We start from the raw sequence: 72089 nt of genomic DNA, 5'->3' as shown, positions 1-72089 counted from the left end.
GCTCTAGGCTAGGCTTAAAAGAAATTTTCGAGACATGGTGTTTGCGTGTCGGTACTCCAAGCCTTTGAGACAAGAGCAAGGAGACTAAAAGAATTAATTTCCCTGAATTCTCTCTACCTACTCTACCTACTTCTCTAGGTAGAGAGAACCCGCATTTACAATCGGCCGCCTGTAATTTTAATAATATAAATAAAGAAGAAAATTTTAGTAAAAATAATATTATAACTTAAAGTCCTGGTAATTAGTGGAGAAACTTCTTACAACCTTTAGTAAAACTTTTAAGAGATATTAAGATCTTAATGAAAGTTTTATAAATGTAAAAGTATTATTTGCTTTAATGCGCTCACAAAAACATAATGTATAATTTTTTACCATTTTTTTTTGTTTCACTCTTTATCCCGCATCCCGCAAAGTAGGTAGATATAACCTAGTGTTAAACACTCCGTTCTCTGCTTTTCATCTAAATTCGAAATATTACATTTTGAGTAAAGTTTCTCTATTACCTACTTTTAAAATATTATTGAGGCCGTTATAGTGCAGGAGCACAAGCGTACGACTGCAAAAGCAACAGTCGTGGGTTCGATTCCCATTCGGACAAATGATAGGTCCGAGGCAAAACGCTGCATCTCCGCCACTTAACACGCAATGCCTTTCTTAACACTAGGTTCCTTGGTTCCCTTCGCCAAAAAAAATATTTAAAAAGAAAAAAAAACATAAAAACTCAAATCTTTTTACTCATCATATTAAAATACAGTAGGTTCATTTGTCAACCATTACAATTTTATAACATAAATTAATCGAAAGCATATTATAATAAGCTTATAATTTACTTAAACCAAATTATTAGCGTGTTCCATCCCCGAGGGTACCCAGGAAGATGAACATTCATCTCGAATGTTAATTTATTCACGGAGAATTCAGGAGTGAATTGAAATGAAAAGTAAATTGAGAAACGGAAAGAAATAGAATAGAATAAACACAATGGCTATAGATGTTTATATAATTGTATTTGAAGAGGTAGTGTAATTGTTCTTGTAATTGTGTTAGTTTTTTAAACTTTGTGATCGTTTGATAAGAATATATGGCTTAGGGGTCGTGGATTTTCAAGGGGCACGGGTTCAAATTATGCTGTTTTCTAAAAAAACGCTTTTCTTTTCTATGAAGTGATGGCATGGCATTTTAAAAATGTTAAAATATAAAAAAAATATATTTTTGTCACATCAACATACGAAACCTATGAGAAATAAATAAGCAAAAGTAAGAAAGTGACAGGAGTTCAACATAAAAAAAATAATAGAAATCTTAAAGTTTATTAGCGGCGTTGAATTCCGCCACTCACCACTCAATACCTTCAGAAGTCGGCGTAAAATAAGAGACGGAGTATCCTAACACCAGGTTTCCTCTACCTTTCTATACAGTTACAAAAAAGAACCATCAGAACATACCACCAAGTAAGGCGTTACCACATACATAAACCAAGATGAAGAGCAGATAACCGCAAAGTGAGGGTAGTTCCACCGTACAGGTGCAATGAAACGCGGCTAACGAGCGCGCTATCTGCATATCGAGCACCAGCTACGGATGCCACTCGGTGCTTATCTAGCTAAGGTTAGATAGTTGATAGGATGGTAATGGATTGTAATTTCTTTACTATATATTCTTGTGGGTTCGATTCCCACTTGAGGAAATGAAATATTTAATCTTTTAATTTTTCTCGCTCTGGTAACGAGGCAAAGCGTGGCGTTAAGTTCCACTCAATACAAGCATTGCTGCTTAGTTTTATTTAATGCGTTTTTCTAATGATGTAATAATTATGTAAGCTATTTAGAATTTCAGGGCCGGGATGCCGGGCTTATTGCGTAAGAAGCTCGGAGCAATGCTGGCCAGCTTCACGTCGAGCAAATGAAGATACTGAGGTGGATGTGTAACGTAACGCGATCTGACCGCATACGCAACCAATTTGAACTAATCTTGGGGTCCGTGACGTAGCGAGATGGTGTGCCTTGCCATGTCTGTGCCTGGAGTAAAACCTCCCAGACGTTCAAGGAAGCACTGGTTGTATATCGTGACGAAGGGCATGAGATGGCCAAGAGATTGTATATTGAGTGGTGGAACTCAAAGTCGCGCTTCGTCTACTAGAACGAAGAAATAACGATAAATTAGTATGAATATAATTCCTCCAAACTGGAATCAAACCTACAAACACTCCAGTTCATATCATTTTTCCAATTTCCACGACAACGACCTCAATTTTGAACATAACTTGAATATCTATACGCAACTCGAATATTTCAAAAACAATGTTTTTACAATAGTACTTATGCAGTGAAACACGACTAACGAGCCCGTTATATGCATATGAGGTGTGGCACAGGCCCCATTAATGACTTGCATTTCTGATTGCCTGTATAGCTACCTGTAGTTTAAATATATGTGTAAAATATATTCAAATTCAAATTCAAAATATTCTTTATTCAATTAGGCGATTATTATAAGCACTTTTGAATCGTCGAATGTACATGTCAACAAAAAGCTACTACCGGTTCGGCAGGCAGTTCTGCTGAGAAGAGCCGGCAAGAAACTCAACAGTTGCTCTTTTCAAAATCAATGGTACAATCTATTATATACAATCTATACAGGGTGGAAGAGGCAGCGCTTCTTTTACTGAAACTGCATGTAGAGTAAAATATTTCAAACCCAGAGCTAAAAAAATTAATCAAGGTACCTGAACAGTTTTGATGTAGGACTTTTTTTCATTTCACGATTTTTATCCATACCTGTATTTAGTGTGACGCACACATAAGTGTACGACGTTGCCGCGTTGACAGGTAAGTGTGTGTGCGTGCCTATGTTATACTTTACAAATGGCGTTTTATTTTAAAACGATAATTTTATTATTTATTTTGTTTGAAAAAATAACTTTTACATTTTTGGGAATTATTTTTTTCTGAATTATATTAGGCTTTTATAGAGTAGTTAACACTGTGGTTTGATTTAAAGTGGTGGTGACAATTCCACCCTGTATAATAAATATTCGAGTTTTTTTTTATTTCCCAAGTGGGAATAGAACCCACACGCTAAGACAACCTTCGAACCTACATCTCTCTTATCTCATCTCAATATTCAGGCACTATCTATACCAGTAAATTAATAGGTATATTCTACCTTATAGCAATATACTTCCAATTAGGTTCCCAAAGGTGTAAATGTCGTCTAGCTACTATGGCTCTATAAAATTGAATTTTAACACAATATTACATTACCGTCATACCTTTAGGCGTCAACCGTATAAAGTTACGAGCTACGATAATTAAGCTGAATGGGTTTTAGTAAGGTTTAAACAAAATTCTAAGTGAGGACAAGTATACGGGCGTTTTAATAATATGGCAAAGATCTAAATCTTGTCGGCTTATGCTTGAAGTTGTTTATAATTATATGATATTAAATAATATAGCATTTTTTTGTAGGTGTTTTTTTTGGAAAACAGGTTAATTAAGTGTTTAGACTCTCCGTTTTATACATATTGATTGACGCTCAGTGCCACGGTTTGTCTACTAAAACAGAGAAATAAAAATAATTTAAATAAATCTTTCCCGCTAGTGAAAATCGAATCAACAACCGTCATGTTTATGTTATAACTTAAATAAAATATAGAAAACATATTTTCTTCAAAGCGTTTAAACTTTATAATCATAAACATAAAATTTATGTAAAATCCATAAAGATTTAACTGTCAGATGTTTAGTCTATGCCAAGCTTCTTTTTTTTTTGTATAAACCACTCACGTACTACTTACATCTAAATTAATTTTTCGTTACCATGAAATTAACCCAAGTTTATTTATATTAAAATTAATTATACAATCATTATCCGTATAAAGACGATTCTAAGCACAATTTCATGACGGATTCATTTAATTTCATAAAATATAACGACCTACGAAATAGCCGTGTAGTAAATGACAACGGCTTCAACAAAATGGCGGAGTAATCTTGTAAAGGAACATAATAACACTTAGGTTCCCTGTATATGACCCGGTCATGAGAGGGGCCGTAATAAATTTAGGTTCCCTTCTAATAAAATAGCCCCTCGATGTGGTATCAGCGACAACTAACACTAGTGTTAACGGTGTTAGGGTTGTCAGGACTGCTTAGAACGATTTACTAATAACCGTTTTGGAAATTGTTCCTTTATGTTGCACAGTTAAGAGAGGCCTGAAATATTTTCTTAGGTTCTTTTAGATTCATGTAGCAAGGTAGGCAGAGGGAACCTATTATTACTTCTTCTTTCAGAATCTGAACACTCTGTTCTCCCCTTTCCACCAAAATTCGACATTGTATTTTTCATTCAACGCCATGCTTCGCCTTGTTGCTAAATTAAAATAATTCATTCCTCCGAGTGAGAATCGAACCCTCTACCATCTTGTCTACAGTCAGCGCTGTGTCTACGAAAGCTTCTATAGTTCTATAATATTGTTTTCTAGATCCGCGTAAAACATGCATGTAACATGTTTTGTATTCAGTTGTGAGTTGTTCTGCATCAATTATGAGTTCGATTCCCGCTCGGGGTAATGAAATTTCATACTCAAGGATTCAGTGAAAAGTGGGGAACGGAAATTTCTTCATAGGAAACGAAATGTCTTAACACTAGGTTCCCAGGTCCCTTCTTCCTAGTCTGTGCGAGATACAGTGTAAATTAAAAACGTTTTTCTGGAAAATTTCGAAGATCATAATTTACACAGCTTCCACTATATTCCATTTGTCTTTTTTCTTAATCCGAAGACCAGAAGTGTAATCGAGGGTGCAATATTCAAATTATATTCAAATTTCCTAAAACCGATATTACTTTTCACGCAGTCGAGTAGCCATTAGATGATTATTCATTTATTCAAAGGACGATGGCTATTTATTATAATAGAAAGAATCTCTTAGAAATTATATTGGATAATTATTTTCTTTCTTTGAATTAATTTATATATAGCCCTAAGCTTTTATTCTGTAATTTAGAATATAATATTACTATTTTCTTTGATGTATGGTATGCTTTCGTTAGATATGAAGTTAATATTATATTTATGAAGTTACATATATATCTATGGGAATACTTCTGTCTTCTGTTAATTAATCGTTCGTTACGTTGATTTTCGTCTCAATGTCTCGAATTCGAGCGGAGAGTTAAACACTAGGTTCTCTTTAGGTACACTACTATATGCTGAATAGAGAATAAAGCTAACTAAAAAATAAAACAATATTATTTTCTCTATTAACTTATTAGTTTAAATTACTGGCCATCACATATTACACACTTAAAATGTCTTTTTTAATGTTGTTTTTTCACCAATAAGCTATTTAAATTGTTATTTGAATTTTGTTAATTATCTTGTTAAGGCCGTCGTGGTGCAGCGGCACAAGGGTGTGACTGTAACGCGACGGTTGTGAGTTCGATCCCCACTCGAGAAAGTTAAATATTTATTTACGTTTATATCTCCATTTCAAAATTACTATTTGCGTTGAAGATATAAATGAAAATATTGTAATAATATTTATAATTTTCTACCATTTAATAGCCACAAACAATAAATATAGACAATTGAGTCATCATATAAACATTTTTTTTTTGTGTTCAATATAACATACCTCATTTTTCATACGCAAAGATATCTTCGTGCTAGATTTATTTCTAACACGAACTACTGAATCGCTTTCATTTATATAATATTATTCAAAGTGAAATATAACTCTTCTTGATATGGGTTGGGTTGTAAATTATTACCACCTGCAAAGACCCATATTAACGGGTTGAAAACTAGAACTAGCCGAGCAAAGCAGAATATTTGTATGATCTAAAGATCATTTTACTTTTCAGAAGGAGATTTTCTATGTGTTTTTTCAGCTTCACGTATGCCGCAGGGTACGCAGAGGGAACCTGGAAACCTAGTGTTAAAACACTCCGTTCCCATTATGACAATTCCGTTCCCAACTTTCCGTAGAGAAGTGTATTAAATATTTCATTTTCTCGAGTAGGCTCATGCTTTTTCTCATAAGTAGTGTTCTTCACTCTTTGAACTACAGACAGTATTTGTCATGCCATAACGAGGAAGAAAAGAGAAGAGAATAATTCTATCCCCCAAATGAGGATGAGGATGTTGGCCTCTTTTTGAACTTGCATTAATTGTATTATATATATTTTTTTAATTTTGCAAGAAATCCCGCAGATAGCAGAGTAGTCAAAGAGAAGGTCATGTTAAATGATTCAACCTAGTCTATACTAATATAATAAAGCGGAACAGTTTGTTTGTTTGTTTGTTTGTTTGAACGCTAAGATCTCTGGATCTACTGGTCCGATTTACTATGTTTTTACTATGTTTTGTATGAAAGCTGCATTCTTCAGAAGTGCTATAGGCTATATAATATTACATTACACATATATACTAATAAATTAAAATACTGTCTAATTTGACATGCAATTTATTCTGCCATGTTAATAACAACCGTCGTTCCTAAGCACCGGTTTGCAAAGTTTCTTTGTTGTTTTAAGAAAACGTCACCCAAAATGAACTTATATTTTGATATTCATCCTTATAAAAATAAATATATTATATTATAAAAATAAATATATTATACTAGCGGACGCGCGCAGCTTCGCTAGCTTACTTAGAGGTGAATTCTAATAAACCATGAAAAATGTGTTCAATGAAATATTTTTAAGAGTCTAAATTTCAAATTTTATAAAAATCGGTGGCGTTTTAAAGATTTTTCCATACAAACTTTCAACCCCTTATTTGCACCCTTAGGGGGTGAATTTTAAAAAACTATGAAACACATGTTCAATTAAATATTTTTAAGAGTCTTAATTTCAAATTTTATAAAAATCGGTGGCGATTTAAGAATTTTTCCATACAAACTTTCAACCCTTTATTTGCACCCTTATGGTGCTAAGAATTCTAGAAAACCATGAAATACGTGTCCAATTAAATACTTTCAAAAGTCTGAATTTCAAATTTTATAAGAATCAGTGTCGATTTAAATTTTTTTCCATACTAACTTTCAACCTCTATTTCAGCCGTTTAGGGTTAAAATTTTTCAAAATCCCTTCTTAGTGGATGTCCAGATTACGAAAGTAAACATCTGTCCAAATACCACGTTTGTATCATCAACGGTTACGGCTGTGCGTGCGTCTTACCTCAGTCAGTGAGGACAAGTCCTTTTATATATATAGATAATATTTAATAAATATTTCTATAGTTCAAGCAGGCGTAGCCGCGTCCGGGTCCACTAGTGTAGAAATAAAAATAATACTAATTCTAATACTTATTTATCAAAATACCACAATTATCGAAAGAAAAATAATAGAAAGGCAACATACGACGTTAACCTTATACTACGAGGATTTCGGTTGGATATGTAAAAAGCTTTATTTTTTTGTTAAACAATACCAAAAGTCATTTTTCCAATCGAAAACAGATATTTTCTGTTGCATTTTACATTACGTGCCAATCGCTACCTCTAGGTTATTGTATCTTTCTTAGAACTTCTTTTACACCGTTCTATCTAAATGATGTTATTTATACTTTTTTTCCTAAGATTCTTTTAACCCTCACTTTTGCTGTATCCCGCACATAGCAGGATAGGCAGAGAGAAATTGGAAACCTAGTGCTAAGAACTCCGTTCCCATTAAGACACTGGAAGAACTCCGCTCTTTCCACCGAATTCAACAGAAAATATTAAATATATTATTTCGATCTTACAACCTGTCGCGCGCACACATCTATACTAATATAATAAAGCGGAAGAGTTTGTTTGTTTGTTTGTTTGTTTGTTTGTTTGTTTGAACGCTAAGATCTCTGGATCTACTGGTCCGATTTTCATTGTTTTTGTTTTGTATGAAAGCTGCATTCTTCAGAAGTGCTATAGGCTATATAACATTACATTACACATATAAACTAATATATTTTAAAGTACATTCTAATTTGACATGCAATTTATTCTGCCATGTTAATAACAACCGTCGCGTCGCTACGCAACCGTTACCGCGACATTTTGATATTCATCCTTATGAAAATAAATATAATAGTCACTTTTAGTATTTCATCTAGATTGAAATTATAGTTTACTGTATAACATTCTAATAAATAATTAAGGAGATGTCACTGATTCGAAATGACCTAGCCTACGGGCGGCATAGTATGAGTATGACCGACGCGAACGGGCAGATGACGTTGGCGGTTTTATAAATTTTCATACATTTTCGAACTATTGTAAATGTTTATGTAATTATTTGCTGTTTATAATTAATTTAAGCTACACTTTGGTTCTCTTCTTATTTTATTTGATATTGCCCGCTAAAATTATCCTGCTGATTATAATAGAGAGAAATGTTTAGTTATTTCGTAGAGTCGATATCTATGTACGCACTCAATATTAATAATACCTATCCTTTAGTTACTTTTAATCCTTTTGTTGGTTTATTTCAATAACTCACATAATTTTTTCTAATAATGTGTACATATTATATAATGTGTATCTACTTATTATTCTTTTTGATTATTTAAGCTTATATTTTCTTACTAATTCTATTGAAAATTGAAAATAATTTCATGAATATATTTAATAAATATTCTTATAGTTGAAGCAGGCGTAGCCGCGTCCGGGTCCACTAGTTCTTTATAAGATCACAAAAGATTATTTTTTTAAGGTTATGAACATAATTAACACCATAAAGTCAATTTTCCGTGTGGATTTTTACTTTTAAACTATTTTTAAAGGAAAAGTTTTCGTATACGGTGTGACATTTGACCTGTACATGAAGCTCTACAAGTAACACGTTTTAGGTACAAAGTTAACCCGCTTAACAGAACCATACTGCTTCCAAGTTGTATATAAATAAAAGATTATATTATGAGGGAATATTGGGAAAAGATTGTATTGGAAAATGCCCTATAAAAGCCTGATTCTTCCTTCTTAGCCTAAAAGGGCTCTTAAGTTAAGGTTGAATTTGTGTTTTGATTAAACCTATTCTATTTCAAATTACGCTCAAATATTGCGATACTTCTACTTAATTAAATTGTAAAAAACACTGTTTTAGGGAAATCTGTAAAATATTGTTATGTTAATAATAAACACTAGTTGTTAATAGCTGCTGTTAATTATTTGCTTTTATTTGTTTGTAAATAAAATATATTGAAATATAATACTTGTCAAATAACTATCATATAAAATAGATCAGGAATCTTAGAAGAAGCGACTATAATATAGCGACATACTAAGTATTCGCTAAATAATCTTCATATTCACCAATATAAAGACTATAGTATAATTTAGTCTCTACTTTTTAGGTTCATCCTGTACCCCACACATAGCAGAGTAGGCAAAAGGAACCTAGTGTTAAAACACACCGCTCCCATGGACTACCTTCCCCACTTTCCGCCAAATTCTGAAGGCTCTTTATAAGAGCGAGAAAATGAACACATTGAATTTTCATTCCCCCAAATGAGAATCGAAGCCACAACCTCTCGCGTGACAAGCGCAAACTTGTGCCACGACTGGCTTGTACATTCTTAAATTAAATTACTTTTTAAATAAAAAAATAAAATCTAATATTAAAAATGTATCTCGTTTACAGTTTAACAGCTATTTACTCCATGTACCATGTGCATGTAATAATATATGACGCGTCTGCTCGCTGCTGTGCAACGGCTTGGAATAACAGGAGTGCATACTACTATAGGAAACATACGGGCCGAAAAAACAACTACAAACTTTACTGTACTTTAATCTCTTTGTCTGTAAGTTTAATGTTTGTAAAATGCTTTAAATATGTTCTTGTTTAAGAGTAATATTGTAATTAAATAGTATTTATGAAAAATTTAGGCTTGGCATATACTTTTTTAGGAAAGTATAATATTTTTTACATAGCGGAGTTTGACGCCGCGTCTCTTGGAAGCCGTCCAAGTATTCTGACTGCTGAGCCATATGTTCTCATCAAACTACGTCGAAATTCTTATGATTGTTACTACTTATTTATGTTGTCTGTAGGGAGATTTTTATTATAATCTAATATTTTTATTATTTTCCAATAATTGTTGATTTCTTAGTGTTTTTAAAATAATTGTTGCTTGAAATTTGCTATGTAGGTAGGTTGGCAACAGTGGAGAACTAAAAAAGATATGCATGGATGGCTTCCAACAAGCGCGGCTTCAAATCCCGCTATGTTCAATTTTTTATACGTTTTCTAAATAAATATAACACTAAAAGAGTTTTATATAAATTCTTTCCTACTACACTATAAGTACTTATGTTTCTTTTCAAATCTTTAACTGTAGTGTAACGGCGAAAGACTTGAATACGTTAGACGAGCCACTTATAGATAGCCCATCTTACTTGGAAATTCCAACTTTAATAAATGACTATTTTACATTTACCTTCTTTTCTGAAATGTATTCATAGTTTTTTAGAATTAAATGTTACAGTTATAATTTATTTTCATTGTGGGGTGTGTGGGAAACAAATTATTTTCATTCAATAGCTCTGGCAACAAAATAAAACGCACAAAGCAGGGTAGACGAAGAGAGAGAGAGAGAGAGAGAGAGAAGAGAAGGAAACTGTGGCCTGATACAGCGTGGAAATAAAAAAAAATCAATAAATATCAGTTACACATTTACTTCAAAGCCATAAAATAAAACGAGCAGCCTTCACCTGAAGTTACTTAATTAAGAGCGAAGACGACAATATAGTATTTCGCCTCACGTACATTCCTTATTAAATTTCAAGCTCGACATGTTTCCTTTTAATAAACAAGCTGTGCCAATCATGTCGAAATTTTATGACGATTTCTGTAAAGTAATATTTCTTATATGAAATACAATTAATAATTTCTGTAAATATACATTTTCATTTCACGCACCTCTCAAATATAAGGTATGACGAAAGAACTAATTATATTAAAGTTATTTTAAGGATATAACCAACCCGCTTTGGGTAGCTCCACCTGCTGTTTATATTATAGCCAGATTATATAAAGACTTTTTATAAATTGTAGAATATGTATAATTCTGATATATGAGCACTATTCCTGTAGAGTTTCATCCAAATCCTTTCAGCTTTAACGTGAAAGTGGTACAAATAACCATCCTCAAAATGTAACACATTTGTAATATTAGTTACGGTAGGCAGAGTGAACCTAATGTTAAAACATTCCGTTCTCCACTTTCCACTGAATTTTCGTGGCACAGACGAAATCTGGAAGGTTTCCGTATTTCCCTTCTAATGTAAGGAACTCTAAAAATCAACAGCCTGCAGTTAACTCTATACATGATTATACATAAGTTTAAATATTTTTTATGCATAATAAGAGTAATTTATTCAATACAACCACTAAAAAATTACCCGCAGAACGAACCACGTTAAATTATATATGTAATTTGTAGTGCGGTTATTCACAAATTAATTAAATTTACATATTCTTACCAACGTACGTGCTTTTATTAAATGTAATATCATGAATTAAAAAAATAAAAATCAGCTTCACGCTGTTACCGCAGCAGGCTGGTAGGCAGAGGGAACCTAGAGTTAAGACACTCCGCTCTTTCCGCCGAATTCTAAAGACGCTTTGCCTCGACAGCAGAGGTAAAAAAAGAAAATATGAAATATTTCATTTCCTCGAGTAGGAATCGAACCCACGACAGAAGCTTTTGTCCTTTAGCCTCAATTATATTGTTATTAATATATATTCAATGAAACGTAAACAAAACGTCTATATTACAGAAATACAGTAAAAACAAAGTTAAAATAGACAGTTATTGAATACTACGAATACAAATCCAGTTATTTTATGAAAAGCTCGCGCGAATCCATTGAAGCGTACAATAGTTGAATTTTTACTACATTTTATATGTGTGGGCCACACACAATTTTGTCTAAAACTTTTTAAAACTACGCTTTTGAATATTTGTCTTTATTTTTGTGCTTTTATTGTTTTTTTTTTTCCAAATCTATTTCAAGCAAAGTGTAAATTATGACATCAATATCGAATATTAGTTGTGGTTTATTCTAATTTATGGATTACCAATTGTAGTCCAGTGGCACAAGTGTATGACGTGAACTGGCTGTGGGTTCGATCGCTACTAGAGGTTATGAAATATTTATTTCATAATGCAGTCGGGTAAAAAGATAGGAAAATGACATAACTCATTTCTTTATTTTTTTCTTAATTTCATGCTCTATCTTGCATACAGCAGGGTAGGCAGCGGGAACCTGGTAACGTACCATTAAGACATTCCGCTCCCACTAAGATACTTTCCTTAAAGGGAAGGGAACCTCACCCACTTTTCGCCGAAGAAATGAAAATATGAAATAAATATTTTATTTGTATTTTACCCCGAATAAGAATCGAAACAACAACCGTCCCATTTACAGTTGTACACCTACGCCACGACAATATCAATAAATATGCTTATTTATAACTCAATCTAAATTAAAAATATAAGAAAAATCCACCCAATTATATATAAATCATTTATTCAATCATAATTTGAATCATAATTTCTTCTGCCATGTCCAACAAAGGGGGTGTCGTAAGTATCGAAATATCTTCGAACTTTTCGATCGCCTTCTGCACGAGCGTACACCTCTTTCTCCAACTGCACAACCAAATCTAAAGTAGCGTCACTTATTGTTATTTCTTGGGTTAGCCCGAAGAAATTACCTTCGGTATCTAAAATATTTAATTCCTGAAAAGTATTCTTTTTTGTTTACGGTATTATAGAAGTAAGAAAAAAAGATTTATCATATTATATTAATTCGTAATAATGATTATATTATGAACTACATGTGAGACTTAATAGTTCTCATTCTCTATCCTTATTTATTAAAATCTTAAAACAAAATAAAATAAGCCGTCGTAACGCACGCCTTGGTGGATGTGGGTACGCTTCCCACGCGGCGAAATCAATTATTTTCATTTCTTCGCTCCGGTAACAAGATAAAACGCGACATTAAGTTCTACCTTTCAATATACAATGAAAAATCACGAAAGTTTGGACGAAAGGTGGAATATTGAGTGTTTTAAATAGGTTCCCTCTGCCCACCCCCCTAAATGCAGGATACAGCGGGAAGCTGACAAAAAATCCAAAAAAACAGGAACACACACATAAACAAAGATGTTTTACATATAAATATTTAAATAGTCAATAAATAGAAAATGATATGTTTCATTAGAACTCACCACAGTAAACAAAACACTGTATACAGTGCAAACAAGAACATATATTCTAGAAAAGTGCATCACAAAATATTTTCACCTAACATTATAATATGAAAATATATTTTTTGTAAGTACCCATACATTTTATTACATCGAATTGTGGTAAGACTATAAAAATTATATCGATAAAATATTATAAAATGTTATCGATATGGTTTATAGAACAGGGCGGCACAAAGGTGTGAGTGTAACGTGACGGTTGTGGGTTCGATCCCACTCGAGGAAGTGAAATATTTATTTACGTTTATATTTCCGTTTCTTCGCTCTGGTGTCCAGACAAAGCGCGGCGAGGAGTTTTGTGATAATTAAGTATTTAAATTTTTTAATAACTTACTAACACTTTGGAGATATATAGACTGTGAAGACTTTTAGCTGCCTTGGTACAGACAGTATTGTAAGTAGAGTGATATTTTTCCCTTAAAAATATTCTTAAAACGTTATCCATTACAAAATAAATAGATAAGTACTAAAATTTTAGTAGTAGTAAAAGTTAGTTATCTCAGATACTTATACGTTATGCCTCTAATGTCATATGCAACTCTAAGATATTTCTATTTAACCAAGGTTTTGAAGATGGTAAAATTATAAATAGTACTTAACATGAAATACATAAAATAAGGATAACTAAAAATCACAAACAATACATTTTTTAATATTTCATAAAGGGGCAGGAAATATAAAAGTAAGTAAAAATAATATATGTTTATTGAAAAAAAATATTGTACTAATAGAATACAAACACTGGAACAAAAAGCATTTATAATTTATTCATAATTTTTATTATATTCACTGCAATTTATATTATAATAAATTTTCAAAATCGAAACAAAGTCTCCAAACTTTTCTTTTTTAAAAAAAAAATATAAAGCATTTTAATAATATTATGAAACTTTGAAACATGAGACCACCCTGAAGTTAGACTTTCTGAACTTTTGCTCATTCTTCACTCGGGAAGAAATAATCAACCAATAGTAAGAAAATTCTCAAAATCAAATCTTTGCAACCATCCACAGCTAACTTCAGGTCGGCCACGAATTATTGACCTTACTGTACATATAGATATAATTATTATTAATAAAATGTTAACTCTGAACAGTTAATAGAGTGTTAGCATATTGGAATTCAGGACTGTTTTCGTATTCAGACATGTCGAGTGCTACTTCACAACTCTCTCGTACAACTGGGCGTGGGTCGTTGAGGTACCTGTAATAAATAAAAAAAAAGTTCAATGTTTTTAGATTTTGTAGTTTCATTTAGCAGACTAAATTTAGAAAAAATTAAGTGGAATAAAAAGATCAAATCAGCTTGATGCTGTATCCCGCACATAACATAACATGGCAACACCGCACATAGGTAGGCAGAGAGAACCTGGTGTTAAGAAACTCACAAACTTTCCGCTGAATTTATAGAGATATTTTCTGTGTCATGGCGGAACTCAACGCCGACTTTGCCTTGTTGCCAGAGCGAAGAAATAGAAATATTAATTCATTCCCTCGAGAAAATGATTCCGACAACCTTTAAAGACAAGTCACAGTACAGCGGCAGAAGCATGTGTGGTGTGTGGTTCGATTCCAACTTGGAGGAACGAAATATTTAATATTTTCATTGCCTCTCTCTTTTCATTGCTTTTAGTCAAGAGACATTGTGTGGTGAGTGCATGAAGAACTCTGTTGTGCAATTCTTTAGTTATTGAATTTTATAACAAACTTATTCATTCTCTATGTTTCTTAAAAATGTTTCATACAAATGTTATTTAACTTATAACATACAAATGAAGTATTGGTGGATATGAGTAGCATAATCACATAACAGACTCATGCTCTATTTTTTTTTAAATAATTATATTTATTCAAAACTATATCAAAAATTTAATTAGTACAAAATTATATGATGTACCTATGTATAACAAATACCTTTTAAGGACTTCTGTGCATTCATCAGTAGCTATCGAACCTAAAGCTTCCGCAGCTTCATGTCGAACCATTTCATGTTCAGAAGTATCTTCCAAAGTTTTCTTAAGGAAAGGTACACTACGCTCATCTTGCATTTGACCAAATATGAAAGCTACTTCATGTCTGAACAGTGCACTGCTTGCTTTAAACCCTGTAAAATGTAAGTAAAATAAATAGCACTATAATAAATATATAAACATATTCTTGTAAGACATTAGACAATTTTTAAAGATCTAACATGATTGTTTGCTATGTTGTTGTTTAACTTGTTTAAAAATTATTCAATGTTACACTTCAATTTCAAATTATATATAACTTTTGCAATTATTTGAACATTATCACAAACTAATGGTTAAAAACAAAAAAAAATGGTTATTACACAAGAGCATAGAAATGAATATTTCATATCATTTACTCAAATGAGAACCAAACCCAAAGCTTTATTGAAAGTTATATTATAATAATTATAAATGCATACCTTCTCCCAAAGCATTAATACTTTCAGTTGTGCCCAAATTTCTTAAACTAAACATGGCCCTGTATCTATCAAATAGTAAATTCTTTTCATCCATCATTATTTCCTTTAGTTTCCCCACATTTAATTCTTCACTGGGAGGTGCAGGATCTATAGATGCATAGCGACTTTGTGATAAATTTTGCTTTGAACTTTCTTCTTCAATCCATTTTAATCTTTGTAGTGCTATTTGGCAAGTCTCCGCAACTTCTACTGCAGGGTCATTTTGATATTTCTGTAATAATGATTGGAGGTCTGGATCACCTATAGCTCCTAGAGCTTCACCTGTAATTACATAAAAATTAAATTATTTTATTACTTTAATGTCTTTTTATTTTAACTTTACAGACCATTTTTAATTAAATTGGTTTTTTTTTTATTTTCCTACACAATATTACATAAAGACAGAAAGATCGTATTGTTAAAAAACTATTCTCCACTTACTAATTGATTGGTTAGAACTCAAGGCTACACATTGTCTTCCAGAGTAGGGAAGTGAAAATAATATTACTATTTAATTAACTATTTAATATTAGTTGAAGTGCAGATTGATCTCAGTCTACCCCACTGAGTCCCAATAAGTGAATATTAATTAAATTATTTAATATAAATAATTACAAATTCAAGAAGCTCCCAAAGTTTTGTACTATTACTGCTAATTCTTAAATCAATAATCAGTTACTTCAAAAATTTAAGTGTGTAAAATATCTCTGGCTTATCTATAAGCTCAGCTACATTATCTTGTACGTGAGATATACATTTTACTGATAGTAAATAGGAATATGCTTACCGGCTTCATGTCGAACTATTGGATCTTGATTTTTGTCTTCTAAAACGTCTCTTAAAAATGGTATTGCTCTTTTATCCTGCATCTGGCCTAAACAATAAGCGAGTTCATGTTTTAAAAGCACTGACTCATCTCTGAAACAATTGTTAATACACTTGATTGCGGTTTCTCCGCCTAAGTTGCGAAGAGTAAATAGTGCTCGAAAACGCTCTTTCATAGGTCTCTCTGGATCGTTTAACACCCGTCCAATATTTTCGATCGCGCTGTCATTAATATTAGTCATTTTTAATTAGTATAACCTAATATTAAAATATAAAAACTTTTATAAAACAACGTGTGTGCACTTATTTACAATTCTAACAAGAAATGTCATTTCCTCATGTGTCAATTGACAAACAACAGTCATAGGATGGACATGACATTTATGCAGATATAGATAAAATAATAAGCAACCCATAGATAATAAATTTACTAAAACAAAATATATATGAAAATATACTTGTTTTTAAATGTGTAGCGTAACTATAACATAATATTTAACATTAAATTGAAAATTTAAAAATAGTAGTTAAATTTTGTCTTTTTTTAATAAAATACCAATGAAGTGAACTTTATCCAGTTATGTTTTGCAAAATCCTTATTGTATAATAATCGATTATACGTATATTGTATGTATCTTGTGGTTATTATCTAAAATTTAATAAACAATATAACAAATATTCGTGATAAATAAAAAAAATGCATTCATATCATTTTATAAAAATATCTTTAGAAAAATATCTTTAGTCTAGAATAATGAATCAAAATAATTGCTGCGTTATGATAGCTTAATAATATGAAATTAATATTGTTTTTGTACACATAATAAATATATTATAAGTAAATGTAATGTTATTATGTGTTGTTGTGTAATATGTAATGTAAGATAAGTACGTTAATACGAACATCTTACTAACAGTCTAATCAAGTATACAATCAAGCTGTAAATATAAACAATACATCATTAATCAATGTTATTGAAAATATAAAAAAACGACATTCTTGTTTTGTTTATGCCTTTTCCTGTATGCAACAAAAAACAGTAAAAAAACAAATGATATATACAAGAATTAATGAATGACTTGCAAAGTTTAGTAATAATATTTACATTTCATCTTACTATAAATATTGAACGTAAAATGTTTGTCTATTTGTGATTTTGTTGTCGATAAACAGTAGTTAGTATAACATAACTACATTCGTGGAGCAGAGGCATAAAGTGTGACTGTGAAACCGACTTGTTGTGGGTTCGATCCCCACTCGAGGGGATGAAATATTTATTTAAATTTATATTTCCATATCTTCGCTCTGGTGTCGAGGCAAAGCGCGGCGTTGAAATCTGCCACTCAATGCAATCAACACGCAATGCCTCCAAAACTCAGCAGAAAATGGGGAACGGAGTGTCTTAACACTAGGTTCGCTCTGCCTACCCTGCTGTGTGCAGGATACAGCGTGAAGCTGATCTAATATACCGGAGAACGCAGCAACTTTCCTCTTATTTTGCCTTTTGTCATGAAGACCGTCTCGTCTGTCCCAAATACCTTATATAACACAATTACATAAGGTAGCCGACAGTTCAGTCTAAAGCGTTAAAGTTAATTAAATCTTGTTTTAATAATATTATGCTAATAAATACATTGACAACAGAACAATTTACGAGTGTGTGAATAAATTAACATAATATAGAAATATGTATATGATGACATATTCTGTGCTAAATTAAAAGAATGTCATTAGTTGATTTTTGCTATTGGGAAGAAGGGTTTTTTATAAAAAAAATAGTAGAAAAATATTATTTCCATTTATACTTCGGGCTGTCATGTACAAGGGTATAACGACTGTAGCGCGACGGTTGTGGGTTCTATCCCCACTCGGTGGCAAGATTTTGCCATACGAACTTTCAACCCCTTATTTGCACCTCTAGGGGATGAATTAAAATAAACCACGAAACATGTATTTAATGAAATATTTTTAAGAGTCTGAATTTCAAATTTTATAAAAATCGATGGCGATTTAAAGATTTTTCCATACAAACTTTCAACCCCTTATTGACACCCTTAGGGGGTAAATTCTAAAAAATCGTGAAACACATGTTCAATTAAATATTTTTAAGAGTCTGAATTTACATTTTTAAAAAATGTTTTTTCCATACCAAGTTTCAACCCCTATTTCACCCCTTTAGGGTTAAAATTTTTCAAAATCCCTTCTTAGTGGATGTCCAGATTACGAAAGTAAACATCTGTCCAAATTTCACGTTTCTACGCACAGCGGTTACGGCTGTGCGTGCGTCTTACCTCAGTCAGTGAGGACAAGTCCTTTTATATATATAGAAGATAGAAGATAGATATGGGCCGATTCAAGTTAATATTATTCTAGTACAATCACATGACTCGGTAAACAATTATTACGTGAAACGAAATGGTAGAACATTATCATTGTTTACTTAAGATAGTCTTGTTTGATATGAATTAAATTTAAATTCAAACATTACTTCATCATGTGATCAGCTGTTTCAGAATAACATATTTTTTTGTCTTTTACAATATAAATGAAGATTATTGTTATTTTTACACATAAAGGAAAGTATATTTTTGTGTGATTGAACCCGCGCTTTTGGAAACCGCCCAAAATTTTTTTTTCCACGTTTTACGATAATATGTATATATTTACATTTTTTTATTCGTTAAGTGACGGTTGTAGGTTCAATTCCTATCTGAACAATCTGCAATGTTTTCATTTCATTGCTATGGTAATAAGGCAAAGCGGCATTACATTTCGGAAAATTGGATATCGAGTGCACTAGATACCCTCACTAAAAAAAACGCTCTACCATTTGCGTTCTCAGAAAGAATTTAGCGTTTTTTAATTTTACCAAGAACAACTTGCCTAATATTTGCATTTACTGACTACAAACTAATAATTCTTGATTAAATAACCAATTTCTCATAGACAACAGAAACGTCTTAACGGGAACGAGGTGTTACCCTGCTATACTACAGCGTGTAATAATAATAATGGATTGGAACCCGCATCTACGCACAACAAGCACTAATCTACAAGAGCGGTCGAGTAGCTTTCTTAAGTACTTATAATAATGCGCATCATGTGAGAATTCTCATATCAATACTAATATACAGTTATTTGTTAGTATCGCGACAATCAGCACAGGTATTGCACGCTGATACCACAGTGCAGGGCGGTGTCGGTTTTCGTTGTGTATGTTTACAAATATATATACAAACGTTCATATTGGAGGCAAGGTGAGGTCTTTTCTGTCTCACTTTACATAACTTAAGTTAATATTAATAATTTGTATAATTAATATATATATATATAACATATTTTTTATTAAAATATAAACCAGTAGGGAAAGCGTGTTATTGTAAATGCGATGGGTATGGGTTTGATTACCGCTCGGGGAATATTAATTTACTTATTATTTTATTTTTTTCACTCTGGTAGTTACTTGAGTGTACCTTGAGTTCCACTACTCAATACTCAAGACATTGGTCTTGAGATTTCGACGGGAAGTAGAGCACGGAGAGTGTTACTACTAGGTTCCCTTTGCCTCCTGCCGTATGCAGGCTACAGCGTGAAGTTGTGTTTTGTACACATTATATGCAATACATTATTTTATTATAACACATACCAATTTATTAAAAAACTATATATATCTTGTACGTCTTCTACCATATTAATTTTTTCATTATTTTGTTAATTTTACTTTGGATCTCTATATTATTTTATAACTGATATTTTTTTAAATTGCAACTATATTTGTTTTTTTTTTTCAAAATTATCAATAAATTAAAAAAAACATTAAACGAATAATATATATTTCGTATATTTTGCTGTAAATTTTTAAGTGTTTATTGTATAGTTCTAAATTATTAATAATCCCACATAAATCGAACTTAACTAAATTCGAATCAGTTTATGTTAACTTAGACATACATATGTTCGGGGGAAAGTATTAGAAAGCCACGCAACGACATATAAGTTTTAAAAATATATTATGATATAATATTTGAGGACTTCGTCTCGAAGTGGGAGAGTATCTAAATTTAAACCCGTTACATGAGGCAAATCCTTATCCAGGGGACACCACAAAGGAATTAATTATATTAAAATAAAAAAAACGATCAGCTTCACGCTGTATCCCGCACACAGCAGGGTGGGCAGAGGGAACCTATTGTTAAGACACTCCGTTCCCCACTTTCCGCCGAACTCTGGAGGCATTGTATATTGAGTGGCAGTACTCAACGCTGCGCTTTGCCTAGATGCCAGAGTGAAGAAATGGAAATATAAATTTAAATAAATATTTCATCACCTCGAGTTTGTCATTATATTTTCATTAAAAATTATCTTTTCAGAAATACTAATAATACAATATAGTTTTTGTAAATTTTATTATTGATAATTAAAACTATTTTTCAAATCTATTTTTCCACTGAAGTTTCGAAGGATTATTTCGCATTAATTTTAATAAGATATAATACTGTCTCTCACCACGCAATGCTTAAAGAAATCGGCGGAGATTGGGTTCTCTCGTTCCCTGGTTCTCTCTGCCTACCCTGCTATGTATGGGATACAAGGGAAAGCCAAACAAAAAAAACAAAGAGACGGCAAAATGTTAAGCCTACAAATTGTAATTAGACTAATTAGATTGTTTTTCACCCTTTGTTTTCTATTGTAATGAGAGAAATTCTTCAATACGAATGGAGATCCTATTATTTTATATTACATATATATCTATATTTGTAACTTCTAAGGCTCTTTTCTAATTATCTGGTGAAATGAATAAAGCTGTAGGTATAGGCTTATCCCTCATGCGTGTGTTTAAATGATCTTAAAGTTCCTTATGTAAATTACAAAGAAAACCAACGTCAGTGGTGTTAGCGATTACTTGTTTATTGTTGTGTTATGAACTTATCTTAATAATATATGACTTCTGGGTTTTTTTAGGTTCATGTATCCCGTACATGGTAGGGTAGGAACTTGGGAACCTAGAGTTAAGGCACTACGTTCTCATTAAGGCACTTCCGGTCCCCATTTTTTGTCAAACTCTCTAGGCATTTTACGTGTACGACGTGACTGTAAACAAAATGATTGTAGGTTCGATTTCTACTCACCGCGCGATATCACGAAAAGTGGGGAAGTTCGAGAATTGGGCGATTTTTTAAAAAAAAAACAGTACTCTTTCTACTAAAAAATATTCTTAAAAAATTGAAAGTCCTTTTTACAGCACCTTTAAATTTTTCACTTTAAATTATCATGCTAGCATATATATTTTTTAACTAAAACAATATGACTTGTGTCTAAAAAATATATATTATGTATTTAGTTAATTATTTAGCTAAATATGTTAATTAGTTATATAATAAGCAACAATTAGTGGATTACTTATAATTATCATCAAATTAAACCTAATTAGGTATAAACGTAATGATTGTGGGTTCGATTCCCACTCGAGGGATAAATTATTAATTCAAATTTAAAATATTCTTTATTCAAATAGACTGTTATAAGCACTTTTGAATCGTCGAATGAACATATAAGCAAAAAGCTACCACCGGTTCGGAAGGCAGTTCTGCTAAGAAGAGCCGGCAAGAAACTAAATCAACTAAACATCGCGTGATGAGTGGTGGAACTCTTCACGCTTTGCCTCGACACCAGAGCGATATAATAAATGATAAAATATAAATGTAAATAAATATCTCACTTCCTCGAGTTGGGATCGAACCCACAACCAGTCAACCAGCCATTTACAGTCAGACTTGGTGTCCCTGCGCCACGACTGGTCTCAAATTATTATTTATCAATAATTTCAATCAACAAGAAATGCCTGTGCAATATGCGGGATACACAGTGAAGCTAAAGAAAAAAGAAACATAGTATAAAATACATTTTTGGAGCCCATCTTAGCCCAAGGGCACAAAGGTGTGACTGTAAGACAATGATGGGGGGATCCCCAGTCGAGGGTTTTTTTTTCTCTCTAAAAAAAATAATAATAAAACTAAACGTCTATAGATCTAATTAGTTAATTAGTTATATAATAAGCAGCAATTAATAGATTATATATAGTTAATGTTATCGTCAATTTTAATATGCTAAACTGATAATGAGGTCAAATGTCACCGCATCGCTCAGTCAGTATAATTTAATCTATGAAGCTATTTCTTCTAATATCGACGTGTTGAAGTTATATTTAAAGTGAGTTTTGTTTTCATTATTTATGTATAGAATATTGGTAATTTTAAATTATATAATAATATTTTGTTTTAAACTAAAATATACAAGCGTGTAACTGTTAACGTGTTGGTTGTGGATTCGGTTCTTACTCGGGGTAATGAATTATTTATATATTACTTAATCTGCAAATTTTTTGTTATTTTCGGCCAATTTTGTTAATATTTTCATAGTATTATTATTAATTAATATTTTCATTTCTTCGTTCTGGTACCAAATCAGGAACGGAGTATCTTAACACTTAGTTCTCTCAGTCTACTCTGCAATATACGGGATACAGCGTAAAGCTAAAGAAAAAAATCATAGTATAAATTAAATTCATGGTACTTTTAGAATAAAATTATAAATATTTAGAAATTAACAAGGCATTTTCTATTCAGATGGGTGGTTGGATGACTCATCTCATATGGGGCGGAGATCCGGATGCAGTCAACCCTGTTTCTGGACTCTCAAAACGTGATATATACGTTGTTCAGAAGACTTGGGCGGTTGCTGCTACGGATTCCGTTGGGACTGGCAATGAATTGTTAAAAAGGTAAATATTTTAAAAGAAATTATTTAAATATTTGCTTGTGCTTTAGATAAAAAAGATATCCTTTCTAAGTTCTAGTTCTAGGTTCGATTCCTAATCGTCTGTATGAATTATTAACATCTCCATAGTATCATAGTATCATAGGTTATATTAAGTTAGGTACTAGGTTCCCTTTGCGTACCCTGCCCGGGGTATACAACGTGAAAGAAAAAAATAATATATGCTTAAAAATAATAATAATATATAACGTTAATTCATAAAAAATAACTTACAAATTTAAACTTAAGTAATTTAAAAAGATTATAAAAAAATATTAGAACCATATTCCAGCCATTGTGTACCATTTGGCTGGTCTACTGGGAATGACACTTGTACTAAATTGGACATAATGAATAAATGAAGACGCGATCAAAGGCCAAGTAACGGTATTTGTCGTTTTTATGTTCAGAATATAAAGTTACCCGTAATTTATGGGGGTTTTTATAATCATATAAAGTTTCCTATAATTGATGGTATTAAATTATTTTTGACTCGTTTTTTTCTTCACTAAGCGTATTTTGAAATAAAACAGGGTAAAAATATAGAGAAGGTTTTTTTTTCTATAAAATCAATTATTTTAAATATTAAAAGGCAAATACAAAAGTTAGCCGCGTAGTTGAGTTCCGCCATTCAACACGCATTGCTTCCAGAATTCAGGGGAAAGTGGGGAGCTGAGTGTCTAACACTAGGCTCCCTCTGCATACCCTGTAACATGCGGGATACAGCGTGAAGCAGAAAATAAGTTAGATAAATATAACTATTATAGTTCAAATTAATGATTTAATTCTATTCAAAATTAGCAAAACTTCATATATATACGTAAAACATTAATTACTAGTGAACCACGAATATTTAGCTTGTATTAACTTATTTTTACACGACAAAGAAATATGTATAAATATTTGGCAGGATTCCATATAACGCAGTCAATATTATCACTTTCTCACTGAACATACTTGTTTAAAATCAACTTTCATTATTTACTTACTTACAATAAGTACTTATATAAATATACTAAAAAAATCACGCTATATCACGCGCACTGAAGAGTAGACAGAGGGAACCTGGAAACCTAAGTAACACCGTTCCCATTAAGACACTTCTGTTCCCTACATTCCGCCAAATTCTGGAGATATCGCGTGTTGATTAGCGGAAATCAACGTCACGCTTTACCTCATTACCGTTCTTACCGTTACGTTACCGTTGACAAAGAAATGAAAACATTCAATATTTAATTCCTCGAACGAGAATCGAACCCACTTACACGCGCTTACAGTCACACGCTCGTGCCCCTGCGCCATGAACTATTCGAGATAATTTTTCATATACAGGTAAACAGTTGCAACTATTAAATCAATTTACGAGACATAAAAATTTAACTGTTCGTATTTACAAGCAGGTGTGATATAACAATGGACTGTATATTTAATTGTTTACACCGAGATCAAAGGAATACGTAGAGATCGACGTTAAATGAATTAACTTCAATCAACTATAGTATTTTATTGGAGTTCTGACATTTTAGCGCCCTTTTAACATCATTATTTCGTGTTTTTTTTGGGTTCCGTAAGCAATGACATGAGTAAAATGAGACCCTGTTATTAAGACTCGGCTGTCTATCTATATGTCTATCAGTCTCACCGGGCAGTACCTCATGAATCGTGATAGTAGATAATTGAAATTTACACAGATAATGTATTTTTGTTGTAACTTTAACAACAAACTATCCCTAGATTTTATTAAAAAATTTGCTCTATATTTAACGAAAGTTAGGTATTATTTCATGTAGTTTGTTTACCTAATAACAAGCAGTTATATAACCACCATCCAAATTTCATATTCTCTGATAGTACTTACTGGTATTGGGTATATGCGCAGAAAGTCTGGCAGATTTTATAACGAAGATCTAGCTAGGCTTGGTTCTTGAGTCATAAGAGTAAATTAAACATTAAAGTTACGAATGGGGGCTAAAAAATGCAATTTAACTTATTTAGCCCTTGGTAACACCTACTATTTATAGGACACTAGCGGCCCGCTCGCGGTTTCACCCGCGTGAACTATGTTATTATTATTTCTGTCTCCATGACTACGTCCTAGTGACGTCTATGCAAAATTTGAGACTCCTAGCATTTGTAGTATCGAAGTTTCACACAAACTTTCGACCCCAAAAACAACCCCTTAGAAGTCGAATATTGCAAATTCCCGTCTTAGCGAGCACCTACGCCCTATAAGTAACTCCTATGCAAAATTTGAGATTCCTAGCACTTGTAGTTTCTGAGATTTCGTGATGAGTGAGTGACCTTTCGATTTTATATATATAGATATACTAGCGGCCCGATCGCGGTTGCACCCGCGTGAACTATGTTATTATTAATTTCTGTCTCCATGACTACGTCCTAGTGACGTCTATGCAAAATTTGAGACTCCTAGCATTTGTAGTAACGAAGTTTCATACAAACTTTCGACCCCAAAAACAACCCCTTAGAAATCGAATATTTCAAATTCCCGTCTTAGCGAGCACCTACGCCCTATAAGTAACTCCTATGCAAAATTTGAGATTCCTAGCACTTGTAGTTTCTGAGATTTCGTGATGAGTGAGTGACCTTTCGATTTTATATATATAGATATACTAACGGCCCGATCGCGGTTGCACCCGCGTGAACTATGTTATTATTAATTTCTGTCTCCATGACTACGTCCTAGTGACGTCTATGCAAAATTTGAGACTCCTAGCATTTGTAGTAACGAAGTTTCATACAAACTTTCGACCCCAAAAACAACCCCTTAGAAATCGAATATTTCAAATTCCCGTCTTAGCGAGCACCTACGTCCTATAAGTAACTCCTATGCAAAATTTGAGATTCATAGCACATGTAGTTTCTGAGATTTCGTGATGAGTGAGTGACCTTTCGATTTTATATATATAGATATTTTTGATTTCAGGTTATGAGATCCTTTCATTTATACAATAAATAAACACAATTATAAATTTCTAATTATTTATAGTCTTTATTTTATAATTCATCAGGTATTTCCGAGCATATCCAGAAACTAAAGAGTTCTTCCGCATGATCAAAAATGTGCCTGAGGAGAAATTCACAGAAAATTTTCAATTCAAAGCCCATGTTATTAACCTTATGTCGGCTCTTGACTTAGCCGTAAAGAATCTCCACCAACCAGAAGTAGTCGCTGCCATGATGGCCAAGCTAGGAGAATCTCATGGTAGGCGGAAAATACAGGAAAAACAATTTAATGTAAGTAGTTTTCAATTTAATGTAGCTTCTATTCATATGTTATCCTTTTTTAAAAACATTTTGCCTATTATAAGAAAAAAATAAAAATACCGACTATAAATATAAAAAGAAAAAATAAAATTAATATTTTATAAGATTTAGTTGGATAAAGGATAAACAGGTCCCGACTGTTAATCCAAATGAACTATTGCGCCTTTTTTCTCTTTTTAGTTTAATGCAGTAGAGTTTATTTATGTATACTCTCTGGTCTCCACTACACCAGACATATGAGTACATACTAATGCTTATACTTATTGTTGATATCGTTCAAATGGCCCCTAATCTTTTTTTTACGTTGTACCCATAAAAGCAAACATAACAATTATTTTTTTTTACAGGAGTTAACGATTGTAATAGTACAATTGTTCAAAGATGTTTTAAATTTGGACGACAAGACGCTGGCCGCTTGGGGAAGAGTCGTTGAATTTTGGTACAAGCACATATTCGAAACACTAAGCGGAGGCGAAAATAGATAATAGATATATTTAAGTAAAAAAAACACCAGATTAGTAAAAATAATCGGAACTTAAAAAAATCAAACAAAGAATTATGTTAAAAGTAACACTTTTATATGGATCTACTTATAACTAATATTTCCATTCTCTACTATTTCCATATGTTTAAATCACAATTGTACTTTTATTGATACGGAACCACAGCAGTAAATTTAGTATCGTATATTTAAATCTTATATAAAGGCAACTCTATTTTACCTTATGACTATCAACAATTCATTCATAATGATGTGTCGACATGTTCTCTATAATTACGTATGTGTTAATTTGCATTTATATTAAACAGCTGTGCAAGCGTGTGACTGGAAACGCGAGTTATGGGTTCGATTCCCACTCGGGGAAATAAAATATTTTTATTTTCTCGCTCTGATAACGAGTTCCGTCAACACGCAATTCCTCAAGAATTTAGTCCTGTTTCCTACCTTGTCATGCGCCGAATACAACGTGAAATTAAAAGAACTATTAACTAATTATTTATATTATTACGAATTAATTTTAAATGGCTTTTTGTGTATTATGAAATTCACATATGAATGACTATTATTTTTCTGTATGTGCGCGGCGTTGAATTCCGCCTCTCAATGGCAATGTCTCGAAAACATGGCAGAAATCTATAATACTATTTTTTAAACCTTTTGAGGCTTTCTTGTTTTAGTTTAATATAAAAAAAATCTTTATCATAATTTATGTATTTTATTATATTATACAAGAATATTCATAATAATTACAAAAATAAAATTTACTTGTAGTCTAGAAACATAAATAAACATCCAAAGATTACTTACTAGTTATACTCATAGGGTAGTATACTATATCATCGTAGTTTTATATTTTAACATTTTATAATGTTTTTATTTATTTAAGGCTATATTAATGTTATTATTAATAATTGGAATTTAGAATTACTTGTGTATAATAAATATATTTTTAAATATTATTATTGTTTTACTGGTTACTGGGTACTTTGTATATTTTAATCGCTTTTTAAGCTTGTTTTTAATTATTTTATATTTATATTTCTACAATATGAAAAGACTGCAAAAACTTTTTTTTAACTTTACACTGTATCCCATACATCGCAATGTAGGCAAAGAGAAGCTGTAAACCTAGTGTAAAACACTCTTTCTTATTCTTCGCTCTGGTAACTAGGCAAAGCGCGGCATTGAGTTCCGCCACTCAACAGGAAATGAATCCAAAATTAGCGGAAAGTATAGGAACGAAGTGTCATAATAGGAACGTTCCTACTAATTAATGTGTTATTTCGTCGAGTGGGTATCGAACCCACAATCGTCACGTTTACAGTACCAACTCACAATTTTGTGCCACAATGCCACAACTGGACTCGACGATTATATAGTAGATACATCCTAATTAACCCAAAATAACCAACAAAACTAATATAAAAACCTAATTAATATGTATCAACTGTAAATAAAAAAGGAAATCCAGAAGTAAATAACATTTATAAATGTAAATTTAATGTAAATTTGTCAAAGACAAAGTGTTCTCAAAGAAGCAATACAGCCTAGCCTTGACTTAAAATCCGTTCCATGCCGACATGCATAAAAGATGAGAGTTTGTCTATGGGACACTCCATCGATCCACGATAAACTTTACTTGTATATTTTGTGAAAGTTTTTACAGATTTCAGGTAAATTCTTTAAGGCTAAAAGAAAATGTCTCTGATTTTCTTTTCGTAGTACATATTTAAATTAAATGTTATATGAACTTAAGCATTTTCGCTTAGATAAAACATGTAATATAATTGAGGGCATAACCGCGACAGTAAACGCCACAGGTTGTGGGTTCAATTCTCACTCGAGAAAATGAATAATTTAATATTTTCATTTCCTCGCTCTGTTAACGAGGCGACGCAAACACTGTCTCCAGAGTTCTGCGAAAGTAGAGATAAATGCGTCTTACTGCAAACGGATTCCCAGGTTCCCTCTGCCTACCCTGCAACGTACGGGATACAGCATGAAGTCAAAAAACTATGATATAATTATAAAGCCACATTCTTTCAGAACCTGAATTACATTTCTACCTACAGAAATTAGTAACACGCACATCGCGTCTTGTAAACACGTGATAAGAATCCTTAAATTGCTAATATGCCCAATTTTTATGCATATTTTCATTTGTACTACTTATGTTTTTTCTTGAGGCCACTCGTGGCACAGGGGCACAAAGTGTGACTATAAAATCGACTGGTTTTGAGTTCGACCCCCACTCGAGGAAATTAAATATTTAATTAAATTTAAATTTTAACTTTTTCGCTCTGGTATCTTGCGGATAGAAAATTCTGCGGCCGGTAACAGGTCACAGTTCCTCAGAACACTCCCCATTATAAATCAAGCCTTTCATCATTGGATCCCCAACAATTCGTATGGCTCTACGTTGTATACGATTAAATGGTTAGCCGATACTGGAGCACCAGCCCAGAGAAGAGAACAGTACTCCATATGAGGCCAAACCTGGGCCCTTTACAGGGGCAATCTGTTTTTTGGTGTGAAGTACCGTCTCGCTCTGCAGATGTCCAGTTTCTTAATCTTCCAATTAATCGCGATACTGGCAGTCACTCGAAACACTAAAGCCTATTCTCTATTTCCTATCACACCTCCAGAATCAACTATGAGTTATCAATATTCAACTTAGGATTCGTATTTAACACATAATAATAGAACAATGGATAGTTATTGATATTTATCATCGATTAACCAATTAAGGCCTGTCGTTTCGCTCCTAGAATATTATACTGCGCTATACTGCGTTACTATATGCCTTATAACGTCAAAATGTCATTTGATTTTATGCTGCACCTTAATGCAAGTTCTTAAGAGGACAGCGTGGGGGCCTTTTATGAACGTAATTATTTGCAACCTTCCAGGCCCCCTTGCAACTAGTTTTCTATAATAAATATGGTGTTCACGTGTCCCTTGCATTATGAGGTGCATAGTACAACGATAGATAATTTAGTTTTTATTACCGATTTGTTGGGAATGTTAATGATTTGAATTATTACATACTAGAGACCGAGAAACGTGGCTTCTCTCGCTTAAATTTGTTTTTATATTATCTTCTATAATATTCTTTTAATATAAATCCTATGCTGTTTCTAATACCTTTATGAATATGTGTGCAAAGTTTTACGATTATCGGTTCAGTAGTTTTAGTGTTTCAATGACATTAATATACATAAATATAATAGTTCACATTCAAATATATGAAAGATGGCACTGCCTGCCTACTATCGTTATTCTTCAAACAGGTATAATTATATAAAAAATAACATTGAATTGAATTGTAAGCAGTTATTGAAAGTGTCTCGAGAATGCGGTTTGCGGTCAGATATATTTAGCTGCAAGCGAGACCAAACAAACAAACATTTATTAATGAAGGTATTTTTCTGAGAATAATTTTGAAACTGGTTTAAATAAATTACCGTACAATACAAACATCTTGTGATATTTTTAAATTATAATCAATAAGCGTTGGAATAAGAATGGATGGCCTGATGGGATATGCCCACCCCAGAATAGTCTTGTGCCCATCCCTGAAATTTTCTATTAACTAATTTATCATGTAAAATTTTAAAAAATCACTTTACACGAACAGGTCTAGGTCTAGCCCCCAGAACCCCCAAAGGAAATCAAATATGATATTAAAATGTAATTATTTCTGTATTATGGTTTTTTACCTCAATTTTCTTAATTTTTATTCTCAATTTTGCGAATGGTGCCTATCCAATTTTTATAAAGAAATAAAGAAACATTTATTAATAAAATAAAAATAACTAAAACATCAAATGGACTAAGCTTCAACATAATAAGAAAATAAGAAAATCTAATAAGAAATAAAAACAAAATAATAGTAAAACTAGCTTTACCTACAAATTACGTGAACGCCTAAGGCTGTATCAGGTAGACTAATAAACTACATAGACCGGCAAACTCATATTAGACAAAACTCGCCCTACGGCGTGGCCCGGAGGGCGGGCGGGGCGTAGTAAACAACTGAAAACAGAAAGTTAACCAGTATCCAAGAGACTCTCGTGCTGAAATGACGTTTGCCCATACAAATTGATTGTACACATGTCACGCTATTAAAAACTTTATTAAAAATCATTAATAAATAACTAAAAATCATGGAATAAATAATTAATAATTTTGTTTCGGTGTTACAATGTGCGTTCTACAGAACTGTAGGTGTCGTTCAGCTAAATAAGCTACTATAAGCGAATCATATGCAAAGGTAAGTTACATTGCTTTTTTAATAGCGCTATAAACATAGACAGAGGGAACCTAGTGTTAAGTCATTGTGTTCTCCACTTTCCGCGGAATTTCGGAGGCATTGCGTGTTGAGTGGCAGAACTCAACGCTGCGCTTTGCCTCGATTAACTAATCGATTATTAATTAATCGATTAACTAAGCAGAGAAACGAGTTAACTAATACTTTATTAATACAAAAATGTATACGTTTAAATTTGGTTGTAATAAAATTGTGTTAAACACAACTTAAACGAACAAAAAATGTATTATTTTAATAGTAATTTAGTTTATAATTAATTTTTAAATATTGTATAATAATTTTAATATAATAAAAAAATTTATATTATGATTTTTTTAACAAAATATTTTAAAGAAAATTACAATAAAATTTTGTAATAATATTTCCTATATTTAACTAGTGTATACATAAAATGAAATCAATTATATGCCTTGATAACGTTCAATCTGTGTCAAATCGCAAACGCCGATTGCAATATTCAATCAGCCTAGGTTTATTATAGCTTTACTGGCAACTCCAATATGCATCTAAATATAAATATAATTAGTTATTTAGTTACTTTGCATTACGTACCAATGAAATTAAATATATTTTGAATACTGTCACTCATTAACGTAGTGTCATAACTCTACGGTCTCTCTATCTACCCTGTAAGCAGAATAAATCGTGAAGCTGATTTGTTTACTTAATTTATTTATATTACGCGTATACTATTAAACATATATTATTACGTATGTAAAAAAACTACAAGCAAGTGGGAGTCGGACTGAGAACGGCACGAAGGGTTCCGTACCACTAACTATAAAAACAGCAAAGGAATCATGTCGGCTATATGGGGCTCCCATATAATCCCCTTAAATATCTATTTTATTTTGTTTTTAGGGTTCCCACGCAAAGAATAAATCGGTTTCTTGTCTGTCTGTTTGTCAACAGACTATATCTCGTAAACCGTCATAGTTAAATAGTTGAAATTTTCACAGATGATATATTTCTGTTACTAGTACACGGAAATTATAAAAAACAGAAAAGGAATAAGATAAAATGGGGCTCCCATACCACAAACGTATTCCTTTTTCAATTTTTGTAGATAATGGTATGGAACACGTGGGCAGAGTTCATCTATGAATATTTTTACTGTCTATTACCGTGCATGAGATACGAACTGGTGACAGACGGACAACGGAATCTTAGTAATTGAATCTCGTTCTACCTTTTGGGTACGGAACCCTAACAATAAAAAAAATTAAAAATAATTATTGTATTATATATATTTAATATGTATCTATAAAGTAATTTAATATTCAAAAACAATCACAACTACCCGCAAAGACACACACACTTCACGACATATTTCCATACACGCTGTCGAGGTAAAGGTCGTTAGTATAAGCCGCAAGTAGGTACTCGCCGACGTAGGTAGCGTATAAACCACCCGCAAAAACGAACTTGACCTACATACTGACCCCATAAACCTTTATGAGGAAGTAAGGTTTAGCATTCGCAAACACGAAAACTTGCCCGGAAAATATTAGACGTTTAGAAATTAGAAATTGAGAAATTAGAACTTATAATATTAAAATTTTGTGTAAAAAATTAAGTGAAGCGCCTCTTGGAAGTCTTATAATTAGAATATATATATATATATTATTTTTTTTTCAGTTTCACGCTGTATCCCGCACATAGCAGGGTAGGCAGAGGGATCTGGGAACCTAGACATTTCCGTACTCTACTTTTTGTCTAAATGCCTCTCTTTGTCTCATTGCCAAGTGGGAATCGAATCCACAACCTGTCTGACTGGCCTCATTAGTATATTATAATTATAATACTTGGTCTTTTTATAATATTTGGTCTTCTCTAAGATTTTTTTAAGACTAGTCTACCAAAAGATAATTGCTAAAATAGGCAGAACGATACAGTTTACTTTAAAGAATAAAGTAAAACATGATATTAGTTTCTTTTCTTAGTTTTACGCTTTCCCGCACATAGCAAAGCAGGCAGAGGAAATCTAGAAATCTAATATTAAAACACTGCGTTCCCATTAAAAAAGGCGAAAATTAAGGCCGCGCTTTTCTTTGTTACCAAAACGAGGAAATATTTAATATCCTCAAGTTCCCACTTCCCACTCGATCGAACCCACCTGTCGTGTTTACAGTCACAGAGGAGCCTCGAACCAAACCCTGTGGGTATGCTTTTCATATTAAAGTCATTATTTCACAATAGCGGTATTGGGTATGCTGGCCTTAATTTTACTGGTGCCATATTACAGAGACATCAGGTGGGACAAAAGTTGAGTTCCGGCGTTTAACCCTACAATGGCAGATTTTACGGAAAAGAAAAATAATTGATCACTCACTAGAGTATTTTACATGTTTTTTACTAAAAAAACTGATTTATCTTTCTCTAAGGTTTAAAATAAACACTATGTACATAGATTTTACTGCACCTATTATAACAGCGACCTAATCCAAAATCCGAAAATAAAGAAAAAAGGAATAATGAATCACTATAGGTGGTACACTTCCCACACTTGCCCTTTTAGAAACGTGTTATAACAAGCTTATCTGAACCGCCTACGTAAAGCATTACACCCACCCACATGCACTTTTACGGAAATTTTTAATGGTTTTCAATTTGTATTCCATAGAAATTAAATAAACATGTTCTCACGCTTTATTCCGAACACAGCAGAGTAGGCAAAGGCAACCTGGTTTTAATTTACCCGTTACCAATTTTCCCCCGAATTCTGGAGGCTCAACGTAACTCAACGCCGCGCTTTGCCTCAAAAGTAGAGAATATTAAATTTCCTCGAGTGAGGATCGAACCCACAACCGGTTGTTTTCAGTTACACTTGTAGCCCTGCGTCACAAGCCTCAATAAACATGTTAGAGAATTTTTATGAAATTAGAGAAAGCTTTCACCATAGGTCGTGCTTTCGAACTATTAGGCTAAAAAAATATTTTAGCTTTGTTATTATGAAATCGAGCGATATATTTTCAAATACCGCAATATTTAACTGGTATATATAAAAATAAAGTTAAAAATGGTTCAAAATCACAAAATGCTAAGTTATTTCTTATATATTTCTTGTTTTTATTAATTGCTTAATATATCAACTTTCTTAATCTATATATATAAAATCGAAAGGTCACTCACTCATCACGAAATCTCAGAAACTACATGTGCTAGGAATCTCAAATTTTGCATAGGAGTTACTTATAGGACGTAGGTGCTCACTAAGACGGGAATTTGCAATATTCGATTTCTAAGGGGTTGTTTTTGGGGTCGAAAGTTTGTATGAAACTTCGTTACTACAAATGCTAGGAGTCTCAAATTTTGCATAGACGTCACTAGGACGTAGTCATGGAGACAGAAATTAATAATAACATAGTTCACGCGGGTGAAACCGCGAGAGGGCCGCTAGTATTATATATTTTCTTAGGTTACATCCGGCTTATTAAATTGGGATCGATTCCAAAATAAATACAATAGGGTTACGGAAATTTTTGGCTTCCATACTATTGACATTGTTAATAGTTTGAAGTTTAATAAAGTTGTTGGAATATATCCAACATGGTGAAGAAAGCCAAGTAAATTCTTTTACAATATTTCAAGATTTACTACCAAATTACTATGTAATGGAAGTAAATAAATATTATAAAAGGATTCCGGTTTGTATTAGTTCCATAACTTATTGTTTTAAGAGGCCATGGTGACGCAGTGGAACTGCATTTGACTGTGAACGCGGTGATCGTGGGCTCGATTAGGATTTTCATTGGGAAGGATGGCTTATTTTCATTTCTAATTTCCGCAATTCATGCGTTGTTTCGATTTTGATGGAAACCGTAGAACGGGGTCTTGTGAAGATGAGGTTCTCTCTGCCTACGCTGCTTTTTACAGGGTAAAGCAGTAATGAAGTTAAATAAACCTGAATTGAACACGTCGTTGCGTTTACAGCCGCACGCTTGTACCACTGCGCTACGAGTGACTTTTAGTTTTACTTGTATATGTAAAAAAAAATATTATATATTTTATATACCCTATATGAGATAACTAGCGGCCCGCTCGCGGTTTCACCCGCGTGAACTGTGTTTATATTCGCGCGTCATATTATTATTAATTTCTGTCTCCATGGCTACGTCCTAGTGACGTCTATGCAAAATTTGTGACTCCTAGCATTTAGTAACGAATGACAAAGACAAATGTCATTAGTAACGAAGTTTCATACAAACTTTAACCCCAAAAACAACCCCTTAGAAGTCGAATATTTGAAATTCCCATCTTAGCGAGCACCTACGTCCTATAAGCAACTCCTATGCAAAATTTCAGACTCCTAGCACATGTAGTTTCTGAGATTTCGTGATCAGTGAGTGACCTTTCGATTTTATATATATAGATAAAGAGTAAATCTTTTCTGTTAACAATATTAGAGTAGTTTAACAACGTTATGCTCTGCTAACTTCATCTGTTGGACAAAATCCAAATTTTCAGTTAACATGTTTGTTTTTACATTTCATTGTAGTTTTAATTATCGGTGTAGAGTTTCGTGGATTTTCCTAATTTTGAATTAAATAACCTATGAATAGATTGTTATTCGAGGCCGTTCATGGCGCAATTGTATAGCGTTTGACTGTAAATGTAATGTTTGTGGGTTCGATTCCCAATCGGGGGAATTTGTTTTTATTTGCCTGCTCTGGCAAGAGAAAGCGCGAAGTTGAGTTTTGTCACCCAACATGTAATATCTCGAATTTTGAGGAAAAGTGAAAGAAAGAGTAACTTGACATTCATTTTCTCTGCCTATCCTGCACAGTGATTAGTTATCCACAGATATAATGATTGATTGTATGAAACCTCATTTCTTCTTTCAAAACTTTCATCTCAAGATCGATCTCAGACTTGAGAGCGGTTTATATATATTAATAACTTATGTAACAATCCACCTATTGTAAGTATAACAATATATAAAAAATAGCACAAAAATAATAAATTATGATAATTAGCGAAAAAAAAATAAGTAATTTGAGTGAGTGGGAATAAAATGAATTTTTATTTTTAGTCTCGTTATACTAATTATTAGAAAACCTCTAACTGATCTAATAATATGCAAATATTTTTGTCATCATATTGGTTTAAGGATGTCAAAGATATTTTCTTCATTTTTTTTTCAGCTTCACTCTGTATCCCCCATGTAGCAGGGTAATCACTACAGGGTAGACACGGTAGGATAGCTTAGTGATGACGATGAGACAGGCATTCTGTGTTAAGTGGCAGAACTTAACGCCGCGTTTTGCATCGACATCAGAGCGACGAAATGTGGTAGGTTTGATTCCCACTCGGGGGAATCAATTTTATTATATTAATATTTTCATTTCTTCGTTCTGGTTAAAGTTAATTCTACAGCAATAGTAGATAACGGATATCCTACCTCTTATAGTTGACATTTAACGTATACCTGCAATATATCTAATTGGGCCCGCCCACGCATGTTGTTCTAAACTTACTTATATGGAGAAGTTCCGTAACCAACTGGGTTCTACCTAATATAATAATCAGTTAAGTGCGAATCCGACTCGCCCATCGAGGGTTCCGTACCAATTTCAGGATTGTAGGGAAGTACAACGTGCAAAAGTTTACAAACTTAACGGAGTGTCTTAACACTAGGTTCCCTCTGCCAACCCTGCTGTGTGCGGGATAAAGCGTGAAACTATTAGTCACTATGTTAACTATAGATTACGTAGGTCGCTAAACTCATGTGACTGTAGCAGGTAGCTGTATTGACTCAACAAACAGGTGGAAGAGTTTGTTTAAACGCCAAATATTAAGTATTAAAAACTTAAATTTGTTTGTAAATGATAATAAATAAGATTATTAATTTGTTAGTAAATACACAGATAAGGTATTTTACAGCCTATGATGGTTGTAGGTTCGACGTCCAGGGGAAATGAATAATTTGAGTATAATATACTATCATTAAGCACAATAATATATGGCGGAGGAAATGGAGAACGACCACTCTGTTCTTGACCCTAGGTTCTTTTAAAATAGTATAAACACTCCTTCTCTGATAATTATCGAATAATGACATTTGTTTAAAAGTTACTTAAAAGATTTTCAAATTCAATTAAAAATTTAAGCAAAGATAACAATTAAAAGTAAATGAGATAAAAAGCACGTGGATGTGTATGTTACACTTTAAACAACTGTTATCAAATAGCAAATTAATATCTATTTCGTTAAATATTTGGAAAAAATCCGTTAAATAAATAAATCAACATATATGTAGGTATCTAACATGGTGATCAAAATCAACTGTCTTTGGGGAGGAAGTAAGAATAATTAAATCCCACATACAGCAGGGTAGGCAGAGGGAACCTAGTGTTAAGATGCTCCGTTCCCCACTTTGGGTGGCGGAACTTGACCCAGATCTTTATCTCTCTTTGTCTTATTACCAGAAATTAAATGAAAATATTGAATATTCCATTTTCCTCGATTACTAGGAAGGAAGGAGGGGGAGGAAGAGGAGTAGAATAATATATAATATTATACATAAACTATTATTTTCACTACCATTTCCCATAAAACCAAATTCTATATAATTCAAATAATAAACAGGTTTTCCTTCGCAGAACATCCGCTATCAGTGTAAAATATTTGTTCTATTAAATAACTAAATGAGATCGCTTTCCAAATTAATATTTGCCAAGCACACTGTCAGTCAGCCGCATGACTGACTTAGATAAGGATAATTACAAAAAGCCTAACTTGTTTCAACATGGTTCAGTCTCTTCTTGTGTTTAGAACAGTATATAGTTTAAGTATGCTTTATTTCTATTTGTGCTCCACGTTCGTGTTGCTCTCCGCTTTTATTGTTTTGAAAAGAGTGAAAATTGGACAAAAGGTAATTGGAAGTGCTGTAAGAACTAAAGAGATAGTATAAAATAGTTTTTTTTTTTTCACATTTTTAAAAAAGAAATCCACGATGAGATTGGAAAAATATTTTAGAAAATCTATAAAAATTGAAGGGAGAATTGAACCCGCCCCTCTTATAAACCAGTCCAGTAACGATTTAATTTTTATATTGAATTAAAAGAGTTTGATATATGTTTTTACAATTTCAGACTAAATTTTGGAAACGATACAATAATGGGATTGTAAAAAAAACGTTGTAATTCCTGTGAAAAGTGATTAATGTATGTATTATATCTAAATTAGAATAATATTTTAAGTTATTACAAGGCAAAAGCCAGAGCCTCAACACGTAATGCCTCAAGGAACTTATTTTTCCCTACATTCTCGAATAATTTATTTTCAATATGATTCCCTTTGTCAGGTAACGATGGGTAGCTGGCTGAGCTACCTGTGGTGGGGAGGGGACCCGGACGCGGTGAACCCCAAAACTGGCCTGAGCAGACGGGAAGTGTACGCAGTGCAGCAGTCCTGGGCACCGGTGTACGCTAGCAGCGTCACTAATGGCACCGAGCTATTGAGAAGGTAACATTTTAGAGGAAATTTGTTCATAATTTTTTTTTAGTAATTCACCGCATATGGCAGGGTAGGCAGTAATGTTAGGACACCCTGTTAACTGATTCTTTTAATTCACACCAATTTATTCTACTAACACAGGCTATTCCAAGCATATCCAGAAACGAAGGAATTCTTCAAAATGATCCGTAAATGTTCAGAAGAGGAATACTCCCAGAACCCACAGTTTAAAGCACACGTTATAAATCTAATGGGTTCCATCGACCTGGCGGTGACCAACCTGAACGAGCCGGATGTAGTCGCTGCTATGATGAACAAACTTGGTGAATCGCACGGGAGAAGGAAGATACAGAGAGAACATTTCTATGTAAGTGGTAGTTATACTTTTTTGTGAGAAAGCTAAGTTGGCGACTTTATTTTTTTTTATTTCAATACTAGCGAGTCCCTCGTGGATTCACTCGCTTGAATTAAAGTTTTATTAACATTATTATTAAAAACGAAAGTTGCAACCAATTTAATAAAAAAATTGTAGAAATTTTGTCGAGCAAAAAAAGTACTTTAAATTGATATATTTTTTTAAATTTATGAATCGATTGAGATAAAATAAAGACTATATGTAAAAGAATGTTTGCTAATATAATAGTGAAAACTGCATACAAATCAGTTAAACCGTTTCTGTGATTAAAGTGCACAAACAGACAAAAACTCTTTGTTTTGAGTTCCAAAACAATAATAATTACAGCCAATAATGGTTTCTTTATTCTATCTTTATTATATCTTCAAAGCACAGACGGCGATAAGTTATAATCTATATATATTAAAGGACTTGTCCTCACTGACTGAGGCTTACCTCAGCTTACGCACGCACAGCCGTAACCGCTGTGCGTAGAAACGTGAAATCTGGACACATGTTTAGTTTCGCAATCTGGACATCCACTAAGAAGGGATTTTGAAAAATTTTAACCCTAAAGGGGTGAAATAGGGGTTCAAAGTTTGTATGGAAAAAAAATTAAATCGGCACCGATTTTTATAAAATTTTAAATTTAGATTTTTAAAAGTATTTAATTGAACAAGTGTTTCAGCGTTTTCTAGAATTCTCCCCCTAAGGGTGCAAATAAGGGGTTGAAAGTTTGTATGGAAAAATCTTTAAAACGCCACCGATTTTTATAAAATTTGAAATTTAGACTCTTAAAAATATTTCATTGAACACATGTTTCGTGGTTTATTAGAATTCACCCCTAATTACGCAAGCGAAGCTGCGCGCGTCCGCTAGTTTTATTATATGTAAACAAGCTATAATGATATTAGTAAATATGTCGGACGGCAAATCCCACTTGGTGGAATGTCATTATTAAACCTATGGTTTTCCTCGGTTCACCTAAAAAAAAGATGATAGGTTTTCCCACTCGTCAAATACATATATAAACAAAGCGGAACTTAACGCCGCTCCGCCTTATTACCAGAGGGAAGATATGAAAACACTAAATAATTCATTCACTCGAGTGGGAATCTAACCCATAACCTGTCGCATATACAGTCACACGCCACGAATGCCATGAGGTGTTAAAATCGAAATCATTCACAAAAATAAACGAAATGTCAACCAAAGTGATTTTTCACTATTCTCTTTCTCTTTACATCACTCTCTCCTAATTTAAATCTAGTTATTAAATTATACTATCTAGTAGATAATTAACGTGTACTTGGTGCAAATTAAACTACTCATATCAATTTCCTTACTATTAAACGTAAGTGTGTAGCGCTATACGAGGAATTAGATTAATATTAATAGCTTAATGAAAATTCATTCGTCAATTAGTCACATTAATAATTATAATAGGCAAGCATATATATTTTATATATCTACAAACATCAACAAATATATTTATATAAATATATTAAAGACGATATCATGAACGGAGTGCACTATATTATTTTAATTCATAATATTACTTGAATTATTTATACATATGCCATCTTGGTACAGTGGTAATAGCATCTAATTGTAAACAACATGGTCATTGGTTCGATTCCTGTTTGACGAATACATTCTGATGAATAAGGTAGAATTTGAAACATTGCTGAGCCTTAACTCACGAGTTAAGGCTCAGCAATGTTTCAAATTCGGACGAAAATCAAAGATCAGTAACTGTAACGGAAACTAAGTCTATCTATGGCTATATATAAGGCTAAATCTGAGGCTAAATCGTGGATCTAAAGAAACGGCCATGTTCAAGTCGGACTCGCACACTAAGAGTTCCGTACCATTTAACTATAAGCGGCAAATAATCGCGTCTCTTGTATTGGAGCTCACTTAAATATTTATTTTATTCTGTTTTTTAGTACTTTTCTATCTGTTTTATTTATTTATTTGTTTTTTTTGTAATAGGGTCACCTTTTGCCTTTTATATACGCAACCCTAAAAAAGAGAAAAGTAATTGTGTAATTATTTTTGTGTTTTCACTATAGAAGTCAAAACTACAATCGTAAAACTTAATTTTGATTGTACGAGTATTTTCACAATTAAAACCAGAACTTGAAAACTCTTTAAAATAATTTACTAAAGAATAATATAATAGTTCAAAAAGCGTTTGTATTTTACAAAACTATTCCCGTACTTACCTTTATGTAGGTAAATTTGTAACTAAAATGGACATTTTATATGCATTAAAGTTGTTTCTTACTTTAATAACTAAATTCTTTTTATAATATTTGCGATTTGTAATGTGAAAAGTCTTGTTAAATATATATATATAGATTTTGGTCTTTTTTATGATTTTTGTAAGATAGAATGCCTAGTGCTTAGACACTCCGTCCTCCCTTCACTTTCTGCCAAATTTTGGAAGCATTGCTCGTTGTAGCAGAACTCATCGCCGCGTTAGCCTCCTTATCGGAACGAGGAAATGAAAATATTAAATATTTCATTTTCTCCAATTAGGGAATCGAACCCACAACCTGTCACGTTTACATTAGCATGGTTGTGCTCATACGCCACGACTGGCCTCAATTAGAATTCAATATATAATAGAATTCATTTAGAATTAAGAATTCATTTAGAATCTATACACACAAAAAAAGTATAACAAAGAAATTACAACAAAATTACACCTCAGACCTCCAGACGTTGGTTATGTAACACTTTGAAAACATAAATAACTTTATTTGAGCAATTCCATTTCCAGGGAATAACGGCGAAGGCGGAATGGCGGTAGAGGAATTACGTTTCCTCACCTGCTACGCTGTCATTTTAAACGTGACAGGAATTTCTCGTTTGTAAAATTATTTTCTTTTGTTGCTCTCTCTCTGGTCTTATTTAAAATGTATTAGAGTCAACGGATATTATGAAGCCATAGTGATTAAGTAGTGTTATTGAAAGACGGTAGTTGTGAATTCGAATGTGTTGAGAAAAAATATATTTATAAAGTTGTTTTAATCTCAGTAGATGAATTCTGTTTTGTTATCGCCGTCCACCAAGCGTTGGTTTCTTTAGTTCTCTTCAAATAAGAAATCCGAATATATAGAGACTCTAATGAAGAAATCTAATATATTTTTTAAAGCTTATAAGATGATATTTTAAAAATTAAAAAAGATTGGTGTATGGAATGGAATGGTAGAGTTCTGTCGCTTGCTCATTACAAAATAAATTTAAATTCTACATAAAAACATTTTAAAATGGCAAAAAATATAAACAAAAAGAAAAAAGAACGAAAAATAAAGATATTTCTAAACTTTACCCACTCAAATTGTAATTACCTATATACGAGTATTATAACATATTAAAATGAATCAACAAGTACCAACACAATTTTTTCAACTACCTACTTCTAATTTCATTAATGAAATAGCACATAAAACACCAATTAATTAGAGCGGAACCTACATAGGAACCTTTTTTTTGTATATTGGAAAAGCAAATACTTGAACTATCGCGACTAACGATGTTTGCGAGAACAGGATGTATGGACAAAGGTGTCGCGTCCAATTAAACGAAATATAACTCGTTGTATTGTAATTTTCTATTGGAATTGTTTTTTTTTAGCTTTCTATATTCGGTACATAGCAGAGTAGGTAGAGGGTACCTGGCAACCTATGATAAGGTACTGCGTTCCCATTAAGCCACTTCCGTTCTCTACTTTCCACCGAATTGTAGAAGAATGGTATGGTGTTGTGTTGCGTAAATCAGCTATGCGCTTTGCCTCGTTACTAAAGTGAGGAAATGAAAATATTAAATATTTAATTTTCTTGAGTTCAAATCGAACCCACAATCATCGCGTTGAAAGTTCTAGCGATTGGAGTCTTTTAGACTTAGAATTTCAGTTTTTTTATATATACACTGTATGTGCTTAATTCTTCCGCATAGCGCGGCGTTGAGCTCCTTGAAAAAATATTAACTTAATTTTTTACTATATTCAATACATCGATCAACATAATTATATTTATATATTCTCATGGTTCGTCGTGAACGTAAACGTTATCTCAGCATAAAATAACACGGATTCTATTTCACGTGGGTATTTTGACACGCTATCCAAGATGCACGGGTTACCTACTGCATTTGAAATTTTATATAAATATTCAATTAGCTTCACGCTGAATCCCGCATATAGCAGGATAGGCAGAGGGAACCTAGTGTTAAGACACTCTGTTCTCCACTTTCCGCGGAATTTTTCGAGGCATTGCATGTTAAGTGGGGAACTGCACACCGGTATTTTCCCTTGGTGCCAGAAGGAATAAATGAAAATATTAATAAATATTAATTCATTCCCCCGAGTGTGAATTGAACCCACGACCGTCGTGTAACAGCTACATATATCATAAATAACCAATATTCAATATCTAAATATATAATCTAAGTATATCATATTTTTGTCTACAGGGCTTAAAAGACGTCATAGTCAAGATGTTCATTGAAGTTTTGAAGCTGGACGGAGCTACACTAACCGCGTGGGACAAGACCGTGGACTTCTGGTACAAGCATATCTTCGAAACCCTATGTTTGGGTGACGCGAGATAACCCCTAAACTACTGTGTATACTGAGATGGTTATAATAAAATAACAATTTTCGACATTTTTAATAGTGTCATTAGTACATTTGTACTTAAATATATTAAATATCTAAGATATTATATTGCTATTTATTAAAGCGTCGGCCTCTTTTACTTATTTTTGACTTTTTTTATTTTAATAATTATTAAAGCATTATTATTATAGTATTTGATAAGCATTTGTGTTTTATCGATGTTAATAAAGTAGAGTAAATAAAAATAAATAAGTTAATAATATTTGATAGCTTACGTCTACGTAATTTTTCTAAATACAACCATATGTTAAATAATATTAGAATAACATATCAATATAGATTTTAACATAATATATTTTGTGTTTTTATATACCTACCTAAACTTTAAGTTTACACACTTTTAAAAATCTTTGTATTTTTTGAAACAAATCTCAAGCAATAAAATTTAATAAAAAAAAATTCACAGACTAAAAAAAATCTAAGTAAATTTAACCAGTAATCCTAGTTAAATCTAATTTGATTATAATATAAATAGAGCCATCATAGAGCAGTGGAGCAGCGTCTGACTATGAACGGAAGGGCTGTGAGTTCGATTCTCACTCAGGGGAATATGTTATGTAAATATTACTTTCATTTTCTGTCATCAGCTTAGTCTCTCAACGTGCAATGTCTCGAAAACTGGACGAGTGCCCTAACACTAATTTCCCTTTACCTACCCAGCAAACGGGAAAAAAGGTGAAGCTACCATTTTTTAATTATATAATTTAATATTTAAATTATTCCCTTTCTATATATTGGTCTACATATATAAATAAATTGAATATGTACCGAACGCCATAGCAAAATATATGAAAGTAAACTAAAAGTATTATGAGTGGGGACTCGTATCAAATTATGTATTTTCTACGAAATAGTATGAATACAAAACAATGTCGTGATTCCTTTTACGTTTCATTGTCATATTTCTGATTAAATATCAAATTATAACATAATATTAAAAGCATATTATTCTTACGTATTTATAATAAGCAGGTAGTTAACTATTGGGCTACCTTCTAAATGATTTTTCCGAATAAATTAAAATCATACGACCATATAGTGCTAGTACTTTAGTTTCCTCTTTCCTACCCAACCAATGTTACTGTAAATGCCAGTAGAGCTACAGCATTAAGTTCAATTTCGAAAAAAAATTGAATTCGGACTGAAAGCAGTGTTTTGACATTAGGTTCCCTCTGCCTACTTGGCTATTATTGGCCTTAAAGCTGAAAAATTATAAAATGCTTTTTAATTTCGAAGCACAGTTTAGGGTGAATCATAGCGTAGATTACATATTCATATCATGAAGGGATATTAATGAAAAATAATCCAGAGGTAACAAAACAACAATATAAAATATGATGACTTGAAAAATATACAAATAAATAATTATATAATTTAGAAAGAACCCATATTTATTCTAGGCCCATCACAAACATCACTTCTACAATACTATACTATGATAAGTATGAAGTTAATATAATATTTAATTAGCGCTTTGAGTTTCTACAAATATCATGTAACTACCATGCACATAGTGTATGTAAATATTTATGACGGTAATTAAATAGTATATAATCATTTGTAAGGTAATTTTACACAATTTATAATATTCTTAAAATAATTTATTTAATAAAACGAAATAAAAAAAGCCGTGCAATGATTAAGGATTTGGTTTTTCTTTTTCTTTTTTATTTCCAGTTACTATTTTTGGATTATGCCACCTGAAAAAATTCAACAAAAAACTCAAGGACCAAAAATATGAAGTAGTATATACGAACCTAACATTTTAGCAAACAAGTGAAAAATCAAATTAATAAAGTTTAGAGTCAGCAATCATGATAAAAAAAAATTTTTCTCGTATATTCATAATTTTAAGCATTTACTGCAAAATACGATTAAGCAGGACCTCATTTTTTTATTTTCCACTGGTATAAAAAAAGTTTCAAGGCCAGTCGTAACGCAGTCACAGGAGCGTGACTGTCAACACGATAGGTTGTAGGTGTGATTCCCGCTCAAAAAAATGAAATATTCAATATTTTCATATCTTCGCTCTGATATCGATGCAAAACGCGGCGTTGAGTTGCACCACTCGACACGAAGGTATTTAATATCTTAAAACAACATCAAGGGACAGGTATCAAATAAAACGCACACTTTTTTATATATTTTTTTATTTTTTTTTACAATTAATCAGATAACATACATATCAAACCAGCCGAAGTATGGCTAAACCCATTTATTATCTAAAACTTATGAACAATACAAGAAATTGATACATCTCAAATTCACCTTACTTTAAAATATATATAGATATATTATATATATTCATCCACTCTACATATAATCTACAACCTACTTATCCATAATTCTAATATTTGCATAAATTCAAAGTAAATATGCCCAAAAGAAATATTGTTGAACTATGAAATATACATATATAACTTTTTGGCAATTAATTGAGTATCATTTCTGTGCATAGCAAAATTAATTTAATTTTTTTTTTTCATTTAACATGTAACTTATATCTTATCGATAAAGAGGCCACAAATATAACAGCGTTTCTGTCGTCAGTTCGATTGTATAGGGACTTTTGTTAAACATTATTGCCTATATAATAATAAATGTTATTTTGGCGTAATAACCAATTATTAATATTAAAAACTACATGTGCTGTGCAGTGAGAGTCGAGGTGTACGTACACAGTACTTGTGCGCACATGCGGCGCTAGTTCACGATCACCACCTACCACTACCACATACCACATACCACTATACTCAACTAGCACACCTTTAACCGTACAACAGACAATTGGCCGGTCGTCCACATAAAACTTTCTCCAAATGTTTTTTTTTTATATTAAAAATATTTCTACTTATATGCAACTCGCTAATTAGTTACAGCCAGCTTTACATAATAATTGATACATTAGACTCTCATATAGATCTCTACTAACTATTATTTAATGGTAAAAAATAATAAAAATACTTCTAAACATTGCATTACAATCACATAAGGTTCAGTAAGTTAATTATATAGAATAATAAAACATCTTTTTTTTTTTAAAACCCGAACATAAGTCATACGAGAACATTGATATCGTTGAGTTCTGGAATGGAAAATAGCACACTTAAATTCACTAACTGTTACACTTACATTATAATTATTGTTCTTCTGTTTGTTTGTAAAATACATTGCTTTATGTAATTCAGAAAATAACAATTAAAAATATATCAACTATACTAGTTATGCTGTTAAGAATCATGATATACCTTAAGATAACTTAAAAGAAGGGGGTCTAATACAGGTGGGTGTACCAAATAACAGTGCAGTGCGCTTTGTAAGTACGGGGAGGCGATAAATAGTTTGATTATATGTGAGGTTACTGAACGAGGTAATATAGAGTTAAGGACACGAGACCGGCCGCTGCCGCCGCGCCCACGCCCTCGTCCATGCCCACACCCACACCCCGCCCCCACGCCCACTCCCAACACGCGGGACCAAACACAACAACATCTGTCACTACTATACCTATTCACTATAATTCACTAATTAATATTATTAAACCACAAAGACATTAAGAGCTAATAAAAATATAATTTAGAAAACTATTATTAACCTACAGAGTCCCTTTAGATTTAAAAGCGTTTTAATGTATTATCCCATCGATCACTATACTGGGCGATGGGCACTGGGCAAGGGGCACCGGGCACGAGTGGGCACGGCGAGGCCGCGTCGACACTTGCTTCTCTTATTTGGTACTCGGGGCGCGACGGGCGGCGGCGGAGCCCCGGCCGCGGTAACAAGCGCCGTAAAGACAAGGCACATAAGGACGGTCTCAAGACCTGCGCGGGCGCAGCTACGCGTACCGCCCGCCCTACACCCCATAAAAAGTAAACACGAGACGCAACTGACGACTATTATTACAAATTACATACAATAAAGATAATTAATTTTAGATATTGAAAAAACAAACAAAAAATAATTATACCGTCGAAACAGGTAAAAAAGGGGAACTTAAGGAACACTACAGAAGCAATCAAATTGCGAACACATTTGTACTACATAAAAATTAATACACAACCCTTTGCGCGAAAAGACTGAAAAGTTCAACTTTAGTCACAACGAAACAGGCAACACTTAGTGAGTGAAACGCAAGGAGACCACTAACACTAACGTAACTATAAACATTTAAAGTATTCCGTTCCTGTTTCATTATCAGTTAATACTAACATTTTAGAATTACATTTTTTTTCTCATCACAGAGATTTTTACACAGAACTTTTTTTTTAATAATAATATTATTAGTCTATTGATATAATAATTATGAAAAATTTAGTATCCGCCTATTAAATACAAATATTGAGGAGAACTTTTTAATATTGGTGTAGTGAGACGAGACAGCTTAAACCTACTATATATTAACTTAATCGATTATTTCATATCGATACAGTTTACGATGACATTAAATTTACCGAGACACGTTTTACATCTACATTGTACTTTAACTCAAAGGTGGTACCGAAAAATATATTTTATTATAAGAAACAACGCCAATCGTTATATTATATAAGTTTAGAGAGATGTCGAACATTACGATACAACACTAAAGGCGATTAATTAAGTTCGTTTTTTTTTTTAATTATTATTATGATAACTTAAGAGCTTTATTATTATTATTAATAATATATCGAACCTAACACAGTTACAGGGTTACGGATATGAATACAACAAAACGATTCGATTAGAAATGTCACTCGATATGCAACGTTGAAGATCAAAATGTTTAAAGGTAAACAACAAAAGGAAAATGACATCGGTGGTACTTAGTATGATATACTTAGAAAAAAATAATGTTTCAGTCTGTGCGTATAAATGACGATGTCACGTAACAAACACTGGCTCATAAGCGAAGTATAAAATGGTGGGCACAACTGTTTGTTCTCTCGCCACATGGGCTGGGCATGGGCTAAAAGGGGCACTGACCCCCATACTACTAAAGTAAAAAAAAATATGCAAAAACCAGAATGTCTCGTCACATACAAAAACGTGTCGATGGCAGTAGGAAACCTCTAATAAAATAAATATTTATTCCCATCCGACTCACTGGACAATATTAAAAATATTATTTTTTTTCTTAATCACAGCTATCAGTCTGTCAAAATTTAAAAATTAAGTATATTTTCAGAATCGGATTAGTCGTCCCTCACTCACTTACATAGGGTTTTTATTTATTTATTCAAGTACGAGTACAATCAAGGTACAAAAGTGACTAATGTAAGACCGCGGAGTATTGTTTGACGCCAATACTTAACAAGTGTATGACATAAGAGAGGTTTTTTTTTATTTATTTTTAGTAAGTATATCGGAACATAGTGGTTTGGTCGTAGATGCTAAGTTACGTATATAAAAAAAGCACGGCGCGTCGAGACCAGTAGAGTTCTCTTACAGTACATCGATAATAAAACAATTTGACACAGGTACAACAGAGATCTAATGAAACAATAATACGAATAATAACTACGAATCAATATTATAAAGGATATGATAATTAATTATGCTCGATAACAATAATAGCTCGTTTAAAGCGATGTTCGAATGCGAGAAGACTAGAGAAGCAGTGCGTGTGTTCTAGTGTATGAGTCTACTGCATCAATTAACACTGTTGGTGGGGGGTTGTTGGCCGTGACCGTGGAACACGTACGATACGATAACGATACGATACATATGTACATAAACGCTGTGCAGTCGTTCACTAGTAGCTCGTCAGTGAAGGGATGCAAGCGCGTGCAGGGACGATGACGAGCACTGCACTGTACTGCACTGTACTAGCACTGTGTGTGTGTGTGTGTGTCGGTGTGTGACTACCAACACTGATCGTCGTCCACTTACTCAACTATAATAACATTAAATATAGCAGTTAAAAATATTCTTCAGCGATCACATTTATATAAATTACCAAATAGAGATTTAGCTTACTTCAACATTTTAATCAATGGCCCTCCGTTTACACGTAAAGTCACTCAGTACATTTTGTAATAATCAGTTGTTGTGTTAATCGAGAACACCTTTGTCTTACACCTATATATACCGACAATACAAAAATCCATTCGCTATAATTAAGGTAAATTTTAGATATTTAAACACTAAAATGTAAAATATTAAACATCCTAAATAAACTCTGATATTCCAAATTTTAGGCATTAGCTCAATTAATTAAATATATTCTTGGGTGACTACGACAAAAGTGAAATAAATGCAATATAATAATACTACCCAACCATTCATACCCTTGTATTAAGACAGTTTCCAAGCTGCTCGGGCCTAAGCCTACGCTACTGCTACCGCTACCGCTACCGCCTACCGTTACACTACGTGAAAGCCTTCGTTAGTTTATATTTGGTATTATCTTAACCGCACCACGAAACAAGACTAGAGGAATGATTGCCTCTTGTGCCGACGCCGATCCGCCACGTTATTAAGGAAGACTAGTTTCTTTGTAAATATCACCTAACGCTTCTATTGTAGACACGAGTACCTAGGCGGGGACGATCACGAATGACCAAACCAAGTTCGATTTGTTTAAAATATATCAAAAAACAAACTTCACCGTTGCGGTCGTTGTCAGTATTAAAATAAAAATATTCCTCGAAGATTTTATAAAAGTTCGATTTAAAACAATTTTCCTTTAAAAAAGTGTAAATTGTAAGATAAAATATTCACAATAAAAAAATTGTAAAATCATCCATAATCGCCCACCTCCAGTATTAGGACGTCAACGTACAAAAATATATATAAACGAAGATAACAAGCAACTTTTAAATACTATCAAATTAAAGGCCATTCTGTATTGTACACTATCACTACACGAACGCTAAAACTAATACGATACGAGCGTTATATATGGAAAGATGGATTGTCTTTTTAGTATGCATCGCCCGTAGAGCGCAATGGACGTTAGATAAATAAATAAATAAAACATAATATTATAGTTTCGTATATATTTGGTCCCTATACGAGTGCTCTGTTCAAATAAATAATATATTCTAGGCTATATTTACGTTTGAGATCGCATCAAAATGCGCGAATGGGTCGTGACGTGGACGCCGCGCCGCCATGTTGCTTCAAATAACCAATTATAATTTAAATTAGACTAAGTCTCAGAGGAATTTGAACTTTTACAAAGAAGATGGCGGCGGGAGTCGTACGTACTTATACAAATCGGTAAGTAAATTTTACTATGAGATGCGTTATAGGCGGTACAACAATACACATTGACGCGAAACACGAAAACGATGCAATACTTAACACCACGATACTCCATTTTGTCGTAAATACATACCATTAAAAGCTAACTCAAATCAAGATGGCGGACATAATTAATTTTAAAAATTTCTCTCGCACGCCAACGAAGAGTAATTAATATAAAGATATTATAAATAATAAAAAATAATAACAACAATATTTATTATGAGCAAACTACTATTTGAAATACTTGAGCTAAAATAACACCGGAGCAGCTTGGAGCGAGCCGTATATAAAACAAAATGGCTCCCATTTGTACGATCATTAAATAGTATAGTTTGTTGTGATGTCGGAGATCCACGGATCGAATGTCGCGGTCGTTAATGGCAATAGGATATCGACTTTGGCATACAAGTGTTATGGAATCGGCTCTGACCCGAAATAAATATTAAAAAAAACATCGAGCAAATACACACGTTAATTCGGGTTAAACTTCATGAAAACGAAAATAAATAGATAAAAATATTTACACGCAAGTATAATTAATATATAAAATGTCGATTGATGTCATAACACTTACAATAAAATTAAAACATAGCTAAGCTCATCAATGATTACGCACGGCGACGGCGCGGACGCGGACGCGCACTTCATCGCCCCCGAAGGGGAACCACTCGACCTGCCCGAAGGTTACGGTAACGTACCACAGTTTATTGAGGCACAATCATTGGTTTTTTATTATTTGCTTTTCTTTTTTTTTCTTTTTTTTATATTTTTTTATTATTTTTTTTTGCAATTATTATATTCTTACGTTTACATCTATCATAATAATTATTATAATTACTTTTTAGGTACGTAAATTTATTCTAAATAACAGAAAACGAGTCACGAAAAAAGGTTTTGTTAAGAAGTGAAAAGCGTGAAGCGTATTTTAAAAATCTTTTAAGAGTATAAGTAATATAATTTGACAATATATACACCGTATAATATAAATATACAACAACATAATAATAACACAGACTAAAAAATTGCACGCGACGCAAGTGTGCAGGATACAACGCAGTCCGTCACCCCGTGGAGATTCAGCTGGCGGCGGTCGCCAGTTCACAACCCGCAAACTATACGATAGTACCGATACGGTTACTTAAGTACTCTTTATATAATTAACTGACTAAACTTCAAGGCATGACTCCACCCGTCTTTACACTATGGACAACGTATTCTACAGGGCACTGGTTTATTTATACTTTCGGTTATTCGGCATTTTTTCTAAACAACTTACTTTTTTTTCATCGTTTATTTAAAAATTGAAAATCTTTATAAAAAATTAACTCTCCAATTTTTTTTTCTCTTTATTGCTGCAATAAATTCACGTTACGACCAGACTTCCGCGACTGAGGCGCGACGCTAGAGGCATGTTCGATCGTGGTACTTCGGACGTTTAACTAATTCGAAATACAATTTAGTAGTACTAGTAATTTAAGTTATTTATTCATATAACCTATCGATATCGATACAAAGAAACACCCTCACACAAAAATTGAGCTCCCTACAGTACAATTGACTATCGCACTATTGTTGCGTAGAATTTACACGAAATGGCATAGGAACATCAGATCAAAAACCCGTACCGAAAAAAACTAATTTCAAATATAAATTTTGGAAGATATGTCTTCTAAGCGGTGATGCGATCGATATTACCACGACATCATATCTTTGATAAATACTCTTTGGCACCTAACAGTGTCGCGTCAAGTTTCGTAGGGCCCTCGCGTGCTGTACTGCCCTTCGCCACGTTGCATAAACCGTGCCTTTCTATATATAATAATTAATTCATAAACTATTATACAAAACTTTTGTAGTAAAAATATCATTTGACATGTATAATAAGATAAATATATATAGATATATATAACTGGTCGTATCAACTACAAACTAGCCAGCGAAAACAGTTGCGGTAAAAGCGATTTGAGAAAAAGGCAATAAGATATATGCAACCCTATAGAGATCTGTCAAGACCGCAATGGCTGTACGTACACGATATACGCGATACACGGTAAATGAATGAGAAATGCTATAGTAATAATAATATGAATATTGTTACTAATTGAACACATATATCGAAACATTCACTAATAGCTAAGGGTTCGAAGCGGTCGAAGAGTCCAAACGCACAAACGACATCGCGACCACTAACTTATCCGTTATAATTTGTGAAGTCCTCGAGCGTCGATACAACGAGGCCCGATAAGGTACAGCGATACTTACAACTAACTTACCGCTACGAATCGTTATTAATTACAAGATCACTGGAAGATGTTTTTAGAATACATATAATAATGTACGTTAGTAGGGGCCATCCACTAATTACGTCACACGTTGGGGGGGAAAGAGGGGGTTGCGTCACACGTTGGAGGAGATAGAGATTATGTCATAATCGTGACAAGGAGAGAGGATCGTAAATTTCTTGACATCACATTTCAGAATATAATATTATTACATCACATTTCAATTTAGGAATTGGAGTTTTAGGTGAATAATTTCTAGGTGTAAAATTGCTAAATATGTGACGTCATGTCACATTCACAACGTCATTTGTGAGATTTAGCTCACAAATATGACCAGCCGTGACAAGGACTGGAGGAGGGTAAAAAAAAACATAAAACTCGTATGACATATTTCAAATGAAACTCTTTAAAATTAATTGCGAATATTTAGTATTATACGTTTTTGGGTCTATCCGTGACCACGAACTATTTATTATTAAGTGTTCGAAACGTCGCGTTGGATTTCCAAAAATGTATAATACTAATAGGCCCCTATTTATAAACCTCCCTCAAATATGAACTCGATCTCGAGATACCGTTTCCATTCATAAATTACATTCTTAAGAATGAAAACGGCATCTCAAAATCGATCTGACTTAAGAGCGATTTTAAAATACGTGCCTAAATATACGCTAAAAGATAAATCCGGCTAAAGAGTTTCAATTAAAAAATATTAAAAAATCCGTAAAAACGAAAGACATAATCGCGTGACATAATTCACAAATGGGCCCTTAGAGTCAATCGCTTTGTGGGAGCGACCGGTGGATCGCAAAGCGTGGTGGGTCCGTCTTAGACGGCGGTATCAGCTCTCTTAGTTACTTAGCTATCCGCTAACATATTACGGTAATGATATATTTTGGCAGAGTAACTCTGTGGCACACCATCAATAAATTAAATTGTAAATAAAAAAAAAATAATGTAAATAAACTTTTCATCATAAACGAACATTTACTAGTGCGATCGTTGCCGTAAAACATCAATAGTATGCTTATATAGTATTATATTTTAGTATCTAACGTAGGACCTTAAAGAGTACTTAAACCTACACGATGTAATACCGACAGACCTACTACTACAAGTATATTAATAACAGAATATCTAAAGCATATGTCACTTTGAATAACGTTCAAATTGAGCCTATAGAAAATACCACAAATCTTTTATTAAATAGATATGATATGGCTAAATTTAAGTTTATTATTATTAGAACTTTATTCTTACCTATACACAAAAGTGTAATATTTTAATTACGGTCAATTATAGTACTTTTTTATAACACTTCTCACAAATGTATGTAATATAAAATGATAAAACAATTTTTCAATTTTTTTTAATATATTAGGTTACCCTTACATTATTAATCGTATAACCTAGATAATCGTTTCATTATATATTAAACATAAAGTGGCACTTGAATCACAAATACTGGAAAAAATTTGGGGAAACTTTCAGCATGGCAAGATGCGCCTTCCCGCTCAGACTATAACGGCTTAAAGGAATTATATATCTATACAAGAATGCACTTCGAATCTCATCCATTAAAATTACAATTAAGATTTGTATTAAAATATTACCGTATAACAATAAAATACGACAGAGGCGTCACTTTTATTGCTGTTTAAAAAATATCACTAGTGGAAAACGAGTCGAGAATAACCAACCAAATTAAAAAAAACAAACAATCATTAAATATAAGCCATCCGTTGTTACACGGAACAGCGTACGCAACAAATAAATACTAAGTCCGCGGGCCCTCTTGACTGGGGGGGCCCGCGGGGACTAGTGGGGGGAGGAGGCCCACAGGGGCCCAGAGACGGGATCCATAGGGACCCACAGGGGCCCTTTGGGGCAGGAGGGGGTTGTTTATATGGACTCGCCGCCGAGCAGGTCCGGGGGCAGAAAAGAGTTCAGTGATGACGGCGTTGCACGCTGCTCATGCTGTTCTGGCCACAGACCCGGGAATGCACCGCCCCAGCTGTCCTGCTGATTATGTATAACAAACACGTTATGATATACTTGTAAAGAGTGTTGAGTGGCGGAACTCAACGCTGCCCTTTGCCTGAGTGACACCAGAGCATAGAAAATGGAAATTCTGGAATTCGACAGAAAGTAGGAAATGGAGTGTCTTAACAATAGGTTGCCTCTGCCTACCCTGCTGTTTGAGTGATACAGTGTGAACCCGATAAAGAGTGTACCACACTGTTACAGTACGGTCGACGAGTCGTGCCCGCACTGAAGTTAGCTATAGACAGCTGCATAGCAGGATTTTTTAAATAAATTTGTAAAAAATACTAAATAGTATTATTTATTTATTGCAATATTTTTTTTGCTGATGCTATTTTTATAAGTTCCGTTTTACAGTAGATGATCTATAGTTCAATGTAATCACTCTGTACCAGTAAATACTGGCATAAACTAATGTACTAATTTATACCACTCAATACGTTATTATATTGAAGTACGCACAATTGAGTGACTATTAAAATATTCTATATTAGATAAAATTAATTAAATAAATTAAAGTAGCATATATCAACGTTATCTACTCTTACAACGCAACGTTACCTATATACCTACATCATATTTAATATTTACATTACCTCGCTCTGATAATGACTACAATACCTCCAAACTTCTCCAGAAAGCGGGGAACGGGAGTGTCTTAATGGGAACAGAGTATACAACACCAGTTACCCAGATTCCCTCTACCTTCCCTGCTATGTACATTAAACAACGTAAAGCTATAAAAAAAGTACTAAAACAAATTTAATTTATAATTAACTTACTTTAGCGGCGCCCCCGCGCCACGCCCCGCCACCGCCCGAACCTAAATGCTGCAATATCATTTGCACTTCGGACTCCGCCGGCGACTCCGCGAAGATGGTTGTGTTGCTTAGCACACAATTATTGAGGGCCATCTGAGCCTGGGTATGTAATAAACAAATATATATTAACTTTATATAATTTGTGATGAGAAATATAAATATTTAATCTATTTAAAGTAATTAATATTTAAGTATTTAATCCATGTAAATGTTATCAATTTGTTACATTAAACATAGTGTAATACTTGTAATACTTTTATCAAAGTAATAGAACCCTAAAAAGTATTTTCTTTCTGCTCCTCTGAACGTTTGTGTATCATAAATGAATCTCAAAAATGGCTTAACAAATTTTACCATTACTCAACTTCCCTTAAAAAATTATGTTGGTTTTATTGTATTATTAGTAGAGGCTATCGCGGCGCAGCGGCACAAGGTGTGACTGTAACGCGACGGTTGTGGGTTCGATCTCTACTCGAGGAAGTGAAAAATTTATTTACGCTCATATTTCCATTCCTTCGCTCTGGTGTCGAGGCAAAGCGCGACGTCGAGTTCTGCCACTCAACACGTAATACCTCCAGAATTCGGCAGAAAGTGGGGAACAGAGTATCTTAACACTAGGTTCCCTCTGACCACCCTGCTGTGTGCGGGATACAACGTGAACCTGATTTAATTTGATTTTATCAAAATACTTTTTCACACAGATGAAAATTCATTCATAGGTAATTACAAATATATAAATAATATCACCTTAGCGGCCTCTTCGCGTGTTGAGTAGCGCGCGAGAGCTAGTCCCTGATTGAGGTAGAGATGGAAGTTCTGCAGCGGGCCGTGTTGAACACATAGCGTCTTCAGTGTGGACCCGTCGATCTGGTTAACGATGTATATAAACATTAATTAAATAACAATTTATAACATAAACTATTAAATATATTTTTATTACAGATTATTATACTATATTAAGTTTATTTACATAAACTTCTCTAAATTAACTATCTCAAAAATATAAATTAATTATAAGTCAAATTTATAAAATAATTATTATATAGAGAAAAATATATTTTACAGCGACAATATAACACCCACCTGTGCAGTAAGATTCTTCAACAACAACCAAGTGGACGCCTGCCACGAGGGCACAGCGCGTGAGTTCACATGGTGTTGAGGCCATTTGTTCAAGCCAGGAGGCGTAGGCCGGGGCTTCGCCCCCCACGCATCCACTGGCTTCAGGCCTCCGGAGCTGGTCGCTGGCGGGGCGTAGCTCCATGTTGAGGAGGACAGGCTTCGTTCACCTCCGGGTGGTGAAGTCTTACCACCTAGCATGTCGGCATCTTTGATGGCGGTTAGTGATAGTGGTGACCGCACTACTGATCCGGGAGTCATTGCTGGATCATCCTCTACGTTTTTCATTTGGTTGCCCTGTTTCATATGAATGGTTTTAGGTGGTATGGTTATATATAAATAAAAAACTAATATTATAATGTTAGTATGAGGATGCCTACAAGACCATCATATATTTAAATGGTAATGACTAATACATACAAACATTTTTCATATAGATTTATATTTATATACAGCTCGGGCACTTAACATGCATTTTTTATTTACACAGGCCATTCACTTTACAGGCTATTTTACCTTCCAAGGCTTGCCAGGCTCAAACTCAGGCACCAAGTCGTACACGGGCTGGTGCGAAGGGTGCGACGGCCAGGCGTCCTTGCCGTCAGCCACGTCTGCGCCGGTATCGCCCCACCCTTCATTACCGCGGCCCACGCCCCATGTGCTGTATTAAAAAAAAAACCTTTTAGTCAAACAAAAACTTTTTAATTCGCAATAGAAATGAAAATAAAAATTGTCTCAGCACAGCATTTGGGCACGGCTGTCGGGGCGCAGGGCCACAAGAGTACGACTGTAACGCGACGGTTGTAGGTTCGCATCATAAAAGCTCGATAATGTTAAGACATTCTTTTTCAGAATTTCCTGTGGATTTTAGAATTGTTCTAACTTTGTTATAAAACTTTTATCATGGCAAAATTAAGAAAGAAATACAATCATTTGTATAAGTATTAAGAATGACACACAATAGACCAAAAAATGTTCTACCACAGCAAAATGCTGTCAGTCAATATATAAATTACACACCACATATTGATTTCAAAATTACTTTAAGTGAAACAAACTGCTGAGAACTCTTTATAGGTCAAACATATGTTACTGTCGATATTGAATTAGGTATTTTACTTCATATTACTATAATGCTACTACATTATTATAATTATATTTAATTTTTTTTTAATTTAAACCTCAGTTTATTTTTTTTATTATAACATTTTATAATGAACCGTACTTATATTAAAACAGATAACACACTAATAACCTTTTTTTTTTTCATGCAGTATCCTTCTCTAATTTTTTTTCTCTTTCTCATAATTTTCAAAACAACACTGCGGTGACTTGTTGCCAAATCGAGGAAATGAAAATAATTAATTTCCCAAAATAAGAATAGAACCCACATAATCCCTGTAATTTTCATTTATGAGTCATATAAAAACAACAAAATAAAACTCACGTATCAGGCTGTAATCCAATTTGATTCAACTGTGGACTGGTTGTAGACTTGGCGGTGCCGGGTGCACGGCTGAAGTCCGTACCTTCGCCGTCTTTGTCAAGAGACGGTAGCTTCCACTGAGTTAGACGGGACGTTTGGTTTCCACTTGCGCCATAACCCTGATAGACAACATTTTAAATTAATATCTAAAAATATATAATATAGATGTATAAATATATATATAAATATCTATTAATTACTGTTTTGTTAGCTTTATACTGAATTCTGCATGATATAACATACTGAATAATCTACTTAAGAGTGCATTGTGACTTAGCAGCACAGCATCTGTAAGCGTATGGGTTGTGGATTCAATTGCCACTTCAGGAAAAAATATTTATAATTATTTCCTTGCTGTGGTAACAAGAAAATCTGTGGCGTTAAGTTCCGCCACTCAAAGCTCAATGTCTGCCTATACTGCCCATGTGGGATACAGCGTGAAGGAGAAATAAAAAGTATAGGACTAAATAACTTACCGATTGCGTATCCTTACTGATACTTATGTCATTAAAGGAATTCTGCAGTCCGGACAGCGGATCCCGGTCCATCGGTTTGAACAGATCCGAACCGCCCGCTTGTTGCTTCATGTACAGAGCTTGTTGATTCGTTATTTGGTTCTAAACGAAAAAAGAAAAGTTAATGTAGTTAAATTAATGAGCATCTTGCATTTTATCCAATACAAATGAAAGACACAATAGTTTACCAACAGTAGTAATTTTAAGATAAGATAAAAAGTCTTTATTGCACATTTACAAGAGTTAAAATTATAATTTTAAGACATAAAATGCACAAAGGCGGCCTTATCACTAAAAGTGATCTCTTCCAGGCAACCAATCCAAGGATAGAATACATCTAAGAGTGAGGGCAAAATGTGGTGCAAAGCTTGAGTAAACTTAATAAATATATAACCTGTACATACAATACATAATACATATAGACACATACATATAGTTATTCATATATATACAATACACATACATAAATATATAGATAATATACATACACATATACATTAAATATATATAATATAATTGGGAAAGAGAAAATAAGATAAAATAAATGATAAAAATACAAATAGGTATACATATACTACATCCGAAGATAATGATTCTTAACTTTACGCTTAAAGATATTTATAGACGTAGACCGTCTCACGTCTCGTGGTAACGCATTCCATAATTTCACTGCTTCTACAGTAAAAGATTTACTGTAGCAGTGAGTGCGGCACAGCGGGAACTCGAGCACGTTATCACGTTTCGAGCGGAGACTGAAAGGAATACAGGAGTTAGAGCCAATGAAGGAAAAGCGTTCCTTAAGGTAGGAAGGAGTATCGGGATGGAAAAGGATGGAATAGAGGAGCGTGACAGTGTGGAGGTTCCGACGGTTTTGTACAGAAAGCCACCGCAGCCTAACACGATACTGGCTGATGTGATCAAATTTCCTCAGTCCGAAGATAAATCTAATAACCAGGTTTTGTAGGCGTTCAAGTGTATTGAGCAATTGTTGCGAAATGTCCAGATAACAGGTGTCAGCATAGTCTAATATAGGCAGCAAGAGTGAGTGCGCCAGGGAGATCTTGGTTTGTATGGGCAAAAGATTTTTCCATCTCTTTAGCCTACCAATAGTGTAGTACATCTTACGACTCAGCTCAGAGATGTGAGGAGCCCAGGAGAGAGTGCTGTCCACCTTGATACCCAGATTTTTAACAGTGTTACTGTATTCCAGCTTACAATTGTCAAGGGTAATATGAGGATAGGAAGAGAAATTTAATATAGCTATTTGTTGGCGACTGCCTAGGAAACACACTTTTTAGGATTTATTGCCAAACCAAATGACTTGCTCCAGGTACTGATTGTATGCAGGTTGGAATTTACTAGATCAATAGCTTTCGCAATGTCATTCACGTCCGCGGTCAAATAAATTTGCAGGTCATCGGCGTATAAATGGAAGGAAACGGATAGGAGCTTGGTAACGGAGTTAATGAAAATGGAAAAAAGGAGAGGAGAAAGGACGCCACCCTGCGGAACCCCAGCACTAAGACGACATACGGATGATCGCTGATCGTTAATACGAACAGTTTGCTCTCGTTCATGTAGATAGGAGTAAAACCATTCAATAGCATCAGAGGATACATTAATGGACTTAAGAATTGCTAAGAGGATATCAAAATCAACAGTGTTAAAAGCATTCGAAAAGTCCAGTAGTACAAGAATAGTAATTTGTTGATTATCGATACCCAACCTAATGTCGTCATTTACTTTATTTAATGCCGTAACCGTGCTGTGCCCAGGTCGAAATCCAGACTGGAAGGGGGATAGGATTTTATTTAAAGCTAAGAAGGATGAAAGTTGTTGATGGACTATACGCTCTAACACCTTTGACAAAAATGGGAGAACGGAGATAGGGCGATAGTCAGAAAAAGATAAAGGATTAGGTACCTTAGGAATAGGAGTTACTATAGCTTGGCGCCAGGCATTGGGAAAAGAGTTTGAGGAAAGGGAATGATTAAAGATGTGGCATAGGACAGGGAGTACAGGGTTGAGCGTTAAGAGAATCATCTTCCGACTGATTTGATCACTACCAGTAGCATCGGATTTAATGGCCAGCACATGCTTCTTCACGTCATCAGTAGAAACAGAGGAGAAATAAAAAGGAGAAGGGCAGGAGATATCGGGAATTGACTTAATAGTGTCCGCTTTAATTTCTTGGTTCAGTAAGTTAACATTTGAAAAGTGTTTGTTAATTTCATCAAGATTTATTTTTTCGCTTATATTAATAGTTTTCCGTGTGCGTCCAATACCCATTGCATCTAGAAATTTCCACACTTTAGCAGGGCTGTTATTTTCAATAGTGGAATGGATAAATTTACGTTGTGCATCTCTGCAAGTCTTACTACATCGATTCCGTAGTGTTTTGAACCTAATAAGGTTTTCTTCAGTGCAATTTCTTTTGTATTTAGACTTAGCAGAGTTCCTCTTTGCCATGAGTTTCTTAATATCGTCTGTAAGCCACGGAGCGGGGAGATGTTTAAGTTTTACGGGTCTAAGAGGAGCATAAATATCAAAAAGTTCAATAAGAAGAGAGTTAAATATGTTAATTTTGTCATTGGTACTTGGAGCATTGAAAACACTATCCCAATCGATCTGGCTTAAGCTTTTCATGAAACTCTCATTATTGAAGTTCTTGAAGCTTCTACGCATGATAACCGTGGGCTTGATTTTTGGTGTGCGAATCTTAAAGGTTAAGTATACGAGATCATGATAAGAAAAGGCTTCAGCACACAATTGGCCGAAAGTGACGACACGTTCATGAGAAGACACGATCATTAAGTCCAGTTGTGAAGGAATAGTGTTTGGGAAAAAATGGGTAGCACTGGTAGGAAGAAGGTTGAGGTTTGCACTATTCACTATATTTTTAAGTCTAGTCTAGTACTATATTTTTGTTCACTAACTAAATATTTGGCAAAGTTGGGCAAATTTTAATAGCAATTAACAAATAAATGTTAGTGAATAATCATTTCTTTGTGCTGAAACCACAATTAAAATTTCAAAATTTAATTGTTAATTGTGATCACCACACAAATAAATTATCAATTAATAAAATTGATAACAGCAATTATTATATGCCCAACTCTGATATGCGGTATAGGAGAAACAATAAATGAATCATTTAGAAGTACATAAATTTTGAATGCAATATTTAAAGATACCCCACAAGTACATACATTTTTGAATGACATAATTTGGCATTTTCATATTTTTGACTTTCACAAAATGGCGTCTGGTGGCCGCTGTGGTAGAATGAGTAAGAATCATTGAAGCCAGTCAACATATTCAGTCACTACAATACCACATACATACATACATATACTTATTATATACATAACCCTCCTTCGCGTCGCGCAGTTGGGTAAGGGTAAAACAGTTTAAATATATATAATTTATATCCACTTTACCTGTAGGCCCCCAATATTTTGCTTCGCCTTAGTGATTTGCATGGAATACTGCATTGCGAGGGAAGAGTTTGCCTTGGATATGGCCATTGTGTGCTGTTGAACATACTGTTGCAGCACTTTTATCTATGAATAAAAAAAATATCATTGAAAAAAATACATTAAAATCTTTAATAAGTACATAGAGACAAAATTTTTTATTTTTTTTTATTAATAAAATTATTAAAGTATATTTTAAATAACTGGTACAACTATAACATTTATGTGTATACTTTTTAATAAAAAATTAACTGAGTGCAATGATAATGATAAAACCTACAAAACTTATTCGTATCTTCTTAATAGATAGATTCTATATGTAAGAAATCTAAAATCGAATTTTATAACCGATCATCACGACCGCAAAAATATGTTGCTTCAGGTCTATTATTTATTTATTATTATTTAGAAATTTAACGAAACATTAATACAACAAAAACACAAAAAAAATGCTGACTGAACAATGAAGTCAGGACAATTTAATATAAACAGAATGTTCAAAACAAGTAACAAATAAATACCATTGAAACACTAATCATGTAATTTGAGTATTATGTATTGAATCCTTTATTCGTCGTCGTGTTACGCCATAGATCATTCACCCGAGTTTGTTTTTAGCTACAGGAAGGCATATAGCCAGAGGAGGAGAGGAGCTAGAGAGAATCTAGTGTTTAGACACTACGTTGCCTACTTTCCGCCGCATTCTCGATGCCGCGCTATGCTTTGTTACCAGAGCAACGAAATAAAAATACAAAATAATGTATTCTTACGAATGGGACTTGAATCCATAACCGTCGTGTACCAACATTATATAATTTAACTATTTATTAATACGCCTATTCGTCGTCGTGTTAGGACATAGGTCAATAATCCGCTTTTGTAGCCACCAAAATTAAAATTACAAATGTAAATGTAAACGCAAACGGACGTAAGGTATTTTCAGTTTAACAGTATAGAAACGAACCATAAAACAAAATTTACATACAATAGATAATTGGTATAGCGACCCTATAACGGAGCGCGGCTAATACCAAATCAAAAACAAATCTGCATTGTTACCGCGGTGAGCTATATTGAATTAGTTTTGACGGTATATCACAAGGCCTCGGTAGTTGGTTACAGGTACTTTCGAATATGAAGGGGACACATACAAAATATATGTGCACAATCTATTTTTGTCATTGTGTTGTTAGTTATATAGACAAGCGACCCACTCGCGGCTTCGCCCGCTAGATCTACACTATTATTTATTTACAAATCTGAATTACTTTCGTGTTCTCATAATATTATCACTTTAAAGATTCAACCAATTCAATACCAAAATTGTAAAGTTTTTTTAGTTGTTAAATTTTGTCAATCCCAATATTTTATAATGATATAACTTTTATATTTGAAATGATATTTGCCTACATGATGTGAAAACTGCACTTCTCGATTTAGTTTCACTGATTCTGGGATTAGCGCCACAAACCGATAGATATTAAAATGAATTATCAGAAGGAACCTAATGTTAAGACATTTTGTTTCCCCACGGACCACCCAACTTTCGAGACGTGTGTTGGAGGGCGAAACACAACATTGCGCTTTTTCTTCTTACTAGAACGCGGAATTAAAAATAATTAATTTCCCGGAATGGAAATCGAAGTCAAAACCGTCGCGTTTATAAGCAGATGTTGTGCTACTGCACCATGATGGCCCCATTCTTCAATATAATTATCTTTTGATAAATTTCCTTACCTGCTGCAACAACTGATTAAGTAACACCAGTGTCTGAGGAGCAAGGGGCTGGTTCAAGATCTGATGGTTGAGATACCCAGCGGAGACTGCCATTTGTATTTGCTGAACCAGCATACGGAGTTGAGCCGTGCTTGGTTGACCGCTGCTACCTGTACCACTATTTAAAAAGAGAAACAATTATTAAGACTATTTATACTAATATAGCTAAATACTATGTTTGTTAAAATGCATTATTCTCATAAAAATTAAAAAATTAGGTTTATTAATGTTAATCATCTTGATATGAACTGCTTAAAATGTAGTACAAGTACTCTACATAAAAGTACAGTGCAAGTACTCTACATAAAATATAGTTAAAATAAATAAAATTCTTAGTTATGTTTATGTCTATGGTAAGGAAGTCATAATGTAAAAGCAACTAATAAAATGTACCCCAAAAACAAGTAGGTGTAGTATTTAAAAAAAAGTTTTTTTTTCTGCATAGGCAGAGAGAACTTAGGGTAAAGAAACTCTGTTCCCATTAAAATAGTCCTGTTCCCTACAAATTATATCCTTAAAATTGCAAATCATTATTCACAAATTCAACATTTGAACAATACTGGCCAATGTGTAGATTATTGACAGAGATAAGAACCAGTTTATATAATAGATTATATTAGTAGCATTAACCTTTCAAATGTAACAGGTATGGCACAATATATAAATATATTTATTTTCTTTGCTGAAACCTCGCAAGTATTGCAGTTAGTCTTATATCTTGACACTTAGAAAAATCTATGAAGCTGTAAAAATATGATATTTGTGGAATAGAAAACGGCACTTAACTAAATAAAAACAAATGTATGGTGCACAAGTCATATTCATCTTGAAGTTGGCTTTCTGAACTTTTATGTTTAGTACACAAAAAAATAAACAAAACTATACAAAACCTAAATTCAACTTTGCATATTCTCAAACTAGCTTCAGGGTGGCCACAACTCTTTAGCCATACAACAATTTACATACCTATTCGGGTTATAAGAAGGATGATGCTGTACAGATGGAGGAGGTGGTTGATTCAACAGTTTCTGTACTACCGCAGGCGACACGGGCACAGTCTGCTGAGCCTGGAAGGGCCCGTGGTGGAAATGGTCATCACGACGCCAGCCGTCCCCACGAGTTGCTGCCAACATTTCTAGGGCCTCCTCAGCATTCATATCACGGCTTCGTAGAGCAGCTTCAGCTTCTTCTTTCTTGAAGCCCATATCAACGAGGTACCTAGTAGAAAAACGTGTGATAAGTTTTTGTGTGATAAGTTCAACTTCAAGTTATATCCCGCAAAAATCATGGTAGAGAGATGGAACTAATGTTTAAGATACTTCATCCTTCACAATTCTGCTGAAATTTCGAGACATTACATGTTGAATGGAGGAACTCAACGCCGCGCTTTGACTTGTTACCAGAGCGAAGAAATCAAAAAACTGAATTGTTCATACAAGCTATTATTAATTCTGAACATCACATGCACACATGGGACATTGCACAATGACAACTTCAACAAAGTTAAGTTATAATGTAAAAAAAAGACATTAGCCATAATTATGTTCCAATAAAAATCAAACAGTTACGTATATCCATTCAATAAATATAACAATACAAACCTAAATTGCTTGCTGTTCCACACCATTTCCTTGGGCAGCTGTTTACCAAGAGAACCACTTTGTGGTGGTTTAGGTCCTCCCCACTCTCCTATATCATCAGGCCAGGTCGCCGTGGGCGCCTTCTTCTGTACCGGCCACAGAGCTGGACCTGTAACATCTGGCCACCCAGTGACGTCACGTTCTCCCCATCCAGCGTGAGGTTCTTCCCATGAGCCATTTCTTTGAGAATGAGCTCCCCATACAGCATCTGGTTTTGAAGGTGCTGGGGCTATACGCTGTTGTACTGGGGGACCTTGAGGCCTGGCCATACCGCCCATACCACCTCTTTGGGCCCATAGTGACGTGCCCTCGTCGAAACCGCCGCCTGCCCTCCTTGCAGCAGGTGGAGAAGGCTCTTCCCAGCCTGCTGTTTTAATAGTTTCTTTTGGACCCTATGTGGGAGAGAAGAATAATTATTTACACTAGATAATATATAAACAGGCTTATTTTGCAAGTTTGATATAATAATTGTGTTAACTGACAGATAAATGCCATTTCAGTCCACAAACTAGTGCAAAAATATAAAACGAATAATACAAGATTAATCTAATTTAAGAGTTCCATTTAAAAAAGTTATATAGTTCCATATTAAATAAAATTACTATCACCATATCGAAAAGCAAAATAATGATAATAATACTTCAATTTAAATATGATTAAAAGTGCTTTCACAACATATTAATACCTGAGCGCCCCATTGGTTCACTCCACCACTGGGCATCATCTTATTTGGACCACCAGGATGCTGGTGGTGCTGGCTCCACATATCCCCATTGAGACGGCCAGATATGCCCCCGCGCAGATCGTGGCGCGGGTCGTTGGGCTGCTGCCTGGGGTCTGGAGTGCGGTGCGGATCGAGCCTGGGGTCTGATGGCCTGTGAGGTTCACCCCAAGCATTCCAGTCATCTTTCTTTGGTACTCCTCCCCACTGTTGGTTATGTTGTGGAGGTCCAGCTGGCCACTGTTGTGGTGGCGGAGCTCCCGTCCATACATTTGCTGAGTCAGCAGCATCATCATCTTCTCCCCATGTACCTCCAATATTGGTAGTGGGAGTATGGCCCCAAGGAGTTTTGCTGGCTGGTTGTGGAGGAGGTTGCCCCCCATTCCTCAGGTTTGCCTCCCAGAGGTCGGTTCCAAGGAAGGCACCATTGTTGACGTTTGGCTTCCAAGGTGGCTGTGCTCCAGCAGCAGCTGGTTCCACTTTGGAACCAGGCTCAGGAGATCCGGGCACATCCCAATTGGTATCTTGGTTGACATGTTGCTAAAAATAAATAATACAAATAAAATTCATAAATTCCTTATTTCAAAAGCATTGCCAAGTGGCTGCATAATTTAGTGCATACATAAATTTCATAATGTTTAAAGGTTTACCAAAATAAATAAAATTAATATATAATGCTGAAATATGAACAAAGAACACATAATTGTCTAATTAATATATGAAATTTATTTAGTTTGCAAAAGATTTATTAGTTGAGAAATGAGGATTTAAGTTTATTTTATTTTTAGAATAACAAACTGTGTTAATGTCACAACCCAGCAACACGGTGTTTGCCTGTGGTTGTATTGGTTGTGAATTTGGTTTCGCACTGAGATTAAGAAATAATAATTAAATTTATTTTATTGCTCTGATGATAAGACAAAACACAGCATAAAAATAAACTCAAAATTGTCTTTAAAATTGGTCAGAAAGTTGAGAACAATGTCTTCACTCCAGGTTCCTTTCCCACCCTCCTATATACATGATACAATAAATAACCACAAAAAAAAATCACAAGTTACTTACACCACCCCATCCATCCTGGCTGAACAATGCCTCCCTCATAGAGTTCAACTGTTCTATTTTAGCTGACGATGTATTGTTGGTACTATTCCCGTTACTCCCGTTGCCGGAGGTCACACCGTTGGTGTTTGCTGTGGGATTAGACGGATTACTGCCGCCGTTGTTACCGTTGGTAGTACTGTTCGTGCCTAGAAGTTATCAGAATGTTGAAAACAAAGAACTATTGTATAAGAGTTTAAGAGTTCTTTTCTGTTGCATGTTAATTTTGTAATAATATTGATTTTTATTTTAAGATTTATTTTTACTGTAAAGCACAATGGGATAATCCGAGGTTAAAGGCAATGGTTGTGGGTTAGATTTCAAGTGGAAATTAATTATTTTTATTTTCCAGCTCTGGTAGAGAGTGCGGCTGTAAGATCCACCAAGCGGCACGCAATGTATCAAAAATTGAGATGGAAAGTGAGAAACAGAGTGTTAAGTTCTCTTTGCCTACTCTGCCAGGCATAAAAAAGCATGAGAAGATTTTTTTTTATATTTTTTTCTTAATTAATAGCCTATAATAAGTTTATTGAACATTTATTTTGATTATTAGTTAACTTTAGAATATTCTTTTAATGTATAATTTTTGTGTTATTGCTGCTTACTTACCATTACTTTGCGGTGCACCATTATTATTAGTTTGTGCGTTAGGCATATTAGGTGGTGACGTTTGCCAATTTTGTGAGGCTGCACTAGTTGGCGGCATTTGGTTGCCATTACCCTTATTACTGTTCACTGTAGTGCAAAAAAAATAAAACAATAAATCCTTATTACCATAAACTATAGAGAATCATGTTTAGTACAATGAGAAACAATTATCATTAGCAAGTTATGTAAATAAACCTAGCAACTCACTGTCGGCTTGTGAAGTGGGTGGTCGTTGAGTGTTGTTCCATTGTTGAGTATTATTAGTCCCATTATTGGTTTGGCCGCTGGAATTGCCACCCCAATTTCCGGCTAACAAAAGGAAGAGAAAATAAATCATGTAAAAAAATGATTAATAATAACTCTATTGACATTGATGATATATAATATTCTTGTAAATGAATTAATTTCTAAAACAATTAATTTTACATAATACTTTGTCATATTCCCAATTTGACCTTGCTTTTCTCTTGCCCTAATTGCACCCTACTCATTGTTCTAATCTTGCAAACAATATTTGCCTATGAGAATTATTTTTTTGAAATTTTCAGTGTTCCTAATTATGTTTGCGAATGAAATATTCCAATTATTTGAATCAGCCAGAAGCTCAAAGGAAAGCAATCACTAATGTCGTTGATCCATTTGGATGTTTTATTAGAAAAAAATACAGGGGTTGTTTTTTATTGCTAATATTAAATATTATATAACTATTTATTTATTTACCGTTATTTGAAGCTGGTGGGCTGCCCCAGCCACTTGCAGCATTTAAAGAGCTTTCCCCTCCACCACGTAGCCTAAGCTGACGTGGGATACCCCAAGAGTCCACATCTTGAGTTTTCGCCATATTCTTGATTATTTCCCTTTCGTCTCGCAGTAATTCCAACATGGCGTCGAAAGTTAAGTCGCCATTAGCGAATGTCTTCACTGGCTTAGTTGTTTCGTTACCAACTTTCAATATTTTATTGTCATGGTTGGTTTGTACAGACTTGTCGTTATAAGTAATCATTCGAGTTTTCGTTTTGCATATCATTTTATGAGCGGACTTTCCATTTAGCCGTGTCTTATCCATGCAAGGCTCATCTCGTATAATACAAACTGAGGATTTAAAAGCGTAATCAGACTTGTTCATATATTCTGGCGCTCCAAACGCCATCTTATAGTTTAAGTTAAAGCTACTGAAATATGGGTCACTGTATGAGATACCCTGGACTGTTATGGCGTTAATCTTTAAAGGAATGCAGAAGTTAGGCGTATCGCCAATCATTTGGTTTTGTTGGATACTATCAACAAACTCTACATTATAAATATTATTATCTACCATTTTAACACTAACTCGCTGACTTTCATTCTTCTCTTCGACTCGCTTATAAGCACCAAATTTATTTGTGTTCACCACCAACATTGAGGTGGTATAATTACATTGCATTGGTTCGGTAACAGTATCAATATTGGAGTAACAATTATCCTTAATTAAACATGGAACACATAATATTACAGAAACATTAGACATCAGACAATTATTATAAATAGAATAATTTTCTACAATATCCACCTAGAATTATACTTATTTTCACAGATTGCATATTGTTTCAATTATAGACTAAGTAACAATGGTTCGTAGTGATGCAGTCAATAAAGCAGGTAGCAGTGTTTGTGCCTCTATGGCAGAGGGCAGGGTGAGATCACCGCTGGAAGCTGCTGCGGACTCGCCTCTAGCCCCAAATGGCCCAGCCCTACAACAAATCACAATGTAGGGAATATATACAATATGTTATGTCTCCGTTCCTATTAATAGAACGACGATAAAATAACATTAAGTATCTATGACTGCTTTAATCGTGGACATTTCCAGTTAGGAGCCAATATGCGTGACAAATATACATACCTTATAGGACGGACGAGAGGCTGAGCTGTATATCACAGATAATGCGGGCTCGGCAGATCCTTTGGAGCAGCTTAGCAGTTAGCTCGAACGTTTCACTTTTTCTATACCAGAAAGTTGAAAAATATTTTTATAATACATCACCAAAATATGAAACATCTTGATTGGCAACAACCTACATTGATCGATAGCGACACGAACAAATATATTTTGAGGTTAGCCCAAGGACTATTGGACAACTGGTATAATTTTCAACTAAATGACCCGACGCGTAGAGGTTTGTTATTATAACATGAACATGATATTGCGTCGCGGTTAGGCTCGATAAGCGTATGCTCTATCAAAGTTATTTTGTGTCCCGCGACTTATTCAATTCGCCATTAAACAAACAGTATTCACGGACACAGGTTTTCACTTCACATTGATATTAATTAATTCGATTTTAAGCCCTACATTTTCTATAAAAGCACAAAATTGGTCTTTTCACGGCAGGTACCATGTAGATACTTGTATATTTCGGCCTTGAGACTCGATGTTGAATATCTACAGACTCGTATATATCTATCTACGTTATATATTTATCTACAGTACCTATCTATACCTAGAGTGAAAGTTAACACGACCTATTAGAGGATAATTCGTGCGAAATACCTTAACATTATTATCGTAAAACATTCGTAGACGCATAAAATATATTAATATTACGAAAAAATCACAAATATCACAATTTTGCAAGAGAAAATACAAAAAATTCTTACGTGACACGAACGAGCACAACGGTGTTATATTACTAGACAGAATGAGACAGTAAATTTAGTTTGATACTGACGTTCCGTTTATTAGAGCGAGACAGCGGATACGCCTGAGAAAGCGATGCCATAAATGCTAAACGCGTTTGGGGTCGAATTCGACTACATTTAACCAAGGAGTTATACAGCACATAGCGTACCTTCGTTTTGTTTAATGGTTGGCACAAAAACTACATAGATTTGTACAAAATCACAATCCCAAACCCCCGAGAACACGGCTTCGACGGCTGGATGGAATGATTTCGTCGTCGGGGTTCGCACGAAGAGTTACGAAACGTTGCCCATTTTAGATGTACCCAGCCCAGATACAGATACACAATCGTCTACGTCTCTTTCGTGCGGTCGGCTAATAGCAATTTGCTTCGAATATATACCTATTATACTATATTGTATAATACATAAATACCGTACTGTACACGACTGCTTAGATGTTCATATTATGTTATTTATTACAAGCTTGTATTATCAAAGACATTACAAAAATAAAACACCTTCCTTTATAATTCAAAATTACAACAT

The 72089-nt window shown here is 33.7% G+C and overlaps 4 protein-coding genes across 16 annotated transcripts; 2 read left to right on the top strand and 2 right to left on the bottom strand.

Moving 5' to 3' along the window:
* Window positions 1–13245: 13245 nt before the first annotated feature.
* Window positions 13246–28117, top strand: glob1 (globin 1). 4 transcript variants are annotated; one of them, XM_085198174.1, is made up of 4 exons: window positions 13246–13327; window positions 23182–23336; window positions 26401–26626; window positions 27004–28117. In XM_085198174.1, the coding sequence occupies exons 2-4, from the start codon at window positions 23182–23184 to the stop codon at window positions 27139–27141; spliced, it is 519 nt and encodes a 172-aa protein (XP_085054300.1). In that variant the 5' UTR covers window positions 13246–13327; the 3' UTR covers window positions 27142–28117. The 4 variants fall into 4 exon arrangements, with proteins under 4 accessions (XP_085054300.1, XP_085054297.1, XP_085054298.1 ...); XM_085198171.1 differs by lacking the exon at window positions 13246–13327 and adding an exon at window positions 19661–19812; XM_085198172.1 differs by lacking the exon at window positions 13246–13327 and adding an exon at window positions 22618–22765.
* On the bottom strand, window positions 14008–16901 carry nero (deoxyhypusine hydroxylase nero). Its single transcript, XM_085198170.1, has 4 exons — window positions 16517–16901; window positions 15691–16011; window positions 15174–15363; window positions 14008–14463 (listed from the first exon to the last, which is right to left on the bottom strand). Exons 1-4 carry the CDS (start codon window positions 16794–16796, stop codon window positions 14343–14345), a joined length of 912 nt encoding a protein of 303 aa, XP_085054296.1. The 5' UTR covers window positions 16797–16901; the 3' UTR covers window positions 14008–14342.
* A 3088-nt stretch (window positions 28118–31205) lies between the features above and the next one.
* LOC146531302 (cytoglobin-like) lies at window positions 31206–45061 on the top strand. Of its 4 annotated transcripts, none has more exons than XM_085198396.1 (5): window positions 31206–31431; window positions 38583–38654; window positions 38795–38955; window positions 39088–39313; window positions 43823–45061. In XM_085198396.1, the coding sequence occupies exons 3-5, from the start codon at window positions 38801–38803 to the stop codon at window positions 43958–43960; spliced, it is 519 nt and encodes a 172-aa protein (XP_085054522.1). In that variant the 5' UTR covers window positions 31206–31431; window positions 38583–38654; window positions 38795–38800; the 3' UTR covers window positions 43961–45061. The 4 variants fall into 4 exon arrangements, with proteins under 4 accessions (XP_085054522.1, XP_085054521.1, XP_085054520.1 ...); XM_085198397.1 differs by lacking the exon at window positions 31206–31431 and adding an exon at window positions 38301–38362; XM_085198395.1 differs by lacking the exon at window positions 38583–38654.
* A 1516-nt stretch (window positions 45062–46577) lies between these two features.
* On the bottom strand, window positions 46578–71864 carry gw (trinucleotide repeat containing adaptor protein gawky). 7 transcript variants are annotated; one of them, XM_085198633.1, is made up of 19 exons: window positions 71520–71582; window positions 70765–70865; window positions 70432–70612; window positions 69603–69974; window positions 69090–69191; window positions 68844–68969; window positions 68199–68383; window positions 67098–67673; window positions 66374–66804; window positions 65739–65990; window positions 64734–64890; window positions 62961–63083; window positions 59482–59622; window positions 58967–59124; window positions 58036–58180; window positions 57484–57816; window positions 57148–57267; window positions 56362–56499; window positions 46578–55558 (listed from the first exon to the last, which is right to left on the bottom strand). In XM_085198633.1, the coding sequence occupies exons 3-19, from the start codon at window positions 70460–70462 to the stop codon at window positions 55439–55441; spliced, it is 3510 nt and encodes a 1169-aa protein (XP_085054759.1). In that variant the 5' UTR covers window positions 70463–70612; window positions 70765–70865; window positions 71520–71582; the 3' UTR covers window positions 46578–55438. The 7 variants fall into 7 exon arrangements, with proteins under 7 accessions (XP_085054759.1, XP_085054756.1, XP_085054760.1 ...); XM_085198630.1 differs by lacking the exon at window positions 71520–71582 and adding an exon at window positions 71711–71864 and having other exon boundaries at window positions 69603–70612; XM_085198634.1 differs by lacking the exons at window positions 70432–70612; window positions 71520–71582 and adding an exon at window positions 71711–71863.
* Window positions 71865–72089: the final 225 nt, after the last annotated feature.

Source organism: Heliconius melpomene, chromosome 15, assembly GCF_056956725.1.
Source record: "Heliconius melpomene rosina isolate 202511_hmr_F chromosome 15, ASM5695672v1, whole genome shotgun sequence".
NCBI classification, from domain to species: domain Eukaryota; kingdom Metazoa; phylum Arthropoda; class Insecta; order Lepidoptera; family Nymphalidae; genus Heliconius; species Heliconius melpomene.
The sequence above is the reverse complement of the archived record's forward strand: the minus strand, read 5'-3'. Positions and strand labels throughout refer to the sequence as shown.

Coding starts and splice junctions, on each gene's coding strand:
- nero (XM_085198170.1), bottom strand. CDS start 16,796: ATGACTAATATTAATGACAGCGCGATCGAAAATATTGGACGGGTGTTA. Junction 15,364..15,690: donor TATTAATGCTTTGGGAGAAG/GTATGCATTTAT, acceptor TACATTTTACAG/GGTTTAAAGCAAGCAGTGCA. Junction 14,464..15,173: donor TGCACAGAAGTCCTTAAAAG/GTATTTGTTATA, acceptor TATTTATTACAG/GTACCTCAACGACCCACGCC.
- glob1 (XM_085198171.1), top strand. CDS start 19,771: ATGTTTACAAATATATATACAAACGTTCATATTGGAGGCAAG. Junction 19,813..23,181: donor ACGTTCATATTGGAGGCAAG/GTGAGGTCTTTT, acceptor TTTTCTATTCAG/ATGGGTGGTTGGATGACTCA. Junction 26,627..27,003: donor TACAGGAAAAACAATTTAAT/GTAAGTAGTTTT, acceptor TTTTTTTTACAG/GAGTTAACGATTGTAATAGT.
- LOC146531302 (XM_085198394.1), top strand. CDS start 38,237: ATGGTTCAGTCTCTTCTTGTGTTTAGAACAGTATATAGTTTAAGTATG. Junction 38,363..38,794: donor GAGTGAAAATTGGACAAAAG/GTAATTGGAAGT, acceptor TCCCTTTGTCAG/GTAACGATGGGTAGCTGGCT. Junction 39,314..43,822: donor TACAGAGAGAACATTTCTAT/GTAAGTGGTAGT, acceptor TTTTGTCTACAG/GGCTTAAAAGACGTCATAGT.
- gw (XM_085198630.1), bottom strand. CDS start 70,389: ATGTCTAATGTTTCTGTAATATTATGTGTTCCATGTTTAATTAAGGAT. Junction 68,970..69,089: donor ACCCACTTCACAAGCCGACA/GTGAGTTGCTAG, acceptor TTTGCACTACAG/TGAACAGTAATAAGGGTAAT. Junction 65,991..66,373: donor TGGAACAGCAAGCAATTTAG/GTTTGTATTGTT, acceptor TTTTTCTACTAG/GTACCTCGTTGATATGGGCT.